This window comes from Triturus cristatus, chromosome 1_2 (assembly GCF_964204655.1).
Source record: "Triturus cristatus chromosome 1_2, aTriCri1.1, whole genome shotgun sequence".
Classification (NCBI taxonomy): Eukaryota; Metazoa; Chordata; class Amphibia; order Caudata; family Salamandridae; genus Triturus; species Triturus cristatus.
This window is the reverse complement of record NC_140580.1, coordinates 373,986,486-374,058,574: the sequence shown is the minus strand read 5'-3', so window position 1 is coordinate 374,058,574 and position 72,089 is coordinate 373,986,486.

Sequence of the window (72,089 nt, the reverse complement as noted above, 5' to 3'; positions counted from 1 at the left end):
GACAGGTACTAATGACTCCCTGAATGACTTCATACATTGGCTAAATGCGAGTGACTGCAATCTTAGATTTACTGCTAATAGTAGTACATCCCAAGTGGAATTCCTAGATATTCTCATCTCGGGATCAAACAATACTATTTCGGTGAGTCTGTTCAGGAAACCAACCGCGAAGAATACGATATTACATTATAAGAGTTTCCACCCCACAAGTCAGAGAGATGCCATTCCCTTTGGCGAATTCCTGCGTATCAGGCGCAATTGCACTGATATGCAGGATTTCCATAAACATGGAGATGCTTTACGGGCACGACTTCTAGCTAGAGGGTATCCCAATAGACTCATAAGACATGCCTACAAGAGAGCCAAATATTATGATCGAGAGGCATTACTGGCAGGTACTGCCCGTACGTCTAAGGACCAGTTGGTCTGTGTTATCAATCACTCACCTCTTAATCATAAGATCAGGAACGTTATTATGAAGAATTGGAAAATTTTGAACAGCGATGAAAATGAAACTTAGCTGGAACAACCTATAGTAGCTTACCGTAGAAATCGCAATTTACGCGATCTCTTGGTACACACCAGACCTGACCAACCTAATACAGCACGACAACTTACAGTCACAGGTCTGCCCATGATTTTGGGCAATCACAGGTGTGGTTCCTGCCATGCCTGTGATAGTGCCTTAGTCACTGACTGTATTCAGTATGAGGGTAAAACTGTGAAAGTGAAAACCCTAACCAATTGTAGGAGTCACAATATAGTATATATGCTAATCTGCCCATGTGGATTAGCATACATCGGTGAAACAGCACGTGAATTTCGGGTCAGATACAGCGAGCACAAATCAGCTGTAAGAAATAAGAAAATCACAGCTCCGCTAGTACAACACTGTATAGAGAAGGACCATCTAGAAAGTGATTTCAAATGGCTTATCATAGAAAAGATTCATAGCAAAAGAGGGGTATCTATGGAAACCATTCGCAAACAACGTGAAACTTTCTGGATGTATACTTTGAACAGCGTTAAGAAAGGTCTAAACCAAGAGATACAGTGGTATGTGACCAAGACCTGGTGAGTTGTAGGGACTCTAAGGAAATGAAATATATCTATCTCATGCTAATCAATCTGGTGGGTGATCTGTGCTAGAAACATAAAGATGGTCAATATACTTTTGTAGTACTCAATTTCTAACATGTTAGAAATAATAGATAAACTTTGAGTACACAAATCTCATGGCATTTGTCTTGAGTCCATTTAGGTTGTCTTGCATATAAAGCAAAATCTTTTTCCCATTCGCTCCCCCCCTTTTTCCAGTGCGGGGAATAGGCTCTATGGCATTTTATCAACAACTTGTCTAGTAAAACGCAATATATGCATCCGAATCGGATAATTTCTGTGTTGACCAAGAGGGTTCGACTTCCCGTAGACATAAGCATTACTTCAGGGAAAGCCTCTATCTTCTAAGTTATACTGATAAGGAGATTTACTATGAGAAAAGGAGCTAAATAAAATGCTCTCTGTCCCTTGATGGAGAATAATAAAGTTATACAAATTTTACAAAAAAAACTTTTTGCCTCCACATCGGCATCACAATGTCTATGCACAATCGTTATAAAATGCTCACCATCGTTTAATTGAAATTAATAAAGCAATGCAGTTTTAAACCTTGTTTTTGCTAATCGTGATCGTAGAACAGCTACCGAAAAAGAAATGAATATACGGAACCTGCTTCAAAATGGTGCTCAACAAACTATAGCAAGCAGTCCCATTTCACTCCCACTGAACGTATTAGTGAATGGCACCCAATGACCCAAGGTTGCTATTTCTGATTGGTTAAGCAACAATATATTTAGGTAGCGTGGGAAACGACGTTTGCTGCTGACGGTTTGCGGCTGTCGGTTACTCGAAGGTTCACGTATACGACAAGAGATGAGAAGGTAAGCCGTTTGCGTGCATTAATACGTTATAACATAGCGGTCTCAAAAGCTTTGATCTATTAACAATCAAACCCAAACTAGTGTAATTTATCGTTATGTCTTGTTGTCTCTAGATTCAACAATGCTATACTGATACTGCCTCTTTGTCCAGTGAACGGACCTGTTCTACAATTTACCTAAAGGTCAGTCATTAGGACGATCCAACATCGGGTCAACTCTAATTTATATGAGTTTTTGTGTGCCCATTTCCCTCGCTGGAATAATTAGACTGTGTTAGTGGTCACCTGGCAATTAACTATGACTTATGCAATGCTAATTTTATAAAGACTATAATTGGAATATGGCCTGTTGGCGTAAACATCAATCCCTCCTTTTCCGCTTTTTCCAAAAAAATATACCTTTTTTACAAATACTTAGCATCTGCCTATATAATCATTAGAAGGTCTGCACCGCTACACAGAGAAAGAAATCAATTCTTTTTCAGATATGTGTATGTCTTTTAGGTAACTGCGCCCCCTAATTTAATAATAAAAACAAACATTGTGGGGGTACTGTATTTGTTCCTACTGCTTAGAGAAAAGCAGATGAATGAAATCTGTTTTGTTTTTTCCAGCAATACAAATAAGGGTATCTTACATTGACATAACGATTAAAATCGAAAATGCAGGCACACTAGCTTGGTATTGTGCGAGTGCTGATACCTAGTAACCGTGACCCTTGGAGAACATTAGGAAAATCTCTGCCAAACCTATCAGGTAACAAAATAGTGAATTCGTTTAGCAAGTAACAATCTGCCTATTTGTTGTTGCGAGTTATACAATATAAGTCCTTTGTATTTTTGACAAAAGGACATCTTGAATAACCACAAACCTTGATGGATTGGATGTCCCATATAAGACGGGTCAAGCGTACTTTTTCAAGCCTTTTTAAAAAACTAAGTAAGTTTCTTCTTTGAATGACGACATAGCGTCAGCAATACTGCACAAAAAATGACCACTGTGGTTATATACTGGGAGCTTAAACACGTGTTTGGTGGTGGCATCTGATAAACTACTTTCTCTGTCTCTTTTAGAGTCACGAAGTATGCGTCCTTGCATGCAACACACTAGCTGTATAAACGGAAGATTATCTATGTAATCAGAATGATAAATGCAGCCCTCTTTCTTGAGTACTTTCCTTCTCTCTTTGGATTTACCAACAATGCCCTTTTGCATAATAACTATTGGTAAACCTAACATGTGAAGAATTTCCTTTTTTGTTTACATATGTAGGGAAGATTGGGTCAATTATTTATGACTTTTTATGTATGTGTTGTTTCAGGTCTTCCTGGGGCCTTACCGTTTTTTGAAATATACATCTGGTCCTGATGAAGGTGGCAATACTGCCATCGAAACGCGTCGACCACTGATCTTGTGATGTTAAGATCCTGCTCTTGCAGTTGTCTCACTAATTTCAGATGACATTGATGTATTTCATGCTCCAAATGTCTAGTATATGAGAAAAACAAAAAAAAGTTTTTTTTGTTGTTGATCCTGTTACATGTATGAATGTGGAATGTGCGGGTATGGATATGAATGAGAAGGTATGATGGTTCAATATTTTTGCTTTATTGTTTATGTGCCCTAGGATTGCTGTCTATATGATGCAGTTTCACTGTAATGAATTTAATCAGTGATTCTTAAATATGATTCAATTATGAAAAATGGAATAAGTTGATCTAAGACAAATTGAATAAGTCAAATAACAAAAATTAAAACTATCAAAAACTATTATAAAAAAAAAATTTTGTGTGTAGCATCATTGATTTTAGACCTGATCTTTTTCCTATGTATAAGTAATTTGTTTGTTTAAAAAAAAGAGGTCGTGAGGGAAGTTTTGCTATTTGTTGGAGTATGTCACTATACACACATCACATCTCTTGCCACTGACTCAGTACAGGTGTCAGGATGAAGGGATGGCCAGAGTCTCATTTCACATACTTGTGATGCATACCAGCAACACTATGATGTTCTCATGTCCTGATAGTCAATGCCACAATGAAATGCATGGAGCTCATTTGACCCCAATGCAGGATCACTCATAGCAAGTTAAATACCATGGCACTGGCATGCCTGGAAAGTCAGTCATCACTGTCTCCTGTCAGAGGGTCAGGGCATCCAGACAACAATAGTATGCACTGTGTCACAATCATAAGTCATGGGTAAAGCAAACTCTGCAGCTTAGAAGTGCACTTGTCCATCTCCTGTAAACAACATATACCGGACACAGAAGACCCCACATCATACAAAACAGACATATGAGTCTCTGAGAACACAACTCCCTGTACATGAGCACATCAGTCTGCTGTGCATGAAACACAGCTGCCTGAAGTTCACAGTTGCATACACCATTGTGCAATGTCAAGTGATCACACACCTATATGTCACACAGGTCTTGTCTCTCATAGTCACATCTCAGATGTCCTGCTTACCCTCAAACTCTTGAACACCCCAGTTGTCCGGAAAAGGAAGCCACACCACAATGACACAGAGGCAGACACCTGAAGGCACATGTCACTAAGCACAACCTGTAAGTTGATACACAGGAGTGGGATTACAGAGTGTTTCTAAATGCCCTTGAGTAGGCATGACTGCCCAGGTCTATGTGAAACAGTGTATAGCCCTGGACAGTAGTCAGGTGGCTAAGCCAGTGTGACACACTTGATATACATACTCCTGAGGCACACAAATTGGAGACCCCTGCTGCATGGGTGTGTTTGAAATACCCCAGGCACATGTGGTGAATCAGACCAGCAATTGGAACACATATCAAGGGCACACACAGATCACATGTCAGATCTCAGGAATTGTGTAAACAATTGACCCAACCATGAAACACACAACAGAGTCACGGTAATAGATGCTGTCCGGAACCTGAAGCATAGCTGACTGCAGGGACACAGTGCCCTAGTGACACAAGCAACAGACTGTAGGGTCCACACCTGTGGATCAGATGAGGAGGGTGCATCAAACAATTGAGGGACATGAGTCCTGGACTACAAGACCTACATAATGTGGAAGTGTGACCAGGCCAAAAGACTGCAAATAGCATGTCAGACATAGTACACAATTAGGCATGGACTTACCCCCTCCTTGCTGCTGTCTGGCCTTCAGCTGCCCATCCAGGTCCGGGAAGACCACCACCTGAATCCTGAGTATGTGGGGGGTCAGAGTCCATTGTCCGCCCTTCCTGCGAGGAAGAGACAGCTTCAGCTGGACCCTTGCGATCCTCCGGGTCCAGCCCCGAAGGTCCTGCAACATGTTCTGGCAGTTGCAGATCCAGCGCTTGCAGACCCCCACTGATCGAACTGCCCGGGCAATGGTCAGCCATATCTCCTGCTTCTGGTGGGCATCAACCTGTGAGGATGACAAAGTTAAAAGTCCATTAACACACATGCCCCATATTTGTGCTGCACACAGTTGGATATACACATTGTCATCACAAAGGAAAATGAGTTACACAGGTAGTGCACTCATGGAAATAGACAAATGCCCTGCATGTCTGACATGTTAACAATGCCTGGGAAGTTGAAGCTTGCACAAATGCACTTTAGCTGCAGAACACCTGTTCATTACGTGTACCTACACACTTTGGGGAATGAGAGTACTCAGTGAGTACACTTGCCACTGGTGTACACACTGCTAGTAATGCTAGTCAGACAACATGCACAATTAGGAAGGCAGTGGACTGCACACTCACCTGCTCCCATGGTTTCCCATACAGCTTGCTGTACTGTGGAAGCAGCCCGTCCAGCAGGGCCTGGTTCTCGTCCTCAGTAGAGGCTGGGGCCCTCTCCAGAGTATGTGCCCTAGCAGTAGCCAGAGGATGCAGAGACAGCAGCAGTGGTAGCAGAGATGTGGTCCAGTAGCATGTAGTGCAGGCAAGTGAGCTCCCTGGGGGCCAGCCAGCCTTATATCTGTGCTGCAGAGGCAGAATCTGTGCCACGTGTCCCAAGTGACAGGTCCAATACGGTTGCATTCTCTGAATCTGTCCAATCCATGGAATTGTACGACTTGTACACGTCTTCCGCATCGTTCAAATCTTCACCTACATAAAACCCTAGTAATGGCAACATTGTTGTAGGCATCCAACTGAATTTCCAGCGCACAACTCGTACAAGTTTTGAATCTGCATCCGTCTCCATGACAGTCCAGTGCCAATGGGTGCGCATGGCTCGGTCAACTGACTGTACAATGCGTAGTTTGAAAATACACGCGCACCCGTCTCCATACAATTCAATGGCCAAGGTGTACGCAGGTCTTGGTCCATGCCTGCACGCCGCGTATGCATGATAGACACCCGCATCGGTTCGCATTGCAGTCAATGGCTAAGTGTACGCACGGCTCGGTCCTGAACTGTGCAATGCGTACGCATGATAGTCACCCGCGTCGGTTCGCATTGCAGTCAATGGCTAAGCGTGTGCACGGCTCGGTCCTTAACTGTGCACTGCATACGCATGATAGTCACCCGCGTCGGTTCGCATTGCAGTCAATGGCTAAACGTACGCACGGTTCGGTCCTGAACTGTGCAATGCGTACGCATGATAGTCACCCGCGTCGGTTCGCATTGCAGTCAGTGGCTAAATGTACGCACGGTTCGGTCCTGAACTGTGCAATGCATACGCATGATAGTCACCCGCGTCGGATCGCATTGCAGTCAATGGCTAAGTGTACGCACGGCTCGGTCCTGAACTGTGCAATGTGTCCCTGTAGAAGTCACCCGCGTCGGTTGACATTGGTGTGACTTTTTGATGGCTTCCACACACAATTACTTGCCAGGGACTCAGGCGCACACCTACCATACTACAGCATGTGCCACACTGTGCCCCATGGCATGTTAGGCTGCATTACCTGTGTGTTTTGGTGGGCAAAAATTTGGTTGGTTGTGTGGCACTTTTGTGCAGCCACTCCCAGGCTGTGCACGTGTTCATGGGGACAGAATCCTTTGTGTGTTGTGCACATTACCACTGTGATGTGCAACTGTACAGTTATGGTCATGAGTCATGGACACATTTGCAGGTTGGATATGTCTAGGACATGTCACATACACCCTGAGTCCTGGGTGTGATGGCATGTACATCACAGTGAGACCTATAGCCCCAATTCTGTTGTACACCCACAGTCTGTGTGCATGTTGTGTCTCAGATGTGGCTGATCAAATGTGCCCAATGGGAGACAGTCTCCACATCCATGTGGTTTGTGCATCAACATTGATGGTGTGTGTGTGCCTACGAGACGTCCATGTAGGGCCTGCAGAGACAACAGTGGCCACTACCTGTGGGACTCACGGTTGTTTTGTGGCGTCATGATACGCCATGTCATGCCAGTGTCCATGTGGCAATACAGGGACCCTGGGTATCTGCATGTCAAAGAGCTGTGATGCCTGGGAGACATCAGGCCTCACTTGTCACTGTGGTGTGTGTTTGTAACGTGACAGCAGTACATAGGTACTGTGACACAGCCCAATGATTGGCCACTGCACTACATGGAACTTATGTAGACATGTGGACTTGAGATGTGAGGTGATGGGCATGTAGGTGAGATATGTGTCCATGCCCAACAGCACACACCTCAGTACATTGTGTATTGTCATGATGTATCATGTGACATTGTGCTTGGTCATAGCCACATGGGTGGATGAATCGACAATCTTCCTTTGTTCATCTCTGTACTGCAGGGCACCAGCTGTCCATAGACCGTTCCCAGACCTTGAAACCATGCAGGAACGCGACTGCATCCGACGGCTCCGCTTCACCAGGCCACTGATTGAAGAGTTGGCGGAGCAGTTGGGCGCCACATCTGCTACCTGGCCGTATGTACCCTACAGCCCTGACCCCAGAGGTGAAGGTGATGTCAGCCCTGCACTTCTTTGCTACTGGTACCTTCCAGTACACTGTGGCTTCTGCTGGTGGTATGTCGCAAACTATGTTCAGTCGTGTACTACGCGATGTCTTGGAGGGGATGTTGCATTTCCTTGACTTGTACATCAAGTTTCCAAGGCCAGGTCAACTCACTGAAATAAAGGATGCTTTTTATACACTGAGGAGGATGCCGCACGTCATCGGATCTATTGATGGTACACATGTGGCCCTGGTACCACCACAGGCACATGAGCAGGCATACCGGAACAGGAAACATTTCCACTCCATCAATGCTCTGGTGGTATTTCTTGCAGACATGTGTATCACACGTGTGTGCACGTTTCCCCGGTTCTACGCATGATGCCTACATCATGAGGAGTAGTCACATTGCAACGCTGATGTCACAGATGCCAGGCCAGCTTGCCTGACTTATCGGTGTGTACTGACTGTTTACCATTGTGTGTGTTTGGCAATGTTGTATTCCACCCTCTTTCAAAACTCAGCTAATTGTGCAATTGTTTGAATGTAGGTGGCTCCGGATACCCCAACATGCCGTGGTTGCTGACACTCCTCAGGAACCCTGTGACACCAGCCGAGATGTGCTACAATGAGGCACATGGTCGGACCAGGAGGGTGATTGAGCGGACCTTTGGTCTCCTGAAAAGCCGCTTCCGCTACCTGGACAAGACCGGAGGGGCCCTCCCATATGACCCTGCAAAGGTGTGCAAAATTATCCTTGTATGCTGCATGCTACACAACATGGCAGTGCGGAAGAAGTTATCTCTCATCTAGGATGACGATGACCTACCTCCGCCACCTGTGGAGGATCCAGGCCTGGGCCACGATGCCAGTGATGATGATGATAAGGGTAACGTCTGCACACAGCTCATCAACTTCTTCACCTGAATGTGAGTTTATAGAGTTGTTATGTTAATGTATTGAGTTAGCCTGAAATGTGTTGGGGCTGCTCTGTTATTATTATGAAATCTGTTTATTGGCATTTTAGTTGTAAACAGTTTACATAGTACAATTTAGGATCTGATTAACTAACAATTGCAGTAAATCCAATGATACATCTCTTGTCATGGGCACAATAACGAATGGGATCGAGCTCTACGTCCACTGACCAGAAGGGAATAAGATTACGGACCTCTAGGCCGAGACCATTATCATAACACCCCCTTCACTATCTCGTCGTTGGGGGCTTCCCCCAAGTGAACCGCTAGCATTTCACCTGATTATCCCCATCAGGTGCCCACTTCCAGTTCATTAACCATAAGGGAACGAGGCAGAACAACAAGTGCCCCAGCAAAACAAAAACAACAGCAGCAAATTCCGGCCTTACTGTAGCATCCCCTCATACTGTCCTCTGTTTTGACCCCCCCTCCGCCATCCCCGCACCCCTTCTTTCAGGCCGCTCGTTCAATATCATCTCCAGCACCCTGAACCTCGCCTAGTCAACTAAGCCCTGAGTACCACACTTCGAGCCCAGTCCGCAGGCTAGCTACCTCCCCTCCCCTCTGTAAGGGCACCCCCACCTCGTTCCCCGCAATGCCCCAGGGTGTCCTCGTCTAGTCGCGTCAGGACCTGTAAGAGTGTGTCCCATTGGGCCGCTATTGGCGTTCGTCTGAGGCCTAACGTTTCCTCCCTCAAGCGGGCCGCGCTCTCTGCCCTTGCCCACACCAGCAGCGAACTCCGCCACGCTCGCGTATGGGGAGGGTCTGCCGCCTTTCAGCGCTTAGTAAGTAATCGTTTCACCACCACCAGTCCCAAGTCGAAAAACCTCAATGTGACCTTCATAGATGGAGTTCTGTGAAAAAGGTGCAACAAACAGACTGACCACTCGAATGGGACCTGACGACTCGTACATGTACTCAGCGCTCCATGAACTGCCCGCCAGTATGAATTCAGTGCGGGGCAGCTCCACAACATATGGACCAGCCCGGCGTCCAGTTCCCCGCAACGGGGACAACCCACGTCCGTGCGACGGAAATACCGGTTGATAGAGTCGGGTGTGAGATATGCCCTATGCAGAATAAAGTATTGGATTTGGCGGAATCGCATGTTCCTTGGGATCCTCGTTGGGCCCTGCAGCCCCCTGCCCCATTCCTTGTCAACCATGGGTCGGGCCAAGTCCGCTTCCCATTTACGGCGCAGCGGGGTCAGATCGGTCGCCGCGTGCGTACGCAGAGAAACCGCAAACCATCTGATCATATACCGCCCTCGCCCCATAACATGGAGGTATTGCATAGTGAGGTGCTGCTCAGGCTCCTCTCTAATATCGCCCCACCGACTCGTCAATGTCGCTATCAGCGAGCAGTGACAAAGAAATTAGCCAGGCGGCAACCCTGTCTCCTCCGCCAACGCGGCGAATGAGAGAAGAACACCGTCTCAATAGAGGTCTCCCAGCGGGTAGATATCCGCCGTGTGCCAGTCCACAAGCTCAGTTGAACGAAGCACTCTCCGCCCACTAGGAGAGCCCTCTATCGGTGTGGCCGGAGCATATGGAGTACAATTCCGAGTTAAATAAAGAGCGCGGTGATAACATTTGTAAGCCACCTTGACGAGAAGGGGCACCGGTTTGAACACCTTTGCGGTCAGGTGGAACCGCGCAGTGATATCGGCCAGGGGAATGGGGGGCTCCACGGTTGCCTTGTCGTCTCGCTCTCTGTCCGCGAGCCATCTGGCCACCCACTGCTGCTGCGCCGCTAGATCATAATGTGCAAAGCACAGCATCGCAAGTCCCCCCTGCCCCGAGGGGAGATATAGCTTGGGTAACGCGACCCTATGGCATGCGTTACCCCACACAAAGTCGCGGAGTCGATCGCTCCAAGTTTGCAAAGAACGCTGCCGGGATGTAGATGGGCAGATTGGCAAAATAATATAGGAGCCTGGGTAGAATCACCATTTTGGTTAAGGCAATCCGCCCCGTGACCGTGAGAGGGAGGGTACCCGAAAACCGCATCTGGGCTCTGATCGCTGCTACCGCTTTACCCAGGTTGCCCTCCACCAAATCAGCCGGCTGCCAATATATTTGGATACCCAGATAGCGGAAGGTGTCCGGCTGCCATTTGACCCGCACACCCCCAAGATGGTATTGCGGGTCCCAAGTCTCGGCTCGGAATGCATAGAGACACGACTTAGCGGCATTCACCCATAGCCCGGATAGCGCGGCAAATTCGGACAGGACTCGCTCCAGCTCCTCCGGAATGTGCGCCACATCCCTGATGAACACCATGAGGTCGTCCGCGTATACTGAGACCTGGTGAGTCGCATCTCCCAGGGGGATGCCGTCTGTCAGTATTCTGCGCAGCGTAGCATCCAGAGGCTCTATTGCAAGCGCGAAAAGGAGGGGCGAAAGAGGGCATCCCTGCCTTGTGCCGCGGCCGATCGGAATTGTGTCAGAGATGTGGGGACCGGTTCTCACCCTAACCACAGGGTTCTTGTAGAGAAGCGCCGCCATCTGAAGGAACCCCAAGCCCAGACCGTAGTGTGACAGCGTCGCCACCAGGTACCCCCACTCAAGGCAGTCAAAGGCCTTTTCAAGGTCTAAGACCAAGCAACCCGCCCTGGGCCATTGCTGCGCTCCATCAGCCGCCACCCGAAAGAACCGTCGCAAGTTAAGAGAGGCGCTGCGCTTCAGCACAAAGCCGTTTTGATCCCGATTAACCAACGTCGGCACCGTTGGGGCCAGGCGCTCCGCCAATACCTTAGCCAGAATTTTGTAATCCGCGTTAAGAAGGACAAGGGGGCGATAGGACCCCAGGTTGGTAGGGTCGTGCCCAGGCTTGGGCAGGGAGATCAAATAGGCCTCCCTCATGGATGGTGGCAAAGTAGCCTCCTCGAGGGCCGCAAGGTACAACGCATGTAGCTTGGGCACCAGAGATTACCGGTAAGCCTTGTAATATTTCGCCGGGAGCCCGTCCGGTCCAGGTGCCTTTCCAGAGGCCAACGAGGCCACCGCATCTCCTATCTCGTCTACTGTGAGCGGGGCCTCTAGTGACTCCTGATGCTCATCCGGAACTGAGGGCAATTGGGCAGCATCCAGAAACAGATCCACATCCTGCGCTTGCCGACGCCCTGATGAAGTGTATAGAGCCGCATAATGTGCGGTCAGGATTTGGTGGATCTCCCACTGTGTGTGTACCAGCATCCCGTCCGGCCCGCGGATTGATTCTATCGGGGCATGCACCGTCTCTTGCCTGAGCAACCAGGCCAGTAACCGCCCTGTCCTATCGGATTTGGCGTGGACCCGAGCCGAGTGAGCCGCGTAGTTGTGACACCTTAATCGCTCAAGCAGCTCCGCATGACGTGTTACGAAGACGCGCCAGCTGAATCGAGTCCCGTCCTCCCCCTTCGCCGAGGCGTTCGCACAACAGAAGTCGGGACTCCAGAGTAGTGAGCGACAATGTCAGTTGCCGGCGAATATTCCACGTCATCCCTAGACAGTGTCCCCGTATGGTGGATTTGTGCGCGTCCCATTCCGTCAGCTCACTGCCTGTCGTACCCTCATTCAGGTCAAAGTACTGCTCCACTGCCGTGCCTAGAGAGGCCCGGAATTCAGCATCCTCCAGGGCTGCCGGCTGCAGTCGCCAGGTTGGAACGGGAGGTCTTCCGGGGCCCCAACACAAGCTCAGCCTAAGAGGGTTATGATCCGAGTGGGGTCGGCCCAAGTATTCTGCCTGACCTATCAGGGGAATCAAGGAGTGAGAGCCCACCACCCGGTCGAGTCGGACATGAAGGTCGTGTACCGCAGAGTAATACGAATAAATGCGGTCGCTGGGATGCAAGTTGCGCCACATGTCTCGTAAGGCCCAACGCGACAACCAATCAGTGAGGCTTTTCGCATTCGAAATGGCCTGTGTGCTACGGAGGGGCGGATAGGACCTATCTAGGTGTGTGTCAAGAACTGCATTAAAATCCCCACCGATCAGCCAGGGAAGGCCCGCATATGGTGCTAACACCACAGACAGCTGGTCCAAGAACGGCGGTTGATCGACATTTGGAGCATAAAGGGAGCCCAATAACATATGTTGTCCGTTAAGCTTCCCACGGACCAAGGTGTTCCGCCCAGCAGGATCAACCACGGTGTCCACACATGTAAATGATGTGCCCGCCCGTACCCAGATCAATGTGCCACGGGCGTGCGCAGAGTATGAGGTCCCAAAGAGTTGTCCCCTCCAGCGGATTCGCAGCTAATATAGTTCTGGCTGCGTCATATGGGTCTCCTGGAGAAGGGCAATGGTTGCCTTATGTCGCTGCAAATATGCGAAAACAGAATACCGACGGGCCGGCGAGTGCATACCCCGTATATTCCACGTAACCACCGCAGTGTCAGCCATCAAAGACAGATAGGGACTGTGTAGGATTCGAGGCCAGGGTCGGGTTGGCCGGGGGGAAAGACTTCAGCTGCGGATGTCATGTCGGCCTGCTGCAGCAACAGAATGAATATAAAAACTGTGGTGTGCTGCTGGGCACACCTAACTAAAATCAAAAACTGTGTAACTGCCAGGGCAAACCCCAAAACGGGCATTCGTCCAAACTTACAACCCAAGTGGCTATGGAAAACTACGCCAGGTGGTAGCTGGTGGGCGCTAAAGGTGATTGTGTTGGCCGCGAGGTACTAGGACCCTGCGCTACCCCCGCCTTTGCTTCCTGTGCCGTCTGCGCTGCTAACGGTGTCAAGCATGCGAGCGCAGTGCTATTTTGCCTGCCTCCGCCGCCCGCCACCTATTGGACGTAGCATGCATGTTCCTTTCCTTCCCCACCCCGGGAAGGGAAATCCCCGTCAACCTCAGCCCCATCCATCAAAGGCAACCCAACGTGTCCACACATATCAGCACAGTGAGATTCATCACATAAAACAGGTGACAGCAGGATTCGCAACCCCCTCCCCCCACACCCGGCTTCATTCACTCCATCCCCCACCACCTGTATACTGTGTTGCCCCAGCATGTCAATGATCACACAATAATGTCAGCTGTTTGAGGCGTCACCACTGGTAGCGTTTGATCATCTGAAAGCACAGCAGCCGGAGAGGAAGATCTGCTAGTTTCTGGGTCGCTATAGTCGCGGGCTGCCGTGTCCCCCTGACTGCTCACAGATCCCAAGGTTGCCACAGCCTCAAGGGCTTCCTGGTGCTCCAGGCGCATCTTCTCCAAGCTGGGTGCCACGACAGGGCCCGACCTCATTTCCCTACGGGTCTCCCCCCGCCGTCGCGATCGTCCCTCTTGCTGTCTGCCAATGCTCGAGTCAGCAAGCTTCTGACCGCTGTGCAACCCCGCTTCCTCCAGCCAGTCCCAGACATCAGACGGGGCGTCAAAGAACCATGTCCCCTCTTTCGTGACTACTCAGAGGCGCGACGGGAACAGTAGGGAGTATGGGATCTGTAATTCGCGTAGCCGACGCTTCACCGCTAGATAGTTGCTCCTCCGTTTCTGGACCGTCGCCGTATAGTCTGGGAACAGCATCACCTGGCCGCCCCCTACCGCAAGGGTGCCCAGCTTCCTTGTTTCATGTAGTATCACATCCCTGTCACGATAGTTGAGGAGTCTGAATAGAAAGGGACGTGGTAGGGACCAGGGGATAGGTCACCGCGCCGGAACTCTGTGCGCCCGTTCCACGACAAACTGGAGAGAGAGCACCCCTGCAGGGAGAATGTCCTGTAGCCACCCTTCAACAAACTGTTCGGAATGCCGCCCCTCCACGCCCTCCGGCAGTCCGACCACGAGGATGTTCTGGCGCCGAGAGCGACCTTCCGCATCCTCAGCGCGGTCCTCCAGTGTGTTAACTCGGTCGATCAGGTCTTGCAACGTTGTGGTGTGGCTGCGCACCACTGGTTGAACTTCCTGAAGCGTCTGACACTGGTGAGCAACAGTGTCCGCTAATTTGCGGTGGTCAGCATGGAGTAAAGTGAAGTCCATCGTTACTTTGACGATGCGGGATTCCAGGGAGGTTCTAGTCTGCTCCAGGGTGTTACTAAGCCGGTCCACTGCCGCCAGCATGGCGTCCATCTTGGTTTCCAAAGTCGACGCCGGATGCACAGTGCCTCCATCCGAGTGCCCCAGCGGCGGCCCAGGGCCCCCGATCCTGGGCCGGCCCTCGTGTTGCTTGTTCCACAATCGTCCCATGGCCAACTGTTGCGCTGACGGCATTCGCGTTCTCCCCGGGTGTGTGTCAAGCAGATTCAGACTCGGGCACCCCCACGCCAGGGAATCAGAAAGCTAACTTCCTCTTATCTCAACCAGCGCCATAGAGGGGAGAGGGGGCCGCAGGGCGCCCCCAGCCGTAGTCGGTGTCCTTACGAGGCCGATTTCCTCTGGCTTGTGCCCCCTGGTGTTCGAGGCCTCCAAGATCTCCCCGTGCCGGACTCACCGTGTAGCAATGTCGCCCTCCAGGTGCCTCTCCCAGCCCCTTTGCACTCACCGTCCGTCAGCTGGGTCCGAAGATGTAGCTCCTCAGCCGCCAGTACAGATCACCCAGGAGACGCCAACCCGCACAACCTCACCCACCCAGCAGCACTGTCGGCGTATGTCCAGCAGCCCTCTGGGCGCAATCGTGCTGCGAGCTGCCGGCCTCTCACCCTCAGCCAGGATCGCTTCCCAGTACAGAGCTCCCATCATGCAGTTGCTGCCAGCCCCCGCCGGTCTACTCTGGGTCTACTAGTTGCTTCCTGCAGGCGCCGGGCGGAAAGAGGTCAGGGCTCCTTCACAGGTGATCATGTCCTTGGGAGCGAGGGTGCCCCCTCCTTCATTGGCTCCGGGCTTCTACTCCACCTTGAAGTGCCTGGAGCTCCCCACTCTCCCATGACCGCTCAGTTTAAGGGTAGTGTCCAGCTGCTAGGCCCCATATCACCGCACACATAGAGGCTAGGAGCTAGGTGTAGTCTCCGCGGGGCCAAGACGATCCACCGCCGCCCGAGTTCACCCTGTGGGGCCCACCAGGCTCGTCCCCTCTGCGCTGTGCACGGGAGGCTTGCTCTTAGTCCCAGGCCTCCCCTCCGCGGCCCTGCAATGTATCGTCGCTCTGGGTGCTGGCCCCACATGTCTCACCCGGGCTACACTATCCGGCAGTCGACGAGGCCTCACCGGGCAGATCCAAGCCCAGTCGGGGCATCCTGCCGCTCCTCACTGCGGCCGTCGCAGACCTCCCTTCCTTCAGTAGCACCACGGGCCGCAGATCACGGCTCCTGTTGTGGATGGCGACCACACCGGCGGGCCCCGCCATCTCCGCACTCCTCCTCACGTGGCACCGCTGCTCAGAAGACCGTCAGTGTCACCACAATTCCCGCTTCGTTGGTCCTGCGGGAGGTTCAATGTCGTCCCAGGTCACCGGCAGTATGCTGTCTCCCTGCTTTGCGATGCGTGGCCTGTGCAGCCCTGTCGCCGCGTGGCGAGCCCGGCCCGGGGTACTTCGCCCAGCCGGCCGCTTCCACCAGCGCGCTCCGCGCTTTACTCCGGGCCAGCTGTCGGGGCTAATATCTCCAGCAATGGACCTCCCCGGGCCCCGAATCTTCCCCCAAAGCCGCGGGAGCTCGTCACTCGGCAGCAGGTGGCGACTGCAGTCCCGTCTCACAGCGCGGGCAGGATAACTGGAGGATGATGGCACTGGGCTGCGGGAGCCTTACGTGTGAGCAGCCATCTTATCCGCGCGCACCCTAGCGCCCCCTTGGGGCTGCTCTGTTGCTGTTTGAGTGTGTCTGTGTGCCACTTGACTGGATGCATGCAGTGATGTGTCCTGTCAGGTGGTCTGTACTCCACACTAGTGTCGAACTGCTAACTTGTTTCTGTGTAGGTTTATTTTGACATGTTTTGTGCATGTGTATTGCATTTCTCTCCTGTTCTGCTGTGCTTTTGACTGTGTCTTGTGTCTTTCCTTCACTGGGTTCTTTGCCTGTTGTTTGGTCAACACTGACCCCCAACACCCAGAATCCAACCCCAGTGTGGAAGTTGTCAATTCCCATCAAGTGATGTACCACACACCCCTGGACTTCAATTCTCCGACACTTTGTGAACGTGTGTCCACTGTAACGTACAATTACCTTGCAACTATTGTGGAATAAACATGTTGCTGATGTGTAATGAACCTGTGCTATGCTTTGTTAGGTGCGTTGTCTGTCTTCCCACATCTGACTGACATTTGCTTACCTCACCTGTGGGATTGTTACCACTGACTGTGGATAGGTGTGGTGTCTGTGCATTACAATGTATTTCAGGTCAACATCATTTTGTGGGATGAGTTACATGGCCATGGTGAGTATGTGTTGTGGTGTCATAGTGGTGTGTCTCCCTCACATGTGTCACCATGACTCACATAACAGTGATTACATTGTTGTAGTATTTGGCATGCACTGTGTTGTTTAGCAGATCAACATCTCCATGACACATGACAAGTTGGAATCACAACAGCGGCAAGTATAGTGTACTGGTGAGTTTATTTACAAACATGTGTGAGGATAGTGCACAGGATGGTGGGTGCTGTACATTGGGCTTTGAATCCAAAGTTCACAGTTGAGTTGGAAGTGTTGGTAGCTGATATGTCCAGAGTAAAGTCCACAGTCATCTGCTACATTAGACTAACATGAACCCTCCATGTCATATAGGCGAGTTGTGTGAGATACGACAAGGTGAACGGTTTGCGCACAAAGACCATTGTCCAGAACAGGTTTAGAGGCCCTGGGGGATGTGCATGGACATCTGCGTCTCACTTGTCCTTCTTCGGACGACCCCTCTTCTTCTTCAGGGGGGATCCTCAGGTGCAGGCATCTGCGGTGCAGAGGACTCACCGCCAGAGTCATCCTCCCTCCCTGTGGCACTGGCAGATCGTGCGGCAACAGATGTTGTGGCCACAGAGGGAGGTGTGGACATGTTGGTGCTTATCTGGCGGAGGCATTGGTGTATGTCCTGATGCACCGCAGTAAGTGCATCCCACTTTGCGTCCATGCGGGCATGATGGGCAGCATGCTTCTGTTGAATATCCTTGAGATTCCCCACTACATGGCCAAATCCTCTGGTGCTATCCTGATACGCATCTATGATGCGTGCCAGTTGGGGGTCATCATGCAGTCCAGACCGCTCTGCAAGGCGCGCCCTCTGCCTACCACCCCTCCCAGCACCCCTATCCACACGGGCAGGACCTTCAGTGGCACGCACAGGTGACACTGGTCCCCCTTGGGTGTTGTTGCTGGTGGTGTTGTCCGTAGCTTACTGGGGGTCCTGTGTCCCTGTGCTGTCGGTGTTCTGTGGCTTGGTATGTCCGTGTTGGCGGGGGTGCCCTGTCTGTTGCCAGATGCTGGAGGCGTGGATACAGGCGGTGCAGATGCTGGTACTGCTGGTGCTGCATGATGACTCACACCGGAGGTTGTTCGTCGTCATCCGAAGAGGGCAGAGACGGATCCACACCAGAGAGCTGAGGGTTCACCAGAGTCTGGGACAGGGACTCCTCTTCATTTGCTGCTGTGGCCCCAGCACCACCTGTGTTTGGAATAGACACACAATGTAATTTATGTTTCTACAGGCATCAATGGTTCACATGCATGACATTTTCTACTGTACGTCAGGATGCGTGCCTGTACACTGCTTTGTCCAAGGTTGTCACGGACAGAGATTGATATTGTTGTGGCACATTGCCCAGCCAAAATGAAACATTTCAATGTGCATGTCGAAGTGCGTGCATGCCCAGCTCATGTAATGATTTGTCTGTACATGGCCATTACTACTCAAGGGCCCTCACGTTGCTGACACAGGTGTGTCATCCCTGTACACATTTGAGCTTTAACAAGGACATACGTGCAATTCCACTGAGGATATGTTGTAAGATTGGGGCATGTGTGGTAGTAGATTTTGCTAGTCTTTGTGTGTCACATTGGTGTATTGGTACGACATGGTCACAGTCCGGTATGCCTGTGATCTCTTGGGAGAAAGTGTTTTTTTACAGTGTTCCTAGTTCCCATCTCATTTCATACAAGTGATGATGTCACCATCGTTAATGAGTCTGGTGCTGAGTTTTGTACGTGCATATGTGATTTGACTTGTCAATGTTCTCCATGGTGACATGGATTGGGCAAGGAAGCTCTCTGGCTTTTCAATGCTCAAGACTGTGAGAGCCGGTGTTGTGTGTGTTGCGGTTTGGCTGCTGTGAGTAGCATATCTCCTCCAATGCAGTCCAGGTTAGACCTTGTGTCTACAGTGTCCATGACAGCGAGTGGTATGTTGTGTGAAGGATGCATATGTGCAGCACGATGTAGGAGTGGAATGCAGCTCACAACAGCACCGAGTGTGAATGAGACCATGCTACGGTGTTGGCTATATTGGTGTGTCCATTCCATTCACTGTCAGATGTTCCCTGTCAATGAAGTATATGTAAGTTCCTGTGTGTTTTGAGCAATGTACTATATATGGATCTCCACACTTGTCATCTGCAAGACACACCTCCACAGCCAGGCCAAGGGGCACCCCTGGACACTGCATTCCCAGACAGTGACTTTGAACATATGGTTGCAATGGCTGTGTGTGCGACCGTGTTTGATTTGGCCAGTGCATATGTGTGATTTTCAGCCACATCATTTATCAGGCCCATGTGTCAGACATCTTGCCCGGGCATTATCTGGTACCATGTGTTCAATGTGTTTAGGCATAGAAGGTGTGTGTATGGTCAACATCGGTGTTATTTGTTTTCAAGTCAGGACCTCCTTCTCCCCCAGGCCAGTTATCCCATCATGAAGCGTACCACCATTGCAGTGGGTGCAGGCTAACTTTCAGGATGTCAGTCAGTGCAGTCCTGGTGTTTGGTGGTACCCAGTTCCCAGCATGGCCTTGTGCTCCCCACAACAGAGCCCAGTGTCAGACATCTTGACAGTCCCTTCCCACTCCCTGTGGGGCAAGCATGGTTCAGTGTGAGCTTGCTGGGCCATGTGGGTGGGTGGGGATTGTCTGTGGCTGCAACTCCCATCATGCTTTTGGCTATACCCCCTTCCCAGCATGCCCATACTTCCTTCCTTTTGACTCTGCTTCCCTGTGAGGGGGTGTGAAAGCAATGGCAAGATGGCTGACTGTGCAGTCCTGGTGTTTGTTGGTGCCCAGTTCCCAGCAGGGCCTTGTGCTCCCTACATCAGAGCCCAGTGTCAGACATCTTGTCAGTCCATTCCCACTCCCTGTGAGGCGAGCATGGTTTAGTGTGAGCTTGCTGGGCCATGTGGGTGGGTGGGGATTGTCTGTGGCTGCAACTCCCATCATGCTTTTGGCTATACCCCCTTCCCAGCATGCCCATACTTCCTTCCTTTTGACTCTGCTTCCCTGTGAGGGGGTGTGAAAGCAATGGCAAGATGGCTGACTGTGCAGTCCTGGTGTTTGTTGGTGCCCAGTTCCCAGCAGGGCCTTGTGCTCCCTACATCAGAGCCCAGTGTCAGACATCTTGTCAGTCCATTCCCACTCCCTGTGAGGCGAGCATGGTTTAGTGTGAGCTTGCTGGGCCATGTGGGTGGGTGGGGATTGTCTGTGAGTGCAACTCTCATCATGCTTTTGGCTATACCCCCCTTCCCAGCATGCCCATACTTTCTTCCTTTTGACTCTGCTTCCCTGTGAGGGAGTGTGACAGCAATGGCAAGATGGCTGACTGTGAAGTCCTGGTGTTTGTTTGGCTATAAGTCCAAAGAGAGCCTCTGTGCTTCACACAGCAGCACCCAGTGCGGTGTATCTTTGGGTGATATTTCACTACAGTGTGAGTCAATGCATTCTACCCGGTGAGTTGTGTGGAGTTTGTGTTGAGGAGTGTGTGTGTCTCCACATGCTGGTAAGTATGGTGAGAGCTGTCAGTCCTCATTCCCACTCGGCCAGACATCCCACCATGAAACGTGCTTCCATTGGAGGGCGTGCAAGTTGTCTTTCAGGATATCAGGCAGTGGTTTCCTGCTTCTGATTTGCGCACAACCCCTACCAGGGCCTTGTGCTCCCCACAGCAGGACTCAGTGTCAGCCATCTTGTCAGTCATTTTCCACTCCCTGTGATGTGGGCATGGTTCAGAGAGGTCTTGATGGGCCAATTTGGAGGGGGAGCATTATCTGTGACTACAAACCCCATCATGCATTTGGATACACTCACTTCACCTGCATACACACTATTCCTTCCTGTAAGTCAGCTTCACTGTGAGGTAGTGTGTTTGTGGTGGCAAACTGTCTGACAGTGTTTATTTGGCTTTGTGCCACTGCCTTGCTATATTTGTTGGTAGGTTTGTACATGTCATGACACAGTTACAAGTCACTATGAGATGGCAGGTATTGTGTTTGTCTGACTAGCGTACACATCTTGGGATGATTATCTATTGGTTACTGTGGCTTTGCTAACGGTGCATGGTTTCACTGTCCCCTTGCCACACAATATTGAGTATGTTGGTTGTGTACTCACCAGTCTCTGGTATGTCTGCTAGACCATGGACGCTCTCTGGTGGTAGGATGTCCCGCACCTTCTCCTCCCAGGACCTGAAGTATACTGGTTTGGCAGGAGGGCCACCACCAGTGCGCTGACTCAAGGCGTGATCTTTCTCGATGAGTTTCTTGACCCTCCTGCGCACGTCATACCACCTGTTCTGGATATCGTCCTTTGTGCGCAACGTTGGTGCTTGAGCATTCACCTTGTCCACAATCCTTGCCCACATCTTTGTTTTCTGTGACATGGGGGTCCTTTGGACCAATGTACCAAACAAATGTGGCTCTACTCTGATGATCTTGTGTACCACCACTTCTAACTCACTGTCTGTGAACTTTGGATTCTTCTTTGGGGGCATGGTGATGGGTGGTGGTGGTGAGTGATGTGTGTGTGAGGGTGGGTGGGTGTCGGTTTTGCTAGGTGTATGTGTGAGTGCTTTTGGTGAGGTGCTAATGGTGTGAAAGTTGTGTGATGGGTGAGTTGTGTGTCTGTGGTTGGTATGTGATGGTGTTCTCTGCTGGCTGTTGTCTTCAATTTGCAAAGGATCATGGTAGTGATTGGTGTCCTTTATATAGGTGCAGTTGTGGGTGTGTCTTTATTCCAAGTTTTTTTTTATATTTATTGACTTTGTCATTGCTTGTTTGGTCCTTTTTTTGTATTTTTTCCTTTGGGTTTTCTAGGCATGAAGGAGACGTTCTTCTGACCGAGACGGACGCTGATGTTGGCTTGTGCGGGCTTCTCCGGATCTTTCACGCTGACTTTCTTCTGTGTTTCATACGCGTCGTCGCGGAGATCTCTATTGCTTCAGGTCCCTGTTATTTGCACGTGTTGGTCATGCGGCTTGGGCTCCATGCTAGCCGGTCTGGGTTTACACCCCCCCGAACCCTCCTTAGGTTGTTGGGACTCACTCGCCGCGGTGCAGTGCAACACAAAATTTACGCCCCACCACTTTCAAATGTCACCAGCCACCACTGCTGTTTGGACTGGAAAGTTACTGTTCCCTTTTGGCATTGTTGGACTCAGAGCACAACATAAAGTAGCTCTTGGCCATATACATATGCAAAAAGATTTTATGGTCACATAGTTTTGAACACAAAATACCTTTTTGTGATGGACCTCACACATTTTGTTAGTCAGAAAAGTGTTTCTCACTAAAAAAAAAAAGGGGGTTCTGTGACTCATTCCAAATCGCAGTTAGGAGGGGGCCTGAAAGGGGTGCCCCTTAATACCCAATGGCATGTATCAATGGATTGTGACTACAACTGATGCTGCACACTATTGGTCAGATGCTGACACCCAAGTTGAGGTGCTAAAAGATTCGCCAAGGGAATGCTGTCACTCTGGGAATCATGCTGGGTGCCTTGGAGAGGCATACTGTGGCCCAGGACACTAAAGCATGCTCACATGATATCTACCAAATTAGATTTTTTTAAGCAGAATCAGTTCCATTAAGAGACACAGGCTGCTTTTCAAAAAAATATTTCTTATTTGGAAATGTGAATGCAGGGAAGGAGTTCAGCTGTCACTTGTAAGTGACTATCCTGATGTTCATAGCTAATTCAGGGGATCCCATATAACAACCTACCTAATGAATAATCATTAAGCAGGTCACATTGTGACCCTCTTTGAAAGGGGTTTTTGTGTTACAAAATTTAGCACATTTGATGCTTGCAAAATGAAAGACAGGTCGCAGAAGGGGTGGTGCAATTTGTATTTATGACCTGCCTTCTGTTCTTATTGATAATTCAGGCCTGTAACAAAATAGTCTCTTTGGTCTTCTATTTTCGTTATCCGGTGCCAAAGGTTTCATATGCCCAGTTATTTAACAGAAAACACCTACTTACCTTTATCATTTTTTTTTACTTACAATTGAAGAGCCAGTAACAACACCACGAGAAACAATGCCATTTTCCAGCTAAGTGCTTGGAACTCTGTCCCCTACATGCCCAAGGCATTCCATTCTCCACTGGAGAGGTAGGAAGAGTGGCTCAATTAACAACAAACACTAAACAAAAAACATGTATGTTTGTACATTTAAGGTGCTCTTCAAGGCATCCGAACCATGCGGACACTAAACAAAGCACTTCCAATAAAATAATATGTCTTGTCGTGAGCTGCTGGATAAAGGTGACCATCCTAACTTTCATATCAGTTCTGCCTGTCACTTATGCACCAAGAAGATAAGGCAAAGAATTAAGGGCCATATTTATAAAAAAGTAATGAAGCGCAGCATAGCAAGTCCCCCTGCTGAGCTGTGTTAGAGTGAAAGGCCAGAAATGCGCCTCATTTATCACAATATGGTGCATTCCAGCCTTTTCCAAGAGCTGGTGCACAATGTGCTGCCTAGTGCCAATGCAAGCACCCTTGAACTATTGTGCAAGGGTTCCTGCGTTGCAAACAGGATTGTTTTTGTGCCGCATGGGGCACCTTCCTCCACAAAAACAATCCCCTGGGGCATTTTCCTTTTTCGATGTGTGCTGCCGAATGCAGCACACATAGAAAGAGAAAGCAATGAGGAGAAATAAAGATATTTCTCCCCAGCAAGCCTCACCAGGTAAGGCATAGCATTTTGGCACATTCCCGGGGGCGGTCGATGCGGAGGCACTGATGTAATTCCATGGTTTTTGACAAATGTGTGACTAAAAGACGGCACCACCCGCACGAACCGCATGCCCCTAGACATAAAAAACTAGAGGAAAATCCTGAGGAGAGAAGATCAAGACAGGTGAGAGCCTTAGGCCTCATGAGTGTGCATGGTGTGCGTGCACATGAGAGGGCAGGGATGCACAAAACACAGCCCTGACAAAGGCCCCAGACCCGATTAGGCTCCAGGAGTGGGCCAAAACATGTTGGCACAAAGGGTACAATTGAATAATTAGATTCAATAAAACCCAAGAGATTCACGATTTTATCCATAGCCCAGGTACCCTCCTAATAAAGAAGAATCTTTGGGTATACCTCGAGGTATTTTTAATTAATCACTCTTCTGGAACCCTGCTTATTCAGCTTGGTTTTATCTAAGAACTCCCATATCATCTATGGTTGAGTCTGCCCTGGTAGTACCATCTTACCAGGGTGTGGATAGTTGCCGATGATGAAGCATGTCACGATATATAAGTGAGGCGTCTACTCCAATATCTTTGGATATCCCAAAGTTCTGGGGTCACAGCAGAGGTAAAATAAAACATCTTGATACAAAGGGAATCCCATTTTCCTGTTAGATTTCTTGACTAATCAGTTGCTCGTGTGTGTGAGTATCGATAGCGGGAGAGTGCAACTGATTTGATTATCACTCCCTCTACTTAGAGATAACGCATTCTGAGGTGTACCAGTAACCTGAACACCCACGTAGCACCCATGGAACACCTCCCCGGGGCACAGTAAAGCAGCACAGCAATTTAAGATGCGTTACGTTACTGCAGATATCAAGCCACTTAGGGCCATACAAAATGGCCTTGCATGGCTTGATAAATCACATTTTAGGGTTGTGTCACACACCTAAACTTTTATGTAAAGCAGGAGAGAGCAAGAGATACCCATCTAGTGGCTGAATTGCACAGTGTGAAAGCAGAAAACCTGGGATCGCTCCTGGCTGTGTCACTTGACTGAATTGTGTGAACCTAGACAAATATATCTCTTATGTTTGATTTAATAGCCTATAATGTTGTTCTATGTATAATGAGAATCTAGGACATATATAGGGTGCACATGACAACTGTCTTGCCATTTTTTCACTAATGGCACAGTCCCCTGGGCAGAGTGCAAAGCAAAAAAAAATCTAAATTCAATCTTTCACTTTTAATAATTATCTCTCAATGCAGTGATACAATCTGATGTATTAAGTGAAACATTTGTGCATTTTAAATACTTTTTGAAGAGAATTTGTCATATTCATACCTAATGTTTCTTGCAGGAATTTGATGCCAAACATTTTCGAGGCCTGGTTCGTACACGGGCCTTAAAGCCAAGCCAAACACCTGGCGCGGCTCAGTGTAATCTCCCCCTAATAATTGGTTGGTTCGCTCTGGTCTATTGCAGGAGAGGCCCTACCAATGTGTAGATACTATTAATTTGTTAAATGCTTTCGCCGTTTCTATGAGAATACAATACATTTTTTTTGTAAAGGCCTCCTAGCTACATATAGTTTTTTTTATAGAATAGAGTGCCCTGCCTTTAGGAATCCTTGATTAGGCCGGAATGGTAGCAGATTTTCAATGGAAGCTGGATTGCATGTACACGGAAGTAAACGGAGGCCTGGACAATAATTTAGAACACCCATGTTGCACCAAGCAGGTGAGTGCAGCAAGTGAAACCGACTCTCTCCCGCTCCAGTAGTCAAAGCACAGACAGGGTGCAAGTGCCCATGTAGCTTAAGTATATTAGGCCATGTCAGTTTGTACACTGCCTCGGTATATGAAGCAGGTATTGCCATGCCACGTTCCACATGAAGTCATGCTACTTTCTACACTATGCCAGTATGAAAAGCATGCTTTGCCATACCACTTCTCAAGTTGCCACACTATGCTATGCCACATACAGATGTCTCATCTGTTTCTACATTGACCCAGTCAATAGGTACATCAAAGATTGCAATGCATTCCCCACATTTCCTAAATGAAGTGTTTATTGTCATGTCAGCCACCACATTCCCAAGTTGCATGAGATGTTGCCAGGCCATAATAAGTACGATATGCCCACGGATCTCCCGTACAAGAGAGACCACAGGCGCATATTAACCACAATCAACCAGGGCCTGTAACAGAGGTCTAAACTCCAGGGCACACACACGAATACCAGGATGCAGCCGTTGTAATTGTGGGTACAGCCTCTGATACCCGGATTCTGCTACCTGTAGCTTATGTGCAAGGACACACGTCCAGGCACAAATTCATAAACCAACGTGCCGCCTTACATTTCAAAGTAAGTCCTTGTAAACTAGGTTTCAAGCATTTACCATTTTGTGGAGCCCCTGGGCGTGTACTAAGAGCTTTGCAAACAAGTAGCATAACACAACATAACAAATCATTTAAAAAGAAGCCTTAGACGGGCATTGGGGAAGCCATTGGGGCCACATAAGGTTTATGTCTACAGAAGGCAGGGAAGCTACTGCAGGGGCTTGCTGCCTTTATAAGGGCCAATGTTACGATTCAAGTTGTAATTCTGAAATGACTCAAATTCGATGAGTCCTTGCAGTTGTGCAGGGAGTTAGTGCATAGGGCCCACAGGAACTCAGTCGAGCCCATGCGGCGCAAAGAGCGCACTTTTGGCGACCATGGATCCTGGTTGCCGTCTAAGCCCGGTGCCACTCGCAAACCCATTTGCTCATATTAATGTTTTCCAGCGCTTGCATTGATCGTGAGATGGTGGTGCCTGTTCCTGGCTTCCGCCGACGACAGCAGCTCGGAGATCTGCTGCGCTGAGCATTAGTTGAGGAGCGAACCATCGATTTGAATAATAGCGAGCACGCCAGACGCACACGCACGCACACACGCACGCACGAGCCGAAGCAATTAATGCGCCACCGCAGGCTCCCCCAAGCTAGGGCGGGCGCTCGTCACACATCTGGACAACTTCCGCCTCCTCGGAGGTGAAACCTGAGGTACAGATGGGAAGAAATCACACCTTTCAACAGCAACATTTTAATATTAATCACCACGGTTAAATATAGCAACCACGGCGCAGCATGTGGTACGACAGTCACAATTAACATTTTTGTATTCATTACTTGGTTACCTGCGTTTTAAGTACTGCTGTACAGTATTTCAGCGGTGCCTTGTCGGCCTGCGTCACACGCGTTAAAGCATCGGCTGTTTACAACATTAAGAGGAGCGCCTACAAATACGCATGCAGGCCTCAGGGCATGCAGCAAGGAGCAAGCTGAAGTAAAAATGTCATGTTCATGCCGCCGGAAGTCCGACTGGGCTGGAGAAGAGGCAGTCAGGGTGATCTTTTGGCCTTTCAAAAGCAGCCAAGAGGTCTGGCTTTTTTTTTTTACATGTGTAAGTGCTTTCCCATTGGAGGACGTGTGTGTGTGATTGTGTTGATGGGTCATTAGTTGGAAGAAAGGATGGATGCAAGAGTGCATGGATTTCTGAGTGTTAAGTGCACGCATGGATGGCTGAATGAATGTGGATGAATGGGTGTGTGCTTGGATGTTATAGTATAGTGAGGGCTGCGCAGGGGTAGTGTATATTGGAGAAAGGGATACATTTTGGGGAGGGGGAGCGTGTGCGGTTAGGACCAGTGTGGGAGACAGTAAGGCAGTTTCAGGGCCTCCGCAGTGCGTGCAGGCCTTGGTCTTTTAGGGAAGTGAAGCCTGGCTACCCCCTCATTCATTCCCCACACAGGAGTGCCCCGGATATGCTCACCGCCCTGGGGATAAGAGCAAAAATGTGAAATGTAATTATGTTTAAAACAAGCATGAATTTTTCCCTTTCCTTTTACAAGCTGTAGTGCTTGTTTTAATTTCACAGCCCATGACCGTGCTAAGGAAGACTGCCCACAGCTAGAAGAACCCTGCCATCAGAGACCGACGCTGCACCAGCTCTGCTCAGACTGCAGTGCTTAATTTGTTAAAGGATAAGTGTCAGGGCCCAAAGTTTTGTTCAGAAGCCCACAGCTAGCGCTGTTGAAGGTCTTGGCGCTGTTGAAGGTCTGGGTGCTGAATACCATGGCTGAGTAGTCTTGAGTTCACCTCGTGCCTCTGTAATCCACCACCAGATACTCCCTGCCTCTTTATCTCACTCTTCCAGGTTCCTTTTCAGACCTGATTTCCTCCTTGTCATTGTCTTTACATTTTTCTCTTCCTCTTCCTTCCCCTTGTGAGTTTTACCCTCTCTTGCTCAACGTCTGATGAGGAAAAATAAGTGCTGGTCCCCAAAAATAAAGTGCTGGGGGCCCCATCTGCAACCACCGGCTCAAATTAAACACTGGCTCAGAGATGCAATGATAGTAGTAACACATGGTTGCAGAGGAGCAGTTATGAGGAACAGGCCCTCCACACTTCTCACGGGCCCTATTCGTCACTCCTCCTGACATCTTGAGTGATAGACAGTAAAAAGAATGAGTGATTCTTTCACTTTGGAACCCCACTTCGCCACTGCACCACTAAAACAGCTTATGTTGGCTCACATGCATAATACCATACGCTATGAATGACAGTTACAATCAGCTAATGGCTGCTGAACGAGGGCTGATGAATGTGTGTATAATGCTTACAAAAACATGTTCTGAGTAAGGGTTGACCTTCTGCCCTCTCGATCATGTAGGCTCTGAGACACAAATAAAGCAATCTCTAGCCAGACGTAAAAAGATGTCTAAATATATAGGGTGGCCGTACCTTGATTCAGTAATGAGCAATCATGTGGAATTACCTAATAATTCTGCAAGATTACGCTTAAATTATGCAAAAAGAGCATTTCTTTGTTTAGAGCTCTTTCTTAGCACAGAAAATGCCCCCCCCCCCCCCATGTCCAAAATGGACGCACAGATGCATTTTGCACTAAGAAATAGCACTAAATGCAACAGAACATGAATATCAAGCAGCCGCTCGCACTAGCTACATGTGTTCCGGGGGTAGGTTTTTTTTTACAAAGTACTACTGGCATTTAACACTTTTTTCGCAGCATAAAAAATGTCCCCTCACATCCAAAATGGATGCAAGAATGCATTTAGCACTAAGAAATAGCACTAAATGCAACAGAACATGATAGTGAGCACAAGCAGCTTCTTATGCTTACAAAATGTGCTCTTGAGGTAGGATTTTAGAATTTTCTACCAACTTACTACTGACATTAAGTGCTATTTTCTAAGCGCCAAATCACCCTCGCATCTAAAATGGATGGAAGGATGCATTTTTTGCTAATAAACAGATGCAGCAGAAGCTGTATAGTGAGCATGAGCGGCTGCCTGCTCTTTCTATATGAACTCAGAGCTGGAGTAATAGCGTAATTATCAGTAATTCTGTAATTACTCCAGCGCAATCGAAATTTTACCCAGGCCTACTACATAATTGTCCTGAAGAAATTACACAAATTGTAAAAAAATATTGCTTTTGCACACAAGATTATTTTCAGTCACCAATCTCCTTCATGTAAGGAAGAACATAAAGTGATGTGCTCAGGGGTAGCTCCTCCGCTAAGAGTGTTGCCCCACTGAGCAGGTCAAAAAAGAATAAATGAATGAATGAATGAATGAAATGAGTTTTGTCATGCGCAAACTTAGCCCAATGGGCGTCAAGGCGCCTAATTCAAATAATACAGCTCGCAAATCAAACCAGCATTCTCTCATTGGTAGGCTTTGGTAAAGTACCACGTCTTAAGGGCCTTTTTGAACAGATCAATTGAGGGAAGGGTTTTGACCTCAATTGGAAGAGAGTTCCAGAGCTTAGGAGCGGCAACAGAAAAAGCTCTCGCTCCTCATCTGGCTAGCCTTGTGCGGGGCACTACCAGTTGAAATAACCCAGCAGATCGAAGAGATCTGGTTGGGATATAGCGGGTAAGCACAGACCCAAGTGCATCGTCCGTGCCAGCCGCAAGAGCTCTGTATGTAAGACATAGAATCTTAAAAAAGACTCTATGCTGAACAGGGAGCCAATGAAGATCTCTCCTAGCAGTCGTGGCTGAAGATGCCAAGGGAAGGGACAGAACAAAACGTGCTGCAGCATTCTGCACGATTTGCAGTCGATGGATAAGGCCCTTGTTGGACTCCACATACAGGAAGTTGCAATAATCAAGCCTGGAGCCAACAAGAGCGACTGCAATCTGCTTACGAGCCTGGAGAGAAAGATAGTTACGGATCCTATTTAGAATCCTGATAACACCCCAGCATGTGGCCACGGTCCTATTTCCTTGGAGCATCATAGAGAGTGAGGTGTCAAAGACCACGCCAAGATTTCTGGCTGATTGGGAGGGAGTGGGGCAGGTGCCAAGAGATGGAGGCCACCACTCGCTCAACCAAACATCTTGGTCTTTCCCAAAGACCAAGACCTCTGTCTTGTCGCCGTTTAGCTTTAGGGAATTGATGATCATCCAATCTGCCACATGCTGCATGCATGACCTAAAGCTAATGGCGGATGTATGGACAGAGGAATGAGCCAGTGACACCATGATCTGGGTGTCGTCGGCGTAGGACACCACCTCCATCTCCTGCGACCTTACTAGTCTAGCAAGGGGGGCCACATAGATGTTAAACAGGGTCGGACTAAGGGCCGACCCCTGTGGCACCCAACATTGCAATGACTTGGCAGGGGAGAGGAAATTTCCAAGCTTTACTCTCTGTTCTCTACCAAGGAGAAAGGAGTTAAGAAGATTCAAGGCCGGCCCAGTAACCCCTGCCTCCCTAAGCCGAGATGTTAAAATGGCGGGAGACAGGGTATCGAACGCGGCTGTGAGATCTAATAGGACCAGTATTGTAGTTTGGCCCCTATCCACTTTACGTCGGATGTTGTCTACTACAACAGTGAGTGCGGATTCGGTACTGTGGTACTTTCTGAATCCGTGCTGTGTGTTATCAAGATACTCACTGGTCTCAAGAAAAGTAGAGAGGTGGGAGTTGAGGTGTGCCTCCAATATTTTTGCAGGGGCCGGGAGCAGAGAGATTGGCCTGAAGTTTTTAAGAAGGCCAGGATCCAAAGACGGTTTCTTAAGGAGAGGCTTTACAATAGCCTTCTTCCACACTGGTGGAAAGGAACCCTGGACAATAGCCCTATTCATGACTTCCAACATGGGCGGAAGAATGCTGTTTCTGCACCCCTTCAGTATTTTTAGCGGTAAAGGATCCATTGGGGAGGAAGATTTAGTCCTATCGAGTAGGAGGTTCAGTCCTTCCAAAGACAGTAAGGGAAATTGCCTGAATAGTTTGGAAGGGCCTTCACCCAACGTGTCCAGACTGGCTATAGCAGAAGGAATATCCTTATCCAAGGAGTGGCTTTGGGCTTCTAAGGCGATGTGAATGTCCGAGATTTTGCTGTAAAAGAAGTCAGAGATGTTATTACAAAGATCCTGAGAGCTAACTACAGGATCAGGGAGTTGGAGAGAGCATAGTGAATCAGCAATTTTAAAAAGTTCCCTGGATGAGGTTAGGGAACCTGTAAGATTGGAAAAGTACTCCTGCTTTTCCACTACAACTCTCTGTTTGTAGTCCCGTAAAGCGGACTTATGAACCTCTCGATCTTTCGGATCCCAGGATTTCCTCCAGCTTCTCTCGCTGCTCCTAAACCCCTGCCTTAGGAGTCTCAGATGTTCAGAGAACCAGGGTGCAGTGGGTTTCTGCCGAGCTACATATCGAAGGGAGGCGGGGGCAAGCTTTTCCACTGCATTGGTAATAGAGTCCATAAGTTCTTGAGCTGCCTCATCCGCATCCTTAAAGGAGATAGATTCCGAGATCCGAATGTGAGAAGCAATAGTGTCATCGGTAATATTTCTAAAGTTTCTCCTAAGAGTAAATGAAGTAGCGACATGATTAGCTAAGGGCAGGGCAGGAAGAGCAAGTTCAAGCGGTACTGCAAAATGATCTGTCCAGACCAACGGCAGAGGCGGGCCAGTAGATAGCCTAGAATCACTAGAAAATACCCCATCAAGAATATGGCCAGCCTTGTGTGTTGGGCTGCTCACCAACTGAACGAGGTCACAAGCTCCGAGTGACTCAATTAATGTCAGGGTATCCTTTGAGTTGATTTCATCAAGATGGAAATTGAAATCACCCAAGATGGAAAGATAGGATTTTCCAAAATAAGGTTCTAGGATTCTGAGGAGATCTGAAGAAAAACTAGCCCTAGGGCCGGGTGGCCTGTATATGAGTATCCCAGTGAAAGAGACAGATGGAGCACACAAAATGCAAAAATAGAGTGCCTCAAAGCGATCTCCAGGCATTGATAGAGATTTAACAGTGGAAGAAAAAGAAGATTTAAAAAGAACGGCAATTCCTCCACCTCTACGCAGTGGTCTATCCTGCCTATGGAGAGAATAGCCATCAGGAATGGCCAAGAGTAGATCGTGACCGGAGGAATCCGAAGCCCAGGTCTCCGTGACAAAGACCCAGTCCAGCTGTCTTTCTTCCACAAATTCGTGGAAGGCAACATTGTGCTTGATCAGCGATCGCGCATTAATTAGGAAACCGGTTTTAGGCAGCGAAACAAAAAGGCATCCCGAGCGCGAATGGGATCTAATAGTACTGGGAGCGGGGCAGCGAAAGGAAACCTTACATGTCATGCATCGCTGGAAATGTAAGAAGCCTTCAGGAGAAAAGCGGTGAGAGCATCGCTCCACTGATGGTCTAAAAGCCATGAGTTCCGACATAGAGTATTGCCTAGGCACCTCATAGAGTGGAGGGGGGTGCCAGCCGAGTCCAGCCCGCCCTGCAGCACGTCCTCAGCGCGGACGGGCGCAGACGGGCTGAACTCAGGCGTAACTCCGGCAGAAGTCCGGTGATCCCGCTGCGCGATGACGCTGCGCGTAGACATGGCTGCTATTTATGTTGGTCGAGCCTCCTAAATGAGGACTAGACCGCGATGTGGCTCACCCCTCACCTAATATGGCCGCCAACGAGACAATAGTGAGGGACCCGCGAAATGCGGTGCTTTTCCAAATTACCGTGCAAGTAAGGATGACAGCATGCAGGTAAGCGTGGCCGGCAATGTTAAAAACAGGGGGAAATAGTGCTAACCAAAAATAACCTAGACGACAAAACGGGAGTTTTAAAATAAGCTGGAGCTACACAATGACAAAGCGCTGCAAGGAACTGCGCCGAGGCTGAATGAGAGCTCGCCTAAGATTTGCCTGCTATTTATGCTGGTCGAGCCTCCTAAATGAGGACTAGACCGCGATGTGGCTCACCCCTCACCTAATATGGCCGCCAACGAGACAATGGCGAGGGACCCGCGAAATGCGGTGCTTTTCCAAATTACCGTGCAAGTAAGGATGACAGCATGCAGGTAAGCGTGGCCGGCAATGTTAAAAACAGGGGAAAATAGTGCTAACCAAAAATAACCTAGACGACAAAACGGGAGTTTTAAAATAAGCAGGAGCTACACAATGACAAAGCGCTGCAAGGAAATGCGCCGAGGCTGAAATAGAATGATAATAACTGATTGTTATTATCATTTAATTTTTCAGTCCTTGCTCAGCGGGGAAGGGGCGGGTGGGGCTGCTCTGCTCAAAGTGCAGGGCAGGGGAGGAGTGGTTTGGCCACTCCAAGTGTGCATGACGCTTTGGCTGGCTGTCTGTGCCAGGGAAACTATCATGCGCACTTTGCATGTTCTCCAATCAGGCCGCATTACAGCCTGGGTGGAGAACATGCCCAGGCTCCCATTGCCTAGCTGAGTGCCGAACCACAGCGCTCAGACCAATCACAATGCTGCATAGCAGCGTGGTGATTGTCTCAGGGTAGCTTGGGATCAGGGTGCTTCCTGCTTCTGGAGTCCTGGAAGCAGGCTAAGAGGCCCGAGAGGTGGCAACTACGGCGGTGGCCACAGCATACAGGTAAGTGTTTAATTTTTGTTCCTCCATTCTCCTCCCCTTCCCACCACGACCCACCCCTTCACCGCTGTTAAATACCAGCCGCCGCTGGATGTGTTACCACCCTTAGTATTTCCAGCCTTTTTTTTTTTTTTTTTTGAAACCGTTTATTGCACGATGAAAAAGTTACAGGCATGGGCCTACAACCATCCGGCCGGCCGCTAGAGTAGCAAAAGGCATATAGCATACATACAGTGAGAGTCTCTCGGCGGAGCAGATTGGCAAATCAGGTAAAATCAATGGCGTAGGCCGCATAACTCCTAGCCCCCAATACGGTTTCCTTTTGTCAAACAGAACAACACAAAAAACCACACCCGCAAGGCAACCCGCGAACCAAGTAACAGTACGTGCTCCGTAAATGGGGGATCCTAACCAGCAGCAAAACTCTGAAGAGGGGAATGGGAGTATAGCAGGGACTGGGGAGCCACGTGCCCACGGCTGAGGGAGGGGGTCGGCTAAGGAGATGGGGCCGGCGAGGCTACCGGTAGCAGTGGCGGCTCACAAATACCCCCACGGTAGGCGTTCCAGGGGCTCCAGATTTTCACCCACGCCCCAGGCTTACCCCTCGCCACATACACTACTTTTTCACGAAACATACACCAATCCATATGTTCTTTCCAGGCCAACACCGCCGGGGGCCTCTGGGATCCCCACAATTGGGCAATGTCACGCTTCGCTATCATGTATCCCAGAGTCACCCACCGCGTCTGCGGGACCGAATAATCATTTGGTTCCCACTCATTCAGCAAGCATCTCCTCGCTTCAGGCAGCAATGCGACACGCGTGACCACACGCAAAACCTCATGCACACCACGCCAGAACCGCTCTACTTTCGGGCACTCCCACAGCATATGCATGAAAGTTGCCAAAGCACCACAGACGCGCTTACACAATCCGTCACCAGCAAAGCCCATACGTAGAAGCCTCGGCCCCGTGACGTAAACCCGGTGAAGGATCTTAAGCTGGACGAAGCGAAGGCGAGCCGGGATGGCCACCTCCTTCTAAGAGGCCACCGCGGAGATCCAGTCCTCGTCGTCCAGCTCCAGCCCATCGGCAACCCAGGCCTCGCGGAGGCCAGTCAGCAGGCACGATCTGTCATTGATCAGTTTTTTATATATAAGGGAGATCGTGCTGTCTGGTACATGGCCATCTAGCACCCTGTCCTCCAGGGGGGAAGACTCCGGAATGGACGCAACATCCGGGAAGACGGAGGCCAGCGCGTGGCGGACCTGCAAGTATCGAAAGTACTCACTGCCTCGCAGCTGAAACTCCGTCTGCAGCGTCTCAAAAGTCTTGAAACCCCCCCTCGTCCAGAGATCTCCCACCGTGCTGATTCCGATCGTGTCCCACTTCTCGAAGCCCTTCGATGTCCACAGGGAGCCCAACCTCTCAGACGCATATAGCGGTGACGCCCGGGTCAAACGGTCCTTCCACCCCATAGCTGCATTAGCCGCGTGCCATACACGCACCATGACACGCGTCGGTCCCGTCAGACGGGAGTCGGGCGTGCCAGAGTAGAGCGCTCGATTATAATCGCCACCGGGCAGGAGCATCCTGTCCATTTCAAATGCCGGGTTCAAGGCGGGCCCGTAAAGGCCATGATTGATTGCAGCTAGCTGGGAGGCCCAGTAATACCGTTTAATGTCCGGGAGGGCGACCCCCCCATCGTACCACGGGAGCGTCAATTTGGCCAGAGCAATACGCGGCCTCCCGTCCCAGAACAGGCGCCGCTGCAGGCCCTCCACCTCACGGAAGTAGCGCGCTGGTACCAAGTCCATAGTGTTCTGGAGGGCGTACAGAAAGCGCGGCAAGGACATCATCTTAAACAAGGCCGCTCGGCCAAGTGGCGAGAGCGGAAGACGCCGCCAACGCGCCACATCCTCTCGCAAGCGCTGGAGGGGGGGCAACAAGTTCCGCTCATAGCGGGCCTCCGGGTCTAGAGTGATATATATACCCAGGTACCGGAACCCCTGGGAGGCAATCTGGATCGGGCAGTCACGCGGTAGGGCCGGAGCCTCCCCGGAAAGCACATATACGCAGGATTTCGCCCAGTTGATGACAAGGCCTGAGTTACGCCCGAAGGAGCGCAAAACATCAACCAGGACAATCAGCGATTTGCGCGGGGAGGCCAGATACAAAAGGATATCATCGGCGTAGAGGGACACGCGGTCCTCATACTCAGGGGTCCAGCGGAGACCACGGATAGAAGGGTGCCACCGTAGCCACTCCGCCAAGGGCTCCAAGGCCAGTGCAAACAGGAGCGGCGACAAGGGGCAACCCTGGCGCGTGCCCCGCCCCAGCTCGAATGGGGCCGAGACTCGCCCATTCACCACCACCTGCGCCAATGGGCCCGAATACAACAATTTGACCCAGCTAATGAACCCCGGGCCAAATCCGAATTTCGCCAGCATCGCCCAGATGTATGGCCATTCAAGCGTGTCAAACGCCATGGTGGCGTCTAAGGATGCCAAGATGGCCGGCTCCCGCACAAACGGGACACGCGCGAGCTCCCCGTGCAAGCGTCGCCGATTAAGAGCCGTGTTGCGATGGGGTATAAATCCAGATTGGTCTTGGTGGACCAAGTCGCCCACCACACCGACCAACCGGTTGGCCAACACCTTGGCGAGGATTTTGGGTTCCGCGTTCAAGAGCGAAATTGGCCTGTAGGATGTGACCCGCTCACGGGGCCTCCCCTCCTTGTGTATCACCACGATCGTGGCCAGACGCTGGTCCGGCGGGAGGGAACCCCGCGAGTGGGCCGCCAGGAACATCGCGCGCAGGTGGGGCGCTAGTACATCCGGGCGCAGCTTGTAAAGCTCGATGGGGAGACCATTAGGGCCCATGGCCTTGCCGGACGCGACCGAGCGAATAGCCAGGGCAATTTCGTCCGAGGTGGGAGGAGCGTCCAGCGAATCCCTGTCCTCCACCGAAAGGGAGGGCAGCGCTATGTCCCGAAGCAGGGAATGGGATTCCTCCTCCGAGCAGGGGGAAACCGGGGAGTACACCTCGCGGAAGTAATCCGCGAAGCAGGAGACGATGGCTTCCGGCTCGGTGACACGCGTACCATCCATCCTCTCAATCAAAGGAACCACACGACTCGCTCTCTCCCTCTTATCCAACCACGCAATCAATTTACCCGCCTTATCGCCCACATCATACAATCGTCCCTGTTGCTCTCTACTGAGGCCCCTGGCCGCCTCCGTGACGAGGGCCCTATAGGCCGCCTGCTTGAGGTGCAAAACATGCAACTTGGCATCCGTTACCCCGCTCCCCAGGTCACCCTCCAGTTCCACAATCTCGGCCTCCACCCGGGTCACCTCCTCCCGCTCACGCCTCCGGGCATGGGAGATAAAGGAGAGGGCCTCCCCTCTGAGGACTACCTTAAAGGCCTCCCACAGGGAGATGGCCGAAGAGACAGACCCCACATTCTCGTCAAAGTATCGCTGTAAGGATTTGATCAAGTCGGCACGAATAGTGGGGTCTCGCAAGTACCATGCATTGATTGGGGCCACCCTGCCCTCCCCCCTCGGGAAGACATCAAAATGTAACAGTAATGGGGAGTGATCCGAAATACCCCGCGCCAGATGGCACACCTCTCCTACCCTCCCAGCGTGGGCCGCCGGGACCAGGATGTAGTCAAGTCGCGAGAGGCTACCATGGGCACCCGAGTGGAAAGTGTATTGCAGCTGCGTAGGGTGCTTTAGTCGCCAGCAATCCACCAGGCCCAGTGTGTCTAAGAGGCCGGACAGCCACGCCTGTGCCCGGGGAAGGTCCCTAGGGGGGTGACGATCCATAGACCCAGAAACTACCGCATTGAAGTCCCCCCCAACCACCAGCAGGCCACCCGGGAGGTCCAAGAGGAGGCGCCCCAGGTCCGCAAATGTAGTAGCTTGTAACCCAGGCGGGACGTACACTGACATGAAAACAATCACTCTACCCTCCATTCTACCCACCAGGACAGTGTAGCGTCCCCTCTCGTCATGGCGCACCTCATCAATCTCCAGCGGGAGCGAGTTCTTGATCATGATACCCACCCCCCGCGACCCCGAAGTGAAGCCCGAGTGGGCCACCAAACGATAGCCTCGCCGATTCATGGCATGGAAGGAGTTACCTATAAGGTGTGTCTCCTGCAAGAAGACAACATCTGGCGATATACGTTTCAGGAACTGCAGGACCACACCACGCTTAATCCGATCCCCCAGGCCGTTAACATTCCAGGACAACACAGCCAAGTCCCTACCCCCCGTCATACATAGAAGCAATCAGTCGGCCCCCACAGAGCATTTCGAGAACAGCAATACAGTAAAGGGTTTGCCTTGCGGTGCGAACAAACAACACCCCCCCCCCCACCCCCCCAACCCAACAGAACTCCCCCCTCCCTGCACCCCTGCATGAGCCCAGTCAGCCCCCCCAAAGTGCAGTGTGCCTGTCGCCCCATAGAGAAAGACTAACTAGTACCCCAGAGGAGGAGGGAAGCCCCCAACAGACCCCGTACGACCTCCATAGGAGGGGAACATACACGATCGAGAAATGGTAAAGAAGTATTGTCCCGAGCAGGGCCTATTATTCACCCCTTAATTCTGATCCGGCAGGCCCTCTCCACCGCCCGCACCCCCCCCACCCCCCCGGCCCCGATCATCAGGCAGAGTGTCCAACCAGTCCCCAGCCGCCTCGGGGCGATCAAAGAAGTGCGTGCGACCTTCCACCTCCACCCTTAGCTTAGCTGGAAAGAGCATTGAGTACTTTAGGTTCAGGTCCCGCAGGCGACGTTTAACACCGAGAAAACTCAGTCTCTGCTTTTGGACCGCCGGAGTAAAGTCTGGGTAGAAACGCACATCCATGTTGTCAAGCTTGACCGGTCCCTGTTGCCTGGAGGTCTGCAGGATAGCGTCCCTGTCCCGAAAGTTAAAAACCCAGGCAATGAGAGGCCGCGGCGGGGCACCGGTCTTCGGCCTGCCCCCAGGGACCCGGTGAGCACGCTCCACCGCAAAAAGCTTACTCAGGCCCCAGGGCTGCAGATGGGTAAGGATTAGATCTTCCACAAAAAGGTCGGCGGCCTCCGCCTCTCGTCCCTCCGGCACCCCCACAATCCGAACATTATTCCTCCTGGCCCGACCCTCGGAATCCTCCAGTCGCCGGTCCATCAGGGCGCTCGCCTGGCCAAGCCGGCGCACCTCCTTTTGGAGGGCCGCCACATCTGTCTCGAGGCCCGTTGTGGTGCGGGTCAGGGAATCGACCCGGTCATTCGTCTTAGACAGGTCTGCCCGCACCAGGCTCACATCCACAAGGACCGAGTCTATTTTTTGCGCTAGGGTGTCGAAGCGCTGGTCCACCGAGGCCTTCATCTCCGCGATGGCGCCCATGACGTCCCGGAGGGTCAGGTCCACCGGCTGGGCAGGCGCCTCCGTCAGGCCCGCCGGGGACGTGCGCGATGTCTCCGGAGATCCCTTCTGGAGAGTGTAGCGGTCCATACTGTTGGATTGGTGCGCCGGGCCACGGCGGGTTGTCTTCACCTTCGCCCGGTCGCCATCTTGTTTGGTGGACATGCTTGCTCTCCCACCGTCGTGCCAATCTCCTCAAAAGGGCCGATAGACCCGTTCACGGGGTCCGGGGGGGGGGAGGGCGGCCACCGCACCGCAGGACGATCCACAGCTGGCGGGTCAGCCGGGCAGCTGGACAAGACCACACCGCCGCACCCCGCTTCGCGACCCTACCTCGCTGGAGGCGAGGAGGGCGCAAAAGTGAAAGTGAAAGCGCGGGGTACGCGAGTCGCCCAGCCGTGCCCGCCGCTGTTGTTCACTTTGTCCCCGGATCGCCCCACTACTCCAATCCGGGGGGCCGGCGCGGGGAAGGCCGCAACCTTCGATCGGCGCTCCCGCCGGTGTTCGGGGTCCGATTCGAACACGGAAAACGGGTGGCGCCTCAGCTCGGGTTCACCGACACAGTCCCCTCAAAAAGGACAGGATATAGCCAGGATTAATTCAGGAGGTCGCGGAGGTCCTCGGGAGCCTCGCACCTACGCGGCCATCTTGGTTGCGCGCTAGGCTCCTCAGCCTATTTCCAGCCTTTTAACAGCCATGTATCCCCCCTGCCTGTGATCTCTTTAGCAAGTGCTTGGACTTAAGATGCAGGGATAGTGATCAGTGATCTAGGCACTGCTGGTGTGGATGTCAGGGATAAGGAAGAAATGGCGGTTTCTGCAAGGGGCACTTTTCTACATGGTATTATGGAGTTTGAATGATACAACATGGTGCATGAAAACAAAAACCACGAACTTCAAACAGAACAGAAATGAAAATGGGCTTGGGCTCACAATCAGTGAGGAAACTATGTAGCTGGTGCAGTACAACGTTGCCCCTCTTCTTTGTCGCAGTCAATACATTATGAGGGTGAGCCATGCCCAGAAAACAGACAACTGTGTTAGCTCTTTGAATTTAACAAAAGAGTGTAGGCCATCTTCTTAAATAAATACACAAAAATACCTGAACGCCCACCTGAAAGTCTTGAATGTAAAATCCATACAGTGATTTCATGTTCGAAGCTGTACGGGAGAAAGCAAAAGTGGCATCTGAGGACTGTGACGAAGAAAAGTACGATTTAATGAATGATTATTATCTCTAAGTAATCCCAGCATCACAACCTTGTCTCTCTTTCTTCTTACGGTCCTTACAATTTGAGGATGCAATAAGATGTGTCAAGTCTTTGACTGGCATCCCTCAGCAACGCCCCATGAATCCTGCACCATGATGGCCCGTGTTAGAGAACTCAGAAAAGTAAACCATGACTTAGGAAGTCACTATTCAATGAACCCCTCTCAGAAGGGCCACTGTGGACAGCCTACTTAATCCATATTTAAGGGACAAGAAAACACCCTGGCAGGAAGGCAAGAAAGATGAAGAAAAAGTTACTAAGTACCAGAAGACCCAAACCAATAAAACTAGAGATTGTAGTGCACCATCAGGTAGCCAATCAACAATGTAACAATGTGGAAAGAGCCAGGAAGTGAGACCACTCAACTATGGAAACATCAGTTTAATCCATCAGAGGTCGGACAATAATACATACTATTCCCATGAAGAACAAGTTACCTCAGTGAAAATTAGAAGTTGAAGCCCAGGACCAAATTACCTAGAACATAAAGGGCCATTGTAATACTAAATATTACTGAATAGGGAAAAAGCAACAAGAAATGTGGGACATCACTGTGTGGTGAATAGCAGATGTTACCATGCGTGTCATAACCATGCATGCCTTTCCAACACGGGAATTACAACATGTTGAATTTACAACGCATTTTAATGCCACACATGGTTTTTCAAGGCTTGCGTTACCACACATTTTATTAGTGACTTATGATATCTATATATACACATATATTACATATAAGGATTTTTTGTTTTTCTAATAACTTTGGTGCCCTTTATCAAATCTTCACAAAACTTTCAACAAAAAAGGTTAGGCAAACTCAGCTTCTTTGTGAAATGTTTTGGGGTAGTCCATCAAGCGGGTTCCTGAGCATAAGGTGGGGTTCCAAAGCACATTCTCCCCATACAATTTCCCAACAGAAAATTGAACAACTGTACAGCCAAAATGGCTGAATGGAGTTACACCAAATTACACCAAATTTGGCAGAAAGCTAGATCTTTACCCAGAACGTGATTTGGTGTAAATCCGTTCAGTCATTTTAGAGAAATGAAAGTTCAAAATGTCCTTGCATAAGGGGGTTGCTGGTGACGGGACAAGATGGCGGCTTGAACGCGCCGCTGAGCGGCAGCACTGTGCGATGCTCCCTCTCTCTCCCTCACTGTGAAGTCCCAGACTATGCTGGAGGAGAGAATTATGGAGAAGCTATGGAGAGAATTTGAGCACTTGGGAAATCAAGAATAGATTGGAATTGGAGAAAAGCGAGGAAAAAATTCTAATCAGCTAACCAGTCCTTTCTCTTGCCCGCTGACTTTGCTGCTGTGCGCTGAATCGGATGCTGCGGTTCCTGCTGGGTAGCTGTAGGTGGAGGTGGAGGCTTCTCTTCACTCAGCCAACGAGTGTTTTGGGCGCTGCCGGAGCCGTGGTTTCGCAGGGCTTATCGCCTGATCACCTTGAGTCCGGGCTGGCGGTTAGCTCAGCTTTTGACATTTTTCATAATTCCCGCATTTATAGAGGGGAAAAGATACGGTCTGCCTCCACTATTCACGCTATGGCACCAAAGAACGCCCACAGAACGGGTCGGGCTGGGAAAGGTCTCGCCTTTGAAAACTCCGCTTCCAAGGGAAACAATGTTGCTGCTGTAACGGCTCCCCCAGCGGCTCTCTCTGTGGCTTCGTCGGCTTCGTCGGAAGTCCCAGCAGAACATGCTGGGAGAGTGGAGAAAGCAGTAACGTCGGCGGTTCCTGGTAAGCTGATTATCCGCCCTTCTTTATTATTGGTAGATACACAAGATAAACCTGGCTCTACATCTAGTATTGAAAACAATACTGCCTCTGCTAACCCGTCGGTTCCCCCCTTATCTTTGAGACATAATGACGCCATACTACCAATCGGCACCGATATCAATACTGGGTATGGGAGGAAACTAAGTCAACAACAACAGCAACTAGATGATGATTGCAGGGTCAATAAAGAAATAAATTCAACTTCATCTAATAGGAATCAGCTAAAGTCTCCTGAACTGGTAGGGGGAGAGAAATTGACGGGTGATATAGCGGACATGGCAGATACTGTGAACCCGTTTGTCTGTACCTCTGGGGCTGACCAGACACAGGTATCTATAGAACTGAGCCCGGCTACATCTATATTACCCATTGCGAGGGTACAAACTATCCTTACAGAAGACGAAGCAAACTATAGGGAAACTGAGGATTGTATGGTTGATGAGAATGAGGACTCGGTTGAAGAAATAGAGGAGGATGCGTCTAGATCCCCTTCACGTTATCCTGGTCCTAAAAAAGGAAAATCAAAGGCGAAATATAAAACCAAGAAAGGCAAGACTCTTAAAATCTCTGCTCTGTCTGCTGTGAACTCAGGGCATAAAACTCGTGGTAAAATTATTTTAGATGAGAGTCCTTTACGAAGGTGGATACAGGCAAAAGGAGGAGTCAAGACTATGGCCCTGCGTCTTTCAGGTACTAACCCTGCTGAAGTAGAAGAGTATTTAAAAAAGGGCTCTATTATACCTGGAGACCAAACAATGCAACCGACTTCAACTGATCTATCTGTATCTTCGATGGATAGCCCACTTACTGAATCTCATGTCTCCTTGTCTTTCACTGCAGTAACTGATACTATTGATTTGGGCTCTCAACATTTGCCCTCAGTGCCTTCAATGCCTGCAAGTATTCCAAGTGCCTTAAATGCTCCAAATGCTTCAAATGCGCTGTTTGTTCAAAGTCAAGAGAACATAGAATGTAGCCTTTCTTTGTTTGATCAGATTTTAAAGATTCTGACTGATAACAGAAATGAAGCACAACAACATTTCTTACAGCTTAGGGAGGATAATTGTCAATTACAAAGGTCCTTGGAAGAAGTTACTAATAAGTTCGGAACAATCACTCAGGAAGTCGCAGAGTTACAACAAAGAGTTGCAGGCATTGAGGAAACATCTGTGCGAGTAGAGACTCTATCTAGCCAACATGATGTGCAGATATCTACCCTTCAGACTAAGCTTGAGGATATGGAAAACCGTCAAAGGAGGCAAAATCTTCGACTTTTTGGCATAGCGGAAGGCTTAGAAGGCGCTGACCCGCGGACCTTTATGGTGAACCTCTTTCAAAAAGCTTTCCCCGATCTATCAGATTGGGATTGGGATTCCCAGCTACAAAGGGTCCATAGACTTCCCCTTGTTCAGAGAAATAAGGAGAACAAGTTTCCAAGGCCCTTTTTGATCTATTTTGGCAATTACTTACTAAGGCAAGCAGTTTCTTCTAAGGCTAAACCGCATACTCCGATTAAAGTTGATAATGTAACGTTTTTTGCTAGGTCTGATTTGAGTAAAGCTACCATGGACAAACGGTGGAAGCTGCGACAGCTTATTGACCCTTTCAAATCTCTGGGTGGGCAGGTATTCTTGCAGGAACCTGCCCGTTTAAAAGTAATTAAAGGGGGCCATACTTATACTTTCACCGATGTTAGAGAAGCTGAGATTGCATTATCGAATTTTGGTTAATAACTGGCTTCTATGTATATTATTATTTACTTAAAAACTTTTCGTAGATTGGTGGAATTATATTTGTAATGTCTTGTATCCAAATTAGGCTACTAATATAGATCTCTCTTGGTATTTTTTTTTTCTGCCCTTAAGTTTCTCGTATTTGGCTCTTTCTTCTTTTTCTCTCCTTTTAGCTCTCTGTTATCTCTGATTTCTACCTGGGACTCTCCCCTTCTTAGGAGTGGGCGGAGGTGAGTGAGAGAGGGAGCTATCTAATGCTGCCTCTCTATTAGGCTACCAAACAACGGCAGCATGTAGCAAGGGGGTGCTCTCCCCAATAGGGTTTGGGGGAAGGTCCTGGCTTGGGTGGGTCTGGAGGAGGGGTTCACGGGTATTGGTAAAAAATGTTAAAAATGACAACACTATGACAATAATCTTTGAAAATAATAAAAAAGAAATGCTGATATATATTTTTTTTCTCTTTTTAAAAAAAAAATGTCTAAACTTAGTTGTTTAATATGGAATGTCTCGGGCCTCAATTGTAAAAATAAGAGACGATTAGTACAAGAAGAGCTTAAATTGTACAATCCCCACTTAGTTTTAATTACTGAGACACATATTTGTTACAAAGATAGGAATTTGCTAAGGCTAGCAGGGTATGAGGTTATTGCATGTACAACCTTAAATGCTACTATCAGAGGGGTTGCCATTTTAAAACAAAGACAGCTGAAACTAAATATTATCAAAACTGCTGTAGATAAAAGGGGCCGATGGATAATTATTCAATTTCACTTGGAAAACTGTAAATATGTAATATGCTCTGTATATGGATCTAATGTCGACGATCCTTACATCTTTGATTGGCTAAATATGGAGCTTTTGGAATGGGAAGGAGAACTTTTAATTGGAGGTGATTTTAATTGTATAATTGACTATGCCATAGATACTACTAAACACACTGGTTTTCAACGTATGCGGAAGACACGTGCGGCAATCTTAGAGCTAGGTCGGCTACACAATTTAAAAGATACTTGGCGAACTCTTCATCCTAAAATACCAGGGTATACGTATTACTCTGCACCTCATAAATTATGTTCCCGGATAGACATGATCTGGGCTTCTGATAGGATATTAGAATCTAGTACTATTGAAATATGCCCCAGACTTACATCAGATCATAACCCCATTCTTTTTATTTTTCAAACAGTCACCAGAACTCAAGATACTAGATTATTCTCCTTTCCGAGATATCTTTTTTCTGATTCAGAATTCATTTTACAACTTAAAAAGCACGTTTCGGAATTTATTGATACGAATCTTGATTCTACTTCTTTAATTTATGTATGGGACGCTTGTAAAGCTAGTATAAGGGGATTTACTCAACAATATGTTTTTACACAAAACTCTAAACTTCGTAAAGATAATAAGGATATTATCACTAAAATTCTATCTTTTGAAAATCAACTAGCAGATGCTTTAATACAAAACACTTTGGATGGAGATAAAGTAAGACTGGAGTTAATCAGTCTTCGATCTGCTACTAAAAACGTTCTTAGAGAACGAGCCATTGTAAAATTACAGAAATGTAAAATCTCTCAATATGAGAGTGGTGATAAAATAGGTAAGATTCTGGCTTATAAAATTGCAGATAATAAAGCTAATACAATAATTAAATGTATTAAAGGTCCCAATAATATTATCTATGACCAAACTAGGGACATCATAACCCAATTTGTTAAATACTATAGCCATTTATACACTCCAGAAAATATTCCTACTTTACACAACATTCGAGCGTACATTAGTAATAATGTTACTAACAATATAATGGTAGAACATAGTCGGCAATTAGCAGAGAATGTCACTCTTACTGAGATTAGAAAGGCAGTAGCGTCTCTTCCGTCGGGCAAAGCTGCAGGCGAGGACACACTTCCCATAGAATTCTATAAAATCTGTCTTGATGAAATACTCCCCCTTTTTTGTTTAGTAATCAACTCAATAGATCAAACAGGGAAAGTTCCAGATTCTTGGAACTCTGCTAAAATAGTTTTTTTCCTCAAAAAAAATAAACCAGCTGAAGAATGTAGTTCATACCGGCCCATATCTTTAATTAATGTCGACGCCAAAATTTTCTCTAAAATACTTGCACTTCGATTAGCCCCTTTTATGCCCGAATTAGTTAATCCACAACAACATGGATTTATTACAGGACGGGATACTACGGCCCATGTCAATATGGCAATTACTGCTTTTGATATAGCAGCGGTTAATTCCACCCAACTCGGTATGATACTCTTAGATGCTGAAAAAGCATTTGACCGAGTTGGTTGGGATTATCTCTGGACTGTTATGCGGGTTTATGGCTTTAATGGTAGATATCTAAAATGGATACAGGCCCTATATAATTCGCCAACCGCCAAAATTAGCTATGCAGGTATGATTTCCCCAAGTTTTAAAATACTTAGGGGTACGAGGCAAGGGTGTCCGCTTTCACCTTTATTATTTGCACTTTCTATGGAACCTTTTATAACTGCATTATCACTTCAATCACATATTATTCCATTACAACTTGGTTCTAATTCCCTGAAAATTACTGCTTACGCAGACGATATCGCTATTTATTCTACTGATGTAGAAAAAGCTCTTACTGCGATAATAGAAGAATCTAATGCTTTTGGAGTAATCTCAGGATACAAATTAAACTTAAGTAAAACACAAGTTGTATTAAACTATAAATCATTGACCCCTGTTCAAGGTACATGCCGGGTGGCGACGTATTTAGGCATTAAAATTTCTGCTAAAGTAAGCGATATAAAAAACCTGAATTATGACGCATTATTGAAAGAAACAGCTCGCGTACTCAAAAAATGGCACAAAATACCTCTAAGCCTTATAGGCCGGATTAATTTAATTAAAATGAAGATTTTGCCCAAATTTATGTACTTATTTAGGTCTATACCCTTATGTTTAAACAATCCTTTTTTTAAGAAACTAGATGGGATTTTAAGCAGCTATATTTGGGGATATAAGAAAGCTAGAAGACCGCTTGCCCTGCTTAAATTACCAATTAATAAGGGCGGTTTAAACTTCCCCGATTTTAAATTATATTTTTTGGCAACTTTTGTTGGCCGTTTGCGTAGTTTATTTTTTACCAATAATCAATACTACTACCACCAACTTATGCTAGGCAATGACTCTAATTGCTTTCTTGCAAGAGTTAACGACCCCAACTACTTCAAAAGGGTTAAATTCAAGACTGCGAGAGAGACAGTTGCGGTTTGGAAAACTTTATTAACTACATGCAAGACCTCTTTTTTTCATCCTAAGCTTGATCTGTGGGGTAATCCTGGGCTACCGGATATATTCAACGATGGACGTGGGACCGCTTGGGCTAATTTAGGAATTAATTTGCTAGGTGATTTATATGGCAACCAGGGATTTTTAGATTTCGCAACACTTAAATTTCTTTTTAATTTAACGGATGGTATGCGATTTAAATATATGCAAATTAGAGATTTTTTGGTTGGTAAAATGAAAATCAATCAAATCTTAGATTCAGATTTATGGGCATGTTTCTATTCCAAAAATCAGAAGTCAGTAATTAGTAAGGGTTATAAATGTTTAACTAATCTCAAAGAAGATAATTGTCCAAAAATTGCTCTGAAATGGGCTTCTAGATTAGGGACTAATATTACTCCCACTAAGATCTCGGCGTCACTTTGTAATATCAACAAAGTAGTACAATCTTCAAGCCTGAGGATTCAGTTATACAAAACTATTTGTTCTTTATATTATACACCGTTTAGAATTTCTAAGTGGAATTTAAATCCTACATTAAGTTCTCGTTCTAAGTGCCCCAAATGTGATCTTGTCGCGGCTGATATCATTCATATATTTTTTTCTTGCCCAGTTTTGTCTGAGTTTTGGTCCGGATTTGAAAATATTTTGTTGCAAAAACAAATTGCTCTTGGTCCTCTTTCACCATTGTTCATACTACTAGATATACAATCTGAGAATTGTCCACAAAAAGATTTATTAACTGTACTAGTCTCCTGTGCTCGACTGACAATTGCCAGGGTATGGATATCTCAGAAACCACCACATATCATGGAATGGTGGTTTTTAGTTAATGAAATTTATACTATGGAACGTGCGATTGCCAAAACGAGGGGATTGAAATCTATGATACAATTTGAAAAAATTTGGGGAACTTTTCTTTAAGCCTACTTTTTGCCAATACGTCTTTAATGTGTATTTATATGTACGGCCTATTGGATATCAAATGTACATGTTATCAGCTAATCTTTTGTTCTGTGTTGTCAATAAAAAAATATAAAAAAAAAAAAAAAAAAGGACGTTCAAAATGTATGTGCATATAGAGCTGAGGTACAACTGCAGTACTTCTGCAGAGTCCAGAGTTACCGAGAGCTGAAAACACGTGATCTGGTTGGCTGGAGTGCTATTCTCTAATTACTACTGCACATGATCTGAATGGCTGGCAGCAACATGAAGAGAGAGTTGGGTCACCATTTTATGAGTTGGGGACTCTGTCCCTGAGTCGTGGAAAACAAATATATATAAGGAATAAGGGGGGGGGTAATAAGTAGGGGTACCCTAACCCCCTGGTTCTTATACGGGATCCATAGGGAAACCCCCCAGGGTCAAATTAAAAAGAAGGGTAGGGCTTTTGGGCTCTGCAGCACCATGTTGTCGGTCAGCAATGGGCTTTTGGGTAACCGCAGGAGGCTAGGTGCAGGGTCTCACTGCATCAACCTCACGCTGCAAACAATCAAAGGCCATGAATAGCGGGGGTTGGCAACCCTCAGGGGGATGGACACAGGGCCTGGCCACAGGCCAGTTTCTGCGACCAACGCCACCATTAACAGCGGGTATTGGCACAGGGCCTGGCTCAATTATTGTAATTTGCTGTATGTAGGATTTGCTAAACATTCTGACCAGCCACCTCAGGTTATCCAGAACATATCCGGTAGACATATATAAGGGCTATGGACGAATGATCATGTGGACCCACAAATCACCTATTATCAGGCTCAGAGTACCTTCTAAATTTCCCAAGGTACCATAGCTTGCATGCTGTTGGGAGATATCTGCCAGTCAGCTTTGGAATGGCTTGAAATCAACTCTATCTAAGTTGGAAAAAGATGTTGATCACCTCGATTTAGGAGGCAACTGAGACTTGATTATTTCGTAATCTTCCATTTATATAGGAGTTTTCTGTGCTTATTTTGGTAGCCGTGCTGTTCAAGTCTTTCTTTGGTTGTGTTATTTCGACCAGCACAGGGATACTCTTTAGGTTTACTGGAGCACACTATAGGTAATAAAATGAATGAATGAAAAGAACTCTGTTCAGTTCTAGAGATGAAACGCTCTCTATAGTAGAACCAATCTCCTAATGTCTCCAGTGTTGGGGGTGAAAAGGTCTGAATATTAATGCCTGACCACTCCTCCTGAACACTTCTTTCCCGGTGCTAAATGTTTCCATACAGTAGTGTTAGTCCCTGACCTCTCTAGTCAGATATTGTTTTATCTGCAAATCAAGACTGATCATGAGAGTGACACAGCGGATCATGCAGCGCCTCCGCTTATATTTAATATTACATTAAGCTACAAAGGGCTAACCCTGTATTCCTCAGAACCTGTGTACTGATTAATATATTAGATAGTTGGTTCTGTCGGATTTTGATATACTTTTAGATAATTGTTCAGTAACTACATATACACAGTGTGATTCATATATATATATATATATATATCAAAAAGCAAGCTTTGTTGAACACAAAGACGCCGCACTCTTCCTGAGTTTTAAGTATTAAGATTTATTTGCTCTTCACTTTGGTGAAGAGCAAATAAATCTTAATACTTAAAACTCAGGAAGAGTGCGGCGTCTTTGTGTTCAACAAAGCTTGCTTTTTGATATTTTGCGAGGCTGTCCTTACCTCGCCGTCCGCACCAGCTATACAGTGCTCCCCCCGCAGGGACAATTTGTTGAACTCATATATATATATATATATATATATGTATTCACTTAAAAAATCATAGGTTTCACACATGTTATAGTTAGCTGGACATTTCCCTCGTACAAAACCAATGAAATTCCCCCGTTATAGTTAGTGCAGGCAACTATAACTCACGCGACCGCAATCCTCTGCTGATGACGTCAGATATTACATCACTGTATTTAGACACCTATTTACCCATGTCTTCTTCCATTAATCTTTAGCTATACATATATTACAAATATTTATTTTTCAGAAAGACACATATGTAATCAGTGATGTAATATCTGAGGTCATCAGCAGAGGATTGCGGTCGCGTGAGTTATAGTTGCCTGTACTAACTATAACGGGGGAATTTCATTGGTTTTTTTACGAGGGAAATGTCCAGCTAACTATAACATGTGTGAAACCTATGGTTTTTTTAAGTGAATTTGCAAGGTTTTTTAAATGCTAATTCCTAACTATAACGTGTGTGAAATTTACGGTACGGTTTTTTAAATGTTAAGTTATGTATTTATTAATATTTTTTTTTTTTCAGGTTTTTCACATTGCGCGCCCTGTGCGCGCACGGTGCACTTCGCGCACCGTGCGCGCTCAATCGACACTCGGTGCGCTACGCGCACCGAGCGCCCACAAAGCGGTGTGCGTGCCGTGCGCGTTCGTGCGCGCACCCCGCGCATTTTCGACAAAAAAATAAATGTTTTTTTCACCCTTGGGGGTCCTTCAGTGACCCCCTGACAAAGGCTAGGGGGTCAGGAACTGTCCACCCTGCCCCCTTTTCACGTTCTCCACCTTTGTTTTTCACTGCCTCAGACTGCGAGAGACAAAATGGCGGCCGCCACTTCCTGATTTCGACCGATTCGAATGTTTACTGACATCTAACAACCAATCAGAATTGTGCTCGCGCACGTCGCCGTGCACGCACGGTGCGCGCACGGTGCGCGCTTATAGATATATATGTACTTTTAACTGAAATTTTCTCAGGAACTACTGAACAGATTGACTCCAGATATTCAAAAGGCACACCCCTGACCTGAGGACTACCTCTCTGCCAAATTTCAAGTAATTCTGTTCAGCCGTTCGGGCTGTACCTTGGACTAAAGGTCCCTATGGAAAAATGCATGGGGAAAATGCGTTTTGGGACCCCCCTTTTTTCTCGGCCCCCGCTTGACTAATCACCCCGAGACTTTCTGGGTAGGAGCGGAGCAGAGCGCCCCACCTATTTTGAAAAATTTGCGAGGATTCGTCAACCGGCGCCAAAGTTATTCAAAATAGAATTTTCAGATTTCCTATGGAAACAAGGTCCTAACTATAACTATCTACTGGCGACCGCCAGTAGATAATATATATATATATATATATATATATATATATGTATATATATATAAGCATTGAATGGCCAGAAATAACACAATACAAAAAACAAAACACACATGGGTCAAGCAGTTTACAATAAAAAAAAGTTAAAAACACATATAGATTAATGGATGAGTTAGTAATCATATAGGTTGCTTCATAAGTATAACGTGAAAGTGCATCAGGTGAAAAAAACTGGAAAGGAACAAATAAATAAACAAGGACAAAATTGGTTTGCACAAAGTCAGTACATGTATCTACTATGCTAAGCCTGTCAAAAAAATGTAGTCGCTGTTGCCAAGGGCAATTGGAAAATGCTCACCTTCCTTTTTCCCGGGCACTTTATGATGGGTAAAGGCAATGTAATTCAGTTGTCGACGCTTCGACCCTCAAAGATTGTGGTGCTTAATAAACACATCCCAATAGGTCTACATCAGGACTGGAAGACGAAGCGGCTTGTAGTCGAATGTGTAAACAGGTGTCTGAATTGATGCCCTCCGAAAATATGTGTTCTTTTGGAGACGGCTAAGTAGCTCACCTGGATCAATAATCCTCTTGCGTCTGATAAGATGTGCGTATGGTTGGTGTATATTGTATTCATTCTCCTCAGTTCTCCAAAGACGTCCTTCTTTGATGTGCTTTTACATAGAAGTGGGGGTGCCTATTCAATACTACAGCAAACCATTTCAACATCTTCTTCTGTGGCTGGAAGTGGAGTTTTGCTATTATGCAGATGACACATAAGTGATGTTCCACCTATCACAGAATCTGGTTAATGGTAAAAACGAGTGGCTAATGCACTTTTCTAAGTTTCAACTCATGTATGAAAATGAATTGTCTGAGTCATAATGAGGCAAACTTATTTTCTAGTTACTTTGTAAAATACATATATTTTTTAAGGAATAACCTCCACCCTCCCTGCCCTCCACCCACAAGTGGAGACCCTTTCCAGTCCTGTTCCAAACAAAGGAAAAATATAGTTTTTTTAATTCACTCACGCTAAGGACAAAAATATAAAGAGCACACTTTCTTTGAGCTATTTAAGGAGATACAATTGATTATGGTAACTCCCTGATGACCAGTACATCCAGAACTAATATCAGTAAATTACAAGTCCTGCGAAAAACAGCAGCCAGGCATGTTGCCAACCTCCAGAGGAGAGAGAGCCCTTGTCTCCCAGTGGAGATGAAATTATATTGATGCCTAGGCTCAGGATCATCGCATTAACCCACATATCACTGGATTGCCCCTACATTTTTTAATATTCATAATAAGAAAATGACCTCTATATCGGTAAATTAATTTAATGCTCAGTGGTTTCCCTGGAAAATCCTAATCCATGGGGAAAATAGACCCCTTAGTTTCTAAACGTAGGCACTTTACTGTCTACGTAAATTGTAGAAAACCTGTGAGACACACCCCTCACATACATACTCTCAGATGTGACAATTATTCACACTGAAAGTGCATATTCTCACCATTAGTGCTTTTGCACGTGTCTATGCACTTGCTCAAGAGTGTCCGTGAATTTTCATATGGATAAATCAGAATTCGCAGTGAAGCAATTTCTCCTGTCTTAAACATACTAATGGGATTATTGATTTTGCAACAATTATTTTACAAACGTTTCTGCATCCTAAAAGGACGACTGCTCAAGTCTTTGTGTAGACACTGCCTCAGGCTCTCACATTATAGAGATAAATTGTAAGTAGAGTGAATAAGCATCTGTAGAACTAAATGTAGGAAAACACATAGGACAAAAAGTAGTCAAGTTTGTGCTTGAGAGCGAAGCAACATCATGCATGAATTTGAGTATTATAAGATGGAAACACAACCCATCCTGTTACCAACAAGCATTGACACACTTCAGTGGGACACCAAGCCTCAAGTAGCAAACCTGGAAAAGTTTCATGAGGCCCTTCGGTGTAACCACACTGAACGCAAGGAAGAATCCATGTTATGAAAGCCAAAGTACCTGTGCCCAGTGTTATCAGCAACATAATGACCCATCTTATGTGCTTCTTGGCCAAGATATTCAACCTTTATTCCAGACACTGGATACCAGGAGCATTTCATATGTTTCAATCCTAAAGAAATTTAAGGACAAACAGAACATGCTCCATATCAGTGAGGCAGTGGGTACAGTAGTAGCAACAAGCATCAAAGGTTGCCTGTCCACCTAGGGCAACAAGTAGAAAAGGAAAGGACCAGTCACTCGAGGAAGGACACCACTAAATGAGCTAGAGACCTATCTTTTGGGGTTCATCCATCGTATCAGTGACCAAGAAGGATACAAATCAATTTGCAAATGTGTGCTTCATGAGAGTACCAAGCTCGACCATTGAGAGAAAGAGTCATTCAAGCACACGCATTGTTGACTAGCTAAGCATCAAGAGAATCAAACTGAGCCAATAGCATGTCTTCAACAGGAGCTTGATCCTCATTCACACCTCATAGCATCATTTTCAACATAGCTCGAGAATACCAATATAAGGTCAACTTTTGGCACATCATCAGGAGACAAAATCTTTCAAGGAGCGATGAGGACGACAATCAAACCATTACAAACTATTTTACGCTACAGTGATGATATCCTGTTGTTTGGACAGACTAAAGAAAGCCTTGCCCATGTCCTTCGGGAAGAACACATCACACTCGAGAAAGTGCGACTCAAGTTGAACCACTACAATTCAGAAGTTATTTGGTCATATTTTCTCTGAAAAAAAAGTCATGCAGCCACAGGCTGAAAACATTGATGCATTGAAGAACATGCCCATACCGGTAAATTCAGGATATGAATAATTTCTGGCTATGATGAGCTACTGGATGCATTACAATAGGACTTGGATACCACAAGTGTGATTCTCCAAGAATCTAACAAACCGGGCAAGATGTATGAATGGTCCTCTGTTGCTACTATGTATCACGGAAAATCAATAAGGATGCTGCATACATGGCCTATTTTGATTCTCGTCTGTGCTTGATACAAGGTCTGTTGTGGTTCTAGAACAAAGCAAGACTGTGCTAGAGTGAGTGAGGAACAAGCATAGTAGGTAATGAGTGTATGGGCTCTCAAATGGGCAAGCAGAGCTTAGTAGTGATTTTACATGTGAACACCAACAATTTTCTACCTGGCAAACTAGTGACCTTTGTGACAGACCACCAGCCTCTATGGGAACCCTAAAGCCAAAATGGCACACCAGATCAAGGAGGTGGCATCTGAATTGACAATCTTTTACAAGTTGAACAAAGAATACAATCCTGCTTCATACATCTCACGAAATCTCCAGATTTCGCACGTCTTTCACTTGTAAAGGGGAACCTGACTTTTGTGATATCACTTACGATATAACTTTCGTGATTCTTTATTCGTGGAAAGTCATTCAGGAAAGCCAACCAGCAGCTCATTAGCTGTCCAGAATCTACCATGAGCAACTAGATCCAGTAGTTACCATTTGTAAATGCTCAGCTCAAACTTCCACCAGGATCACTGGCAGGGCTTTAAGCAGGACAAAGTAGATTGGGGAGCTCTGAACTGGTTGTCGCCTAAAAACGCATAAATAATAACCTTATTCAAGAGGTGTGGACTATTTAACTAAAGGTGTAGCCTACGACGTGAAATTGACTCCTGTGATTCACAAAATCATAAATAGAGTCGTACTGGACAAAAAATAATGAAATTCAGCAGGCAATATGAAATTGATTTAGCTGTTAATACAGCACAATTTTCCTGCGTCAAAAGCAATAAAACTCAACGAACAAGGTACAGGTATAAGTAAGCATCTTGCTATTGTTGCCCTTGGCAAGTCAACTGTATAAAGGGTATAATTTAGTTTTTTAATTGGAATGAAACAGTATCTGAGGCCCTGGGACATTAAAGGTAAAACCAGTATTCACCCTGGAAACTGTCCAAACCACCTACATCCAGACGACCAAAATAAAAGCTTCACCGTCGCCATTGCCTCTTATCTACTAAGAGTGGAAGTGCTTAGAATAAAAGGCTCATTTGAGGAAGGGAGCGCTTTAAAAACATTGGTTGGGGTCCCAATAACGTAGACCGTTCACTGGGTGGAGAGGAAACATCTATCCGCCTCCCGATATATGTGGCACCTCGCTTTACCAAAGTTTTGGAGATAAAATGTGTACAAGGATATCAAATAAGTTCTGCCTTGCAGTCTCGGTTTTCCTTTGATGACAAATTGTTTGGCTAGGAGTAATTATTTTTTCCCATATGCCTCTGTTCCTTAGCTGTCATAATTTCAAAGAGGATCAGTACAGAAATTTAGGACATGCGCAAGACACAGGCCCCAGCAGAATTTTGCTCCATAAATTGTGTTATCATATTATAATTGTAAAAGGGTAGAATTGATAAAATGACTACCTGCTGGACCACAGACACTTTGTACTCCCAGAGGAAGGCGCCTCACTGTGTGCTCTCAGGGCCCAGGCCATTCATCTTGTACTCACAGGGCACAGGTGCATACCCGGAGCTCACTGGGCCCAGGCACACACCAAGCACTCACAGGGCACAGACATAAACACTACGTTCAAAGCATCCAGGTAGACACTGCACTCAAAGCACCTAGGCACATCAATCAAATATAGCAAATCTCACCCTGCACTCATTGTGCTAGCGTGGACTTAAAAAGGCTCTGATCTCTTAATAACACTCCACACCAAGCTTTCTACCAACATCCAAAGACTGAATCTCTGATGGGACAGCGCTTCTCTGCGCTGGACAATCCTAGCCTTACGCACAACTTCTTCTACCTCGGTGCAGCACACTTCGAAAACAGCAGAGCCAGCCACCTGGAAACCAGATGCCCAAATATCTACCCACCATCTACTAAGCTCCGGTGCTGAAGAATCACAGGCCATCAATAGCTCCCAGAGGAACCCGCTGACAGCACCTCCAATGAAAAATGCTAAGACCTTGAGTAAGCAGGGTGAGGGCCAGCAGGCAGCAAGCATAAAGTGGATTGCTTCTAAAAGGAACAAGGGCAGATAGGGAACTTTGTGGGCAACCGGGGACAGCAGATACTCATGGTGGACAGAGGCGGGCCAGGAGGTGTCTAAGGGACAACAGTTACCACCTACCACCCCCCCCCCCCCCCGCGGCCCTCCAAACACACACAGACTCAGGCAGCCAACGGCGCATGATTGACGCCCGTCCAGTCATAGTGGGATAGGGAGGAGGGCATTAGAAAACTGGCGAAAAGGCCTAACCTGAGAAAAAGCTGTGTGACGAGGTTTGTCCCCAAAGGGCTGTCCTGTCAACTCACCTAGAACGCCATCAACTTGACACAACCGTGGCTGCTGCAGCCTTAGAAGGGTGTGTGATTCATAGAGACCTTCAGTCCATTGTCATGCACAAAATTACAATGGGCCTACCTGACAGAGCACACGCTGGATCCCATCATTGGCTAGGGCCTGTGCAACCCTGAGGGACACTTGGAGGTGCACTGAGGTGTGGGGGTGGAGGGAAGGTTGGAGGTAGGGGAGTAAAACGAGTCACTTGGGCCTGGTGCCCTGGACTGGATGCATCCCTGGCAACAACCTAATACACCCCTTTCATTTAAAATGGGCACCAGGCCTGCAGGGGACCAACAGTGCTATGCTTGTTAAGGATTGAAATTTGGGTCAGAGTCTAGGGTGGCCAGAACTCCATTTTTCTTTTCTCAGTTTGTCCTAGAATTGCGTAGTTAGCTCGTTGTCCACAGTGAGCTGACACGGAACCCCAAATGTCCCGCACTTTGCAATTTTAAGGACAAGTAGGACAAATCACAGTAGTTGGATTTGATCCAGTACTTAATTTGCACCAGTGGGGGCCATCAGCACTCATTTTTGGGGACCGGAACATTCTTGAGAGAAAGAGAGGGAAAACAAACAAATGGGAAAGAAAGAAGAGAAGAAATGAAAACCGTCACCAAGGGGGAAAGAAGGAACCCACCAAAGTGAGATAAAGGGTCAGGGCTGCATCTCCTGAGGCTTGAGCCGGGGGACGGCAGGCTGTTTACTTGCGCTATTTACTTTGCACATTTCCGTTGCTCTGAGGGACTATTGCTGCTATTTTGTTTTTACAACTTTTAAAATTTTGTTTTAATCTGGGGCAGGAATGTAGGGGCGGGGGCCGCCATCTTGGGGGAATCGCAGTCAGCGGTTCAGTCTCTTTGGCCCTGACACCATTTAGACTCACATGACGCAAGTGCGCAGCGGGCGCGCCGAAGGCGCGCCTTCGGGAAGCCCGTCCGCGCTCGGAACGCGCTCTGCGCTTAAACCCCTGGCCATACAATCATAGGTAAGATACCTTCCCTTATTTACTCTAGCGAGCAGTTATTGGCACTGAATAGGTGCACAAGGATACCTGGCTGTGTTTGTTTTGAGCCTAGTACAGAGTCTGGACCAATAATAAGCTCCCGTACGGTGTGTCAAACAACTTTCCCAGGGTTAGGTATTACATATTTATCCAGGGGGTCTCTGAAGATGGGTTCGAACGAAAAGGCTGATTCCGCATTTAATTGTTTACTGGTAAACGCTCGCTCTTTGGTGAAACATAGTGTTGAATGTGCAACCCTAATAGAGGGTAGTAATGTCAAAATAGCTTTTATAATAGAAACATGGACTGATGAGGCGTCTGGCCCAGTCCTTGTGAAAGCAACTCCTTCTGGATTTTTATGCTACACTGCAAATAGACCTTGAAAAAAAGGAGGAGGACTGGCAGTTTTTCATCATAGTTCCATCAAAGCTAGTTTCGACACAATGTTTAACTCTTTTTATGAAGCGTTATCCTTCTCGTTTAGCCTTTCTTATCATTACATGTTTAGGGGTATCCTAGTGTACAGACCCCCTGGTTCTAGGAATCCGCTTTAGCAGAGGTCGGCACACTTTTGGAAGCTGGCTTGAGCCTTGACTCGCACACAATATTGGGAGATTTTAACTTTTATTTAGAGGCTGACGCTGATAAAGACACGGTAAACTTTTTAGATTTGATGAATAGTTTCGAGTTAAAACAACTAATGAAGGGACCTACTCACTTGGCAGAGCACACACTGGATGGGATTTTTTCTAATTCCCCATTCCTTTCTGTCATAAATGTACTTCCTCTATCTTGGTCGGATCATGCGGCCATTATGTTTGAGCTGGCAATCCAGGAAGGCCAGGGTAGGGACCCCTCTTCTAGGAAAAAAAAGGAAATTAGAGCCTGGAATAAGGTAGGAGGGAAAGAATTAACTAAGCTGCTATTTTCAACGCAGGTTTCTCTGCCCTCGGAGGTGGAGGAAGCTTCCATTGTGTATACTGCTTGGGTAGAGGACGCCTGCCCCATTCTAGCTCCTAAGAAAGTAATTACTCCCAAATGGACACAGCCCATGGCTCCTTGGTACTCTCAGGAACTAAGGTCCCAAAAATTGAAATGTAAACAACTGGAACGGTCCTGGAGGAAGGACTATCACCCAGCTGAAAGACTTTTATATCAACAAGGCCTCCTATACTATAAACAGATGCTTTTTGAAACTAAACGTGAGTTTTTTGCCGGACAGATTAAATTAGCCAGCAACTCTTCCAAGGAATTATATAAAGTAGTTACTAGGCTTGCGCATCCACCGCCTGCAACTATTTCTACCAGCCAGGAATTCTGCGAAGATATTGCTACTTTTTTTCAATCCAAAGTGGAAGCTATTTTTAGCACTTTTAAGGACCCTGTCGGCAGTATACCAGCTGATCTGACTCATGACGTCGAGGTAGGGCCTGGACTAAAATTTAGTATGGATTGTTTTTCCCCAATATCCTACCTAGACACACTCAAGCTTCTTGTACCTGCCAAATCAGGCTCACCCTATGATCCGTGTCCAGTAGCAATTGCAAAATTGGCCTCAGAACCTTTAGCCGGGACACTTACTCCCTTTTTAATGCTATGTTTTCTGAAGGGCTTTTTCCTAAATTATGGAAAACTGCTTCTGTCCTGCCGCTTTAAAAAAAAACCTAGCTTAGATAGTAAAGACCCAAGTAGCTTCCGCCCCATCTTACGCCTCCCTCTGCCCTCCAAACTGGTGGAGAAATACATGAACACTAAATTGAGTTCTTACCTATGTGAAGCCAGGGTTTTGGACCCCACCCAATTTGGGTTTAGAGAAGGACACAGTACTGAAACTGCCCTTCTTAAATCCACGGAAGAGATTAGGAGAGGGCTGGATCAGGGAGGAAAGGCGGTGTTGATCTTGCTTGACCTCTCCGCTGCCTTCGATACGGTCCATCATGGAGTATTGATGGATTGTTTATGGGATTGCGGAGTCAGGGATAAAGGCTGGTCTCTCCTTAAATCCTTCCTCTCAGACAGATGCCAGACAGTCTCACTTGGTGAGTTTGTTTCCAAACCTTTTTCGCTCCCTTGTGGGGTTCCTCAGGGGTCTTCCCTGAGCCCTACGCTCTTTAATGTTTATGTTTCCTCTTTGGCCACTTTGATTGAATCCTTCGGCTTCTGCTTAACATCTTACGCCAATGATACCCAAATTGTGATCTCCCTGCAACCAGGTCTGGAGAAGGCAATGGGTGAGAGGCTTCATGACTGTATGGGAGCAGTGGGTGGCTGGATGTTGCAAAATTGCTTAAAGTTGAATGCTGGCAAAACAGAGGTGATACGGTTTGGGAATAACGCTAATCTCTGGACTCCTAGTTGGTGGCCAGAGGCCATGGGGACTCTTCCAGTGCCCTCCAGAAAAGTCAAGAACCTGGGGGTGGTGCTGGATGAACACCTTGATATGCATGATCAAGTAAATGCCGTGGTCTCTGCTACTTCCTATTTTTCACAGGACCATGAGGAAAATTGTACCTCTTCTGCTGGCTGACTGCAAGCGTACAGTGGTTACGGCCTTGATTATGTCAAGACTTGACTATTTTAACAGTCTTTACTTAAATATCCATGAGCGCAGTCTACAAAAACTTCAGATGCTCCAGAATTCAGCTGCCAGGTTGCTCACGGGAACCCCGAAATTCGCTTCTATATCGAGCTCAATAAAAAAACTTAATTGGCTGCCCGTAAGAAAGCGAATACTTTTAAAATCCTTTTTAGTTTTTCGAGCGCTTCAGGACATAGCCCATTTCATCTGAAGCAAAAATTCCAGTGGTATGTGCCCGGAAGATCGTTACGCTCATTAGGAGCAAAACTTACTGTAGTACCCACCACAAAGAGAGCTAGATGGGGAGGCAGAAGTTTCTCCGTTGGGGCAGCTAAGGCCTGGAATGATCTTCCTTTCAGCCTAAGAAACTGCAAGGATCTATCTGCCTTTAGGAAAGCGCTCAAAACATGGCTGTTTTAATTCTTCTGGCCTGAACCTCAGTTAGGAGGACTGTAGCAAGCGCCAAGACACCTTTGGGTAACCGTGCGCTATATAAGTTTTACTAAAAGAAAAAAAGAAAAAAAAGAATGTGTCTGGTAGTGAATTAAAGAGGCCTGAGATATATTCATCACTAGCTGCCTCGGTATTCGGCACGCTTACATTGATAACGCCAGCCGGGCGTCTGAGCAGCCTGGGTGATACTACAAGCTGCCAAGGAGGGTGACTCTGTTTTTCAGCCCTGTGTGAGCTGTTAAGAGGTGCCCGCACGCTGCAGGCATTGTTTACTGCATGACTGGGAGTTAAAAGCAGACATGTTGCAGCAGAGGGTTCCTGCACTAACCAGCTTCAGGAACAATTTCGCTTTTAGAGGTGCTGACAAGAAAAGTGAGCACCTACATTTCAACAGCGCTGAATGTACGAATGAAAACTTAGGGGCCTGTTACAGGAACTTGTCCTTGGTGTTTATTTCAGGAATTCAGCCTAATTCAGTTCACTTATGATTTGCCAGATTAGGACACAGAGGCATAGAGGGAGAGTGATTTGCCCAAGATCAACATTTTGGTACAAGACCCCAGACAGCAAAGACACACCACTTGCTGGAGAGGATATAACATTAGAACCATACTACAGTTTAGTGAATGTTGGTGTGTAGAAGATTAGAACATGCAATTAGGTGCTGTATATCCCCCTACCTGTGCCTCCACCCCAGTGGTGGCTGGCACCATAAATATTTGGTAGGTGTTCTGCTCGATTTTCCTGGCCTTCTTGTGTTAACAAATGATTGAATGTGACTTCAGTCTCTTACCATTCAAGCCTAAGGGTTAGAGTAGTGAATGGAGCCTATTTACTAGGCACTTCGACATGATTCTGTGCTCTTCCCCATAGATCAGGGCTTGCACACATAGCCTAGGGGATAGATTCGTATAACCTGTTCTGTAGTGAGGGTATTTCATGGAGCCGTGCTGAATTCAGGCCTGGTAGGCCTCAAACGGGAGAGACTCCATCTTTCTTTCTGCTCCGGCAGCTTGGGATTCTTCTAGGTCAAGAGTAATGTTTTAGTTATGAGGTGTTATTCGCTTGGAGAGAACCGGTTCAGGCCGGCCCTTATCGAAGGATTGTATTTTTCTTCATGCCGAAGACACTACATCAGGCCGTCCGGCTGGGAACGTGTCCTTGGTACGGGGAGGTACAAGAATTTGGTGGGCGGCAGGTTACGGGCCGGAATTTTCCATGAGGAAATGCACCTCTATATTAGTGAAAGTCGGAGGCAGTTACACGTTCAGTCCGTAGGCGGCATCTAGCCGTTAGCAGTAAAGCTACTACTTATTCCAGGGAAGACAGACGCCATCTTGAAGGCGGAGAAGAACTGAGAGACAGATGCTTTCCTAACAGAATAGCCAGAGAGGAGAGAGTAGCCGATAAGGAAGAGGTCCCAGTGACTCGGAGAAGGGTGATTCCAGGCGAGCCGAGGCACAGACGAGAAGGGAGCCTAGATGACCACTGAGTGCAGGCTACATACTACCAAGGTGATGTCGACCCTTTCTTATTAGAGTGTACAACTTAATCTTTCACTTTTCTTTGCAGGTTATGTATCACATCGTAATGTTATATGATTGTGTATGCAATGAGTAATAAAGTATCCAGTTTGTAGTGAACCAACATGTGCTGCGTGTTCTTGTATAAGAGGGTAGTCTATTCTTCTAGTCAGCTGCGGCTACATGAACAGATGTTAACCCTAATCAGGTAAGTGGTAACTGAATAAGGGAAAGAGGAGCCCCTCAAACCTGAGAACAGGCTATGCCCGAACTGGCAATCCTTGTGTGATCTGATGAATAGTGAGACTGATTCCCTTTTTGTATGTTATGGTGATCATAGGATGAACTGTCGTATGAGACTGCCGTCTAGGTAGAGAGGTCTGGGTTCGTATGGGACCGCGAGGCCGCCACTTGTGATACTGTCGTATGGGCAGAGAGGTCTGGATTCGTAGGGGATCGCGAGGCCGCCGATTGTGCTGATACTGTCGTATGGGCAGAGAGGTCTGGGTTCGTATGGGACCGCGAGGCCGCCACTTGTGATACTGTCGTATGGGCAGAGAGGTCTGGATTCGTAGGGGATCGCGAGGCCGCCGATTGTGCTGATACTGTCGTATGGGCAGAGAGGTCTGGGTTCGTATGGGACCGCGAGGCCGCCACTTGTGATACTGTCGTATGGGCAGAGAGGTCTGGGTTCGTATGGGACCGCGAGGCCGCCACTTGTGATACTGTCGTATGGGCAGAGAGGTCTGGATTCGTAGGGGATCGCGAGGCCGCCGATTGTGCTGATACTGTCGTATGGGCAGAGAGGTCTGGGTTCGTATGGGACCGCGAGGCCGCCACTTGTGATACTGTCGTATGGGCAGAAGGGTCTGGATCCGTATGGGATCGCGAGGCCGCCGATTGTGAGATCTTGGTATGCATAGTAGGAATCCCCTGTCCTTAGGTGATAGATATATATGTGGTTGTAGGATTGTAAATAGGTTCTAGGGAGGGGGTAACGTTCTGGCTGGGTTAGTGAGGCTCTGATGAGCGAGTTCTATCTGATCCGAAAACCCAAGCAGAACAGTAGGGCAATCACCGACCAGCAGTGCCTGGTCAACACCAAAGCTCAGTCATAGCTCATTACATACAGAGCTTATAACGAACCAAGACTGGGAACTCTGGAGTAGAGGCTGAAGGCAGCGCGAGTCTAACAGTGCATCAGTGGGTTAAGAAGAATAAAATAAAAATATACTTATCCACTGCATGCACTGGATCGCCTCAGGTCCTCCTGCTTCAGTCCCTCAGTGCTGGTCTGCAGGCCGTAGCAGTTCTAAACACAAATCCGAACACTGCTCTCATGCTGCTTATAATATAAGCAGCATCAGAGCAGAGCCCGGATTGGCTGGAGTGGGCTGCCTTGATACTCCCGCAGCCACGGAAGGCCTGTGCCTGCTCTCTACCTGGTTGTCTTGGACAACTGGGTGGAGATATTTATAGTGCGCATATCAAGTGGGCCGCCGAAAGACAGACGGCCAAAGTGACATGCGCACTGTAAACTGGTGGTGTGAGCACCTCCCCCCTGCTGCCAGACAGCAGCAGTGGCCCCGCCCTCAAACACTGCTCAGGATGGAGAAAGGGAACAATAAAATGGTAATAAATTAATTTTATTTTTCACCTCTTGCGGCACTGGCAGGAGGGGGGCACCGCTTCTCAGCCCTAATGTAGGGGCCGCCACAGCCTCCTTCTCAACCACCCAAGGTAATATGCAGTCCACTTTTTTGTTACCATACACGAATAGGAGCTTTGAGATTAATTCTAAAGACTTTCAAGCATAATAAAAAGGGAAAACCGGAGAATAAGTTCAAAAAGTAGATTGCCCAAGGGCGTACAAGTTGACAAAGTGTGGAAGCTGAGATTACTACCCATGTCTCTATGTTCTACAGTTCTCAAGTAGCCCACTGGACAATAACTAGGGTGGCAGTGATTGTGATGGCATGGTTAAGGCACTACACTAGGAAATGCAATTTTGTTGTGGACCCTGTCAAGATTTATAATACAGTTCTATTTCCAGCAAATTTGATAAAAGAGGTAAACCTGGGGTTATATGTTAAGTCTCCTTCCTAGTTTCATTTTTTTAAATGTGCAAATTGAACCACATCTTCTGGTGGGGTCTGCCCCTTCCCAGTTAACTGCTCACCTTGCTAGGGATCCTCTCACAATGTTTTGATAGTACTTGCTACATGTATTAAGCTTATTTTAGTCTCCCCCAATATTGTCATACGATGGTTAAAAAGCAGAAGTAGATCGTGGGACTTTTTCTTTTGGTCCTAGAATAGTAGGACGTTACTGGGCAACACTTATGTTGCATATTGTTGTTTAAAATTCGTGTTTCAATGAAGACTAATTAATTCCATTTGCCAACAGCGTGATTAATTTAGAAAACATATCTCTCCAAAGGTGGCAATTGTAAGCAGTTAACTCTTACACCAGGAGGTGGTAAAGATTGGAACGCAAATGCAGTAGGACACTGTACTCACACTCAATATCTGACTAAATTATATCTATTAAAAGGGTCTCATTTAGAGAATGCAGCTATTGAATTAATGACCACATATGCACCTCGAGACTAATAGTCACCCTTGCACCCCAACAGGCGTCTTCTGGTATATCCGTTCCAGGGCTACCACGCGGATGGACGGCGTCCCCCCACTTATTTTACCGGGAGCTCGATAACTGGAGCAAATTGAGCCACACATTCACTCTTTGGCCTCTCTGGGGCGAGATCGGAGCTCATTCAGAACGCTGCTCACGCGCTGGCTTTTCTGATGCTATCGCATCTAAGGGGTGAGCGAGGGAAGGCAACGAGTCTGATGGCACAAGCCACCTTTCGTGACGTCACTTCCTGGCGTGACGTCAGCGTCCCCCCACTTCTTTTTTTAGGACTTGTGCCCTGATCCGTTCGTACAATGAGTTGCACACATGTGAAGTGTCAAGCGAAGTGATAATGGGAAGTTGGGCACATTTTTCCCTTTTTCTCTCCAGAAAGACTGCCCCATGTTTTTCATGTAGAGTTGCTTTTTATATATCAGTGTCCTTTTTTTCTTACAGCCTCCAGTTAGCCCTCCATTTCCCAACCATCGTGTATGAGGTGCCATCACCCAGGATAGAAGGAGGAAGAATTAGTAGTATTGGGGGTTTTCGGACTTACCTGTAATTTTTTTCAAATGTTAATTCCGAGTAAGGAATCAACAGGAAATGAAGTCATCCAGAACGTATGACGTATGGATCTGATTTCGAAAATGTTATGAGCAATACCCTTTGCTTCAGTTTTATCCCCTTCCTTCAATGTACTATTATTACCTCACTCTCTGTGGCACTCAGATTTAAACACAGAGTTTGATAACCAAAGTTTCGGGAACTAGATATTTGGACACATTTCTCAGCAGCAGGTGTATATATGTATATTAATATGTATGCATTATTTATAGAGAGGGTGCCTAGCCAAAAGACAGTGGAACACTAATTATGGTCAAAGGCAATGTGGGTTGGGGTAACTGACTTGTTGAGTGTCTAGCAAAAGCTCAGTTATGTCGTTTTTAGCACTTAGTATGTCTGAGGTATCGGCAATTTATTTATCCTTACCTCTTTCTAGGTAGGAGAGGTCGTTTCTGTTCCATTTCAGGGCAGGCTTGGTATGGCGCCTTCTATGTTTTGGGGAAAGTCTACATGGGTTGGAAACATGTGTTTAGGCTTGCCCTTGCAACAGGTCTTCCGCTCAAACCCTGATTCATTTTATGTTTTTTTTGTACAGTTTATAGAGCTCCTTTTGTTACCTACCAGAAGTCAACTTTAAAGTTTCTGAAATTTAGAAAGAGATGTGATGCTTTATTTTATTTACAGCTTCTAGGTGGCCTTGATGTGTGTTTTAGGGTTTCATCTTTTCTCAAAGTGGCTGTCAGGTGTAAACAATCTAAGGAGGGCTGACCTAGGATTTTATTCCCTTTTTGCCCAGTTTGGTATCAAAAGGAGGCTAAACTGAGTCTTACCTGATTATTTGTGAGTGTGTTTGCACTGCACATCTCGTATGGCCTTTCGGTAATGTATCTAATGATATTCAAATTGTGTTTTAAGTGGTTTTGATTATTATTGTATTATGGTTTATGGTTTTATGCAAAGCCGAATAAGGACTATATTAACTTTGACTTGTTGACTGAGTTATCACAATGAGACTTCTTAATGTCTTGCTTTTGCAATCAGACCACCTGGATATGGTGACATTGATTTCAATAATTTGTGGCTAGAAAAACAATTAGTTGCAATACAAAGTGGCAAATTGTGAGGTAACGGCGTGTCACTAAAATAAGGATATATGTCTATTAATCTCACACAGATGGGATTTGATGTTTCAGACACTTGATATAGCTCTGAAATGGCTCACTCCATATGGAGTATCTTGGCGCTAAAGCCATGTAAGTAGAACGCCTCTATTCTAAGTGTGCTTGGCTTACTGAAAACACTGGGGGCTCCATTCTGAGTAACCTGGTTATCTTGATGTGGCCGGAATGAGGTGTTATTGGCCCCACTGAGTATTTTACTCATAGACGTCAGAATCTAAATGCATTTGAAGTCTCTGGGTTAAATACTGAGTAAAAATGTGGGAACTGGTGCAGAAACACAGATTTACACAAGTAATTACATTAAATCCAATCATCAGGAGTATTTGCACCAATTAAGTTGCCTGGGGAGGACAAGGTGGTTTCAATATTGGAGAGATACATGGCCAACTTAGAATCTCAGAATGGAGGAAATGTGTACTCTTTTTCTGTACATACAGCCTCACTTCTCTCTGCATGCAAAGAGACGGTCCTCTTGCCTGCTTCATTTTCCCATTATTGTCATAGTGTTACCTGGAGGTGATGGTCCATATAAGCTTGAAAACACTTAATCCACCATAAGTGTAGCTCCTGCATACTAACCAAGCAATGTTTCATGAAAGGTTATGATCTGTAAATGTGGGTTCTTTTTTTGGGGGTGCTCAGGTCCATTTTTAGCTCCAATACAATCTTGCTTCCAGCTAGAATACCCTTGTTATGTTAGAGCAAGGAAAGCCAGAAGCCCAAACTATCATCATCACAGTGTGGCCCCATTCCCTGGATACTGCTAGTGAATTTACTTTGCAGCTCTGGAGTGTGACAGACAGGTAGAGGGCAAAACAGAGTTCCCCATATGGTGAGGGCTAGGTAGCTCCCCCAACAAGACATTTTTACAAACCCGTGACAGAACAAAGCAAGCATTGTCGAAGCTATAAAACTGACAGCCAAAGTCAAACATATTCATTTTGCCAATGCTTGTTTTGCTTTGCCAGAGATCCTCCATAGCAGGTCCTATATGGCTCCAGTGCTTAATTTGAGGTGTGGTTTCCAGTGCTCAGCATCACACTAAAATGTCAACACCAGCGCTTATGACTGTCTGCCACATGGTGGCACTGTCTGTCTAATTTACAAATGAGCCCAATAACTGTTATGTATTGTAATTGCATTTATATAGTGCTTACTACCCTGGACAAGGCTTTGAAGTGCTTTTCGGGGAGTAGCATGCTACTCTGGAACCCAAAAAGGATTAGAGATGAATTAGTATAGGGAAATATGAAATTAATTTGAACTGTAGATATGTGAGTCTGTAAGTTGGATTGAGAAGGCTAGCGGGGGGATAGTAAAGGGAGGGTCTAGACCAGAGGTATTCAATCTGTGGGGCGCGACCCCCAGGGGGGCCCTGGAGGCATGGAAAGGGGGTCGCGCTCTTTATTTGCTGAAGAAAACGGCCCAGAACGATGGTTCCGAGCACAGGAACGAAGTCAGACAGACAGCAAAACATGCCTTTCTGCCAGTGTGTTGCTGGCCTGAAAGAAATGTAAATGTGCACACCAGTTTATCTGCAAATGTGAAGGATTTGCAGATTAACTCGTTGTGCACATTTGCATTTCTTTCAGGCCAGCAGCACACTGGCAGAAAGGTGTGTTTAGCTGTCTACCTGGCTTGGATTTCTCTGGACAGGAGAGTTCTGCTGCAGTTAATTGATTAAATCACTTTGAGTGGTAGTGCATGGAGTTTACTGAGCTGTGAAGTGGTGCTTGCTTTTAATAGTCATTATATTTACATAGCACTTACTATCCCTGAGAATGTGTTGAAGGGACAGTTATGTAAAAAGAAATTGCATTACACAGGGTCTGGTCATTACCAAAATCTATTGGTCTCATTTCCAATGAGTATTTTTGCTATGCTGCCCTATGCCAATTCGAAAGTACAGGCATGGACTGTATTTATAAGATACGGTGCACTCCTGTCCTTTCTGCCAGCGCACAATTTGGTGCCTATCGCCAACGCAGGCACCCTTCCACCATGGTGCAAGGGTGTCTGCATTGTTGGCAGGATTGTTTTTGTGCAAGAAGGCATGCCTTCCTGCACAAAAACAACCCATGGAGGCCTTTTCCTCTTTCTATGTGTGCTACACATAGAAAGAGGAAACAAATGAAGAGAAATAAAGATATTTCTCCTCGTTACGCAACTCCTGGGCCAGCATACAGTTTTGACCCATCCTCAGGTTTACAGATCCTTGTAAATCTGGGAATGTGTCAAAGCCCATGGGAAAACCCACCGCAACGCCCTTGGAATGCCCTCCCCTGCGCAATGTAAGGCAACGCACCGACTTGCGCTGTGTTGCCTTACACCATATCTAGGAGGCCATGAAAAGCCAAGCAATGGGACTTTGCGTGACCTCGTAGATATGGGTCTGCTCTCTGCACAACCAGAGCGTCATAAAAAATGACTCACCGGCAGCGCAAGGAGCTTATAAATAAGCCCCTATATTTTGGAAGCAGCCCGTATATTTTGGAAGCACCATTTTGTCGTAAAACATTTTGCACATTTTGTAGTGGTCTATCTTTTACTGTGTGTAATGCAAGTATAAAATAAAGACTTAAATGTTCACAGTGCTTTCAGTCAAAGGCTGTGACCTCAGAGCACTAAAACTACACAAGTCACTATTCTCAACTGCACCAAACACGATTTAATTCTGTGACTCTCTTCTTTCACACAGACTTTTGCAATACATCAACTAATAGAGGTTTCCTAATTTATTATATTGCATTTCCCACTGAGTAACAACTTTTTAAAATGTATTTATTATTCATTGAAGCTGCCCTTTATTTTTTGTGTAGCTACCTGACGGTGAAAGACCTAAAAAATGTACGTATGTTTTAATTTTGATGAATGATGTTCAGCTACCTCCAGTTACATGAGGCTGTAAATGCCAAGCTGTTAGCATCCCATGAAATATAGTATGGTTTCCCTATAATGCCGTGCAATAAAGTTGCAGCCCATGCATTACAGCTATTATACCAAGGGCCACTGGAATCATGTGAAGGTGCGGTTGCAGCAATTTTAGCATAATTATAGATTTGCTGCATTTGCCACATAAGCCATCCTCTGCCGCATAATCTGCTGATTTTAACACAAAAAATGTATTTACTCAAAAGGTTTTAAGGTTACTAAAAAGCAGCAACAGGTATTGCCGCTCTGTAGAAGGCCCTTTGTAAAGCTGCTCTGGTCACCTTTTTGTTGCTTATTGCTATATTTGGGTGTTAAACTGGTACTAATAAGGTGCAACAACAGATTGACCGTTTATGGTTGTCAATGATAAGGACCACCAGGTTCTAGAATTGTTTTGGGGGAGGGGGTCCTTACGCCTTAAAATTTTTGATGGGGGGTATCGGCATCAAAAAGTTTGAAGACCACTGGTCTATACAGTGTTTATTTGGAGATCGGAGCATCAGAAGGAGTAGATTTGAATAATAAAAGAGGTTTGAGATGATGCAAGGAGGGTTAGAGAAGGTAAAAGTCTAGAAAGAGATTACTGGTGGGATCATAGTAGCAGAATGGGGTTTGGGATGAGTCAGAGAGTGGAGGTAGAGGATATATTGAGAGAGGTATGGGGTGAGATATAGGGTAGTGCATTGGACATGCTGAATTTGGAGTAAAGTAGTAAATGTCAAGACACATACGTACATGGAAGGTATATATGTATAATGCTATTCCCGCGGAATATATCATCATCAGGATAGACAGGGCCACAGGTAGAGGTGGCGGGGTGGCTATGGTGGTTGACAAGCGCTTCTCCTGTTCGACTTTTCCGACTGATAATATCGCGGGATGTGAATCCCTCGGTTTCACCCTTTCCCTGTTCCCTCACCAAGCCTGTGTCGGGCTCTTAATATATAGAGCACCGGGACCGTTGGGTCTTTTTTTTGAGGAATTGCAGGCTGCGCTTTCCGTACTCTGCTTAAAATCTGAGCACTGCATATTGTTGGGAGATTTTAATCTCCACATGGATATGGGCAGCAACACAGATGTTGTTAAATTGTGGGATATCACAGCTCCTTTGGGTTTGTCTCTGTACATTTCTGCCCCCACACAAAACAAAGGTCATATTCTTGACCAAGTTTTCTCTACCACGTTGATTAATATGCTTCCCCCGGCCCTGGTACTGTGGTCTGACCACTATCTAATAAATTTTCATATCCCCTCTACCAACGTGACTTCCATAAGACCGTTAGAATGCTCTAGAGGGATGGCACGGGCTTTTCATCGGGTGTTCTCTGAAATGCTTACACACGCTCTCTCTCTCCACCTCTGTCAGCTATCCGGCGTTTTAGAGGAGGATCTGGATTTGCTACAGAGGTGGCTTGTAGATAGATTTGAGGAGCTGGCTCCCGGGAAAACGTCCAGCAAATTCTGTCGGCGCGCTTCTGCCCCATGGTTTACTCCCTCTCTCGGTGAGATGCGACGTGAGTGTAAGAAAGCCGAAAGGGCATGGCGTCGCCTTTATGATCCCAGGGATAAAACTAAATATAGGGAAGCTATTAGGCTTTATCACAGCCATATTATGGCTGGAAAAAAAGCCTATTTTGAAAGAAGGATTGACGATGCTGAGAATACAAGTAAAGAAGTCTTTCGCATCGTAAAGGAGTTTGTCTCCCCTACCTCGATCTTGCCCTCACACTCCCATACCGAATCATGGGTTGGCCAGCTTGCAATCTTTTTTACCACTAAAATCAAATCTATTCAAGATACTTTTCCCCCTATGAGTCTTGCATCTGCACCTGAGACCAGGCCGGCCCTGTTTCCATCTGGGGTGGTGGAAGGTCCTTCTTTTCTGAATTTCCCCCTCTATCTTCCTCAGCCTCACTCGATCTCCTCACCCAGCTGAAATCTGGCTCCCCACAGGATCCCTGCCCTGCAAAATGTCTTGGGCGAGTAGCGCCTGCCTTGAACCCCTTGCTTAACCCGGTGCTCAATATATCCCTGAGCACTGGAGCTGTCCCCCAAGCCTGGAAGCACGCCTTGATCCTGCCGCTGGTTAAGAAGCCCAATCTGGACCCACTAATCCACTACAATTACAGGCCTATCTCCCTCCTCCCTGCTCTGGCAAAAGTGGTTGAGAAGCATGTGCATGCCTCCCTTTCTACCTTTATTGAGAGTAACAATATCTTGCATGACACTCAATCGGGTTTTCGTGCGAATATGAGCACGGAGACCGCTCTTCTTGAAATCACCGATGCCATCAGGGAGGTATTAGACACTGGAGGAAAGGCCATCTTGGTAATGCTGGATTGTCGGCGGCTTTTGACACCGTTCCCCATGACGGTCTCCTTTCAAGACTCTGGGAGATCGGACTCCGGGGAACGGTGTTGAATTGGTTTAAGTCATTTCTGACCGGCCGATGGCAAACGGTCTGGGCTCCTCCTTTTTCCGCCAAGATGCCGCCTTTGGAGGTTGGGGTGCCTCAGGGTTCCATCTTAAGCCCCACCCTTTTTAATATCTATATGGCTCCTCTGGCGGCAGTGGCGGAATCGTTTGGTGCCCAGATCATATCCTACGCTGACGACACCCA